Source organism: Martes martes (genome assembly GCF_963455335.1).
Source record: "Martes martes genome assembly, chromosome: 3".
NCBI lineage: Eukaryota > Metazoa > Chordata > Mammalia > Carnivora > Mustelidae > Martes > Martes martes.
In genome coordinates, this window is record NC_137890.1 from 71,195,763 (window position 1) to 71,267,851 (window position 72,089).

A 72,089-nucleotide genomic window follows, 5' to 3' on the forward strand; every position below is an offset into this window, starting at 1 on the left:
TCCATGCAAGAAATAATTGATAAACTGGACTTCATTAAAATTTAAAACTTCTGTGAAAGACAATGTAAAGAGAACGAGAATTCAAGCTACAGCCTGGCAGAAAATATTGCAAAAGACACATCTAGGGGCATGTGGGTGGCTCAATGTTTAAGCCTCTGCCTTCGGCTCAGGTCATGATCTCAGGGTCCTGGGATAGAGCCCTGCATCAGGCTTTCTGCTCAACAGGGAGCCTGCTTCCCCCTCTCTCTCTGCCTGCCTTTCTGCCTACTTGTGACCTCTCTCTCTCTCTGTCAAATAAATAAATAAATAAAATATTAAAAAAAAAAGATACATCTAATAAAGCACTGTTGTCCAAAAAACATAAAGTACTCTTAAAATTCAACAATAAAAAATAAACAGCCCAATTTAAAAATGAACCAAAGACCTTAACAGGCACCTCACCAAAGTAGATACACAGATTACTGGTAAGCATATGAAAAATACTCCATATCATATGTCATCAGGGAAATGCAAATTAAAAAAAAACAACAACAATAAGATACCACTGCATACCTATTAGAATGGCCAAATCCAGAACATTGACAGTGCCAAATATTGGTGAGGATGTGGAGCAATGGGAACTTTCACTGATTGCCAGTGGGAATGCAAAATGGAACAGCCACTTTGGAAGACATTTGGATGGTTTCTCACAGAACCAATATTCTTGTAGTCCTTGAAATTACCCAAAGGAGTTGAAAACTTATGTCCACACAAAAATCTGCACATAGATGTTTATAACAACTTTACTAATAATTGCCAAAATGTGGAAGCAAGCACAATATTCTTCAGTAAGTGAGTAGATAAACTGTGCTACCTCCAGACAGTAAAATATTAGCACTTAAAGGAAATGAGCTAGCAAGCCATGAAAAGACATGGAGGAATCTTAAACACATATTGCTAAATGAAAGAAACCAATCTGAGAAGGACACAGACTTTCTGGTTCCAGCTATATGACATTATAGAAAATGCTAAATTATGGAGACAGTAAAAAAACAAAAAGTGGCTGCCAGTGGTTAGGAGCTAGGAGTGGAAAGGGAGAGGAATGCATAGGTAATGCACAGAGGATTTGGGGGGCAGTGAAAATATTCGGTATGATACCACAATGATGGACATATGTCATTCTACTTTTGTCCAAACCTACAGAATGTATGACACAAAAAATGATGTGAACTGTAAGCTTTGGGTGTTTATGATCTGTCAGTGTAATTTCATTAATTGTAATAAATGTACCATCCTCGTGGGAACACATGGGTGGTAGTAAGGGAAATCTCTGTGCATTCTCAACTTTGCTGTGAGTCTAAAACTTCTCTAATAAACTTAAGTCATAAAGAACAGATTTTTTTTTTAAATACCTGTCTTTGGGAACTAAAATTAGGGCTAGGGCTGAGAAAGGGCTTATAACTATTTAATTCATGAATTCACTCAGCAGAAACTTATTGAGTATGAACTGTGTGCTAACGTTCCTTTATTATTTTACTTTAACATTGTGACTATCTTAAGAAACATTAAAAGTTGAAAAAGCTAAATAAAATAAAAATTAAAATAAGTGATAAAATGATTTAACATTCACAGTATGAAAACCTCTTATATAACTGGAAATGCTTTAAAAATTCATCTTTATGTAGTTTCATATTGTATAACTTTGATTCTAGCTAAGTTACCACTTACATTGCTTTGTCCCTGACTGACCAGAAAGACTCAAATTAGAGCATTCATTTTTACTCATGCTTTTCACTACTTCTCATTTTCTTTGTTCGTTTAGCACTTATACCTAATCAAGTATTTCTGACTCAGAGCCTAAACCAAGAGAGAAAAATCATATGGCATAAGTTTTGGATTGAGTATTTGTGGACTATTTATATAATCTTTTACTTCTAAAAATAATTGAAGGGCTTTTATAACTCTAAAATAAGATTGTTAAAAGAGAGAAAAGAGGCAGCAGAAATTATGTAGAAGAGGCAATTTTTTAAATACCTAAAGCATAGAACCCTACTATGGCTTGCTTGCAGCAATTGCGAGCAGATTAGGTCACATATCATATCAACCTTTTTTGAACTATGGCTACTTGCAGAAAGGATCCATGCAACATGCTTTTACATATACATCCAGGAAATTCATAGTCAGGAAAATATTTTCACTGGTATGCACTAAGAAAGGTGTTTAAGGAATTCTTCCACAATGAAGAAGATGGATTGGATCTTACCTCAGGTTTCCTTGTGTCCCACCCTTCCCAATTCCTCCCATTTTTATATAGAGAAGTTCCAAGTAGGGCATGAGATACCATGACAATAAACATTTCTGCACCACAGAATACCACCCTTGTAACAGTTAATAAAATGAATTGGATCTCAGCATCCGTATTCATCAGGATATTGGTCTGAAATTCTCCTTTTTGGTGAGGTCTTTGCCTGGTTTGGGGATCAGGGTAATGCTGGCTTCATAAAAAGAATCTGGAAGTTTGCCTTCTGTTTCAATTTTTTGAAACAGTTTGAGGGAACAGAGAAGAGAGCCCAGATATGGACCCTCAACTCTATGGTCAAATAATCTTTGACAAAGTGGGAAAAAAATATACAGTGGAAAAAAGACAGTCTCTTCAATAAATGGTGCTGGGAAAATTGGACAGCTATATGTAGAGGAATGAAATTCGACCATTCTCTTACACCATACACAAAGATAAACTCAAAATGGATAAAAGACCTCAACGTGAGGCAGGAATCCATCAGAATCATAGAGGAGAACATAGGCAGTAACCTCTTCGATATCAGCCACAGCAACTTCTTTCAAGATATGTCTTCAAAGGCAAAGGAAACAAAAGAGAAAATGAACTTTTGGACTTCGTCAAGATCAAAAGCTTCTGCATAGCAAAGGAAACAGTCAATAAAACAAAGAGGCAACCCACGGAATGGGAGAAGATATTTGCAAATGACAGTACAGACAAAAGGCTTATATCCAGGGTCTATAAAGAACTTCTCAAACTCAATACACACAAAACAGATAATCATGTCAAAAAATGGACAGAAGACATGAACAGACACTTCTCCAATGAAGACATACAAATGGCTATTAGACATAAGAAAAAATGTTCATTGTCACTAGCCATCAGGGAGATTCAAATCAAAACCACACTGAGATACCACCTTAGAATGGCCAAAATTAACAAGACAGTAAACAACGTGTGTTGGAGAGGATGTGGAGAAAGGGGAACCCTCTTACACTGTTGGTGGGAATGCAAGTTGGTGCAGCCACTCTGGAAAACAGTGTGGAGATTCCTTAAGAAATTAAAAATAGGGGCGCCTGGGTGGCTCAGTGGGTTAAACCTCTGCCTTCGGCTCAGGTCATGGTCTTAGGGTCCTGGGGATCGAGCCCTGCATTGGACTCTCTGCTCAGCAGGGAGCCTGCTTCCCTTCCTCTCTCTCTCTGCCTGCCTCTCTGCCTACTTGTGATCTCTGTCTGTCAAATAAATAAAATCGTAAAAAAAAAAAAGAAATTAAAAATTAAAAAAGTTTCCCTATGACCCTGCAATTGCATTACTGGGTATTTACCCCAAAGATACAGATGTAGTGAAAAGACAGGCCATCTGTACCCCAATGTTTATAGCAGCAATGGCCACAGTCACCAAACTACGGAAAGAACCAAGACATCCTTCAATGGATGAATGGATAAGGAAGATGTGGTCCATAAACACTATGGAGTATTATGCCTCCATCAGAAAGGATGAATACCCAACTTTTGTATCAACATGGATGGGACTGGAAGAGATTATGCTGAGTGAAATAAGCCAAGCAGAGAGAGTCAATTATCATAGGGTTTCACTTACTTGTGGAGCATAAGAAGTAACACGGAGGACATGGGGAGATGGAGAGGAGAAGAGAGTTGGGGGAAATTGGAAGGGGGGATGAACCATGAGAGACTACGGACTCTGAAAAACAATCTGAGGGTTTTGAAGGGGTGGGGGGAGGTTGGGTGATCCTGTTGGTGGGTATTATGGAGGGCACGTATTGCATGGAGCACTGGGTGTGGTGCATAAACAATGAATTCTGGTACACTGAAAAGAAATTTAAAAAAATTAAAAAATATAAAATTTTTAAAAATGAAGTGGATCTCTATGAGGTCTGTTTATGCAGTTTTTTTCAGCTGTTTCCTTGGTAGAACTGACCTGTGGCTTAGCCTTTCATAACTTCTGCTCTGCCATAAAAATTATCTCCAGTCCACACTCCTCTGTACTCAATAAACCATGGTTCATTAAAAACCAAACCTCCCTCCCAAATCCCCACTATGACCCTTTTTCCCAGTCTCCTGAGCTTTATGTTTACTTCATTCTCTTGGTCTGGCAGCTAAAGAAAAAAAAATATGAAGTTCTATTTGTAGGAAATTCACAATAATGTAAAAAATCAAAGCCCAAGTAAGAAAACTTTGTTTAGGGTCAGAGACAGAAACATTGTACAGATAGTAAAAAGCAAGAAGAGCTCACTTTATGCAATAGGATTGTATCGTACTGTTTATTTCAATGGTTTTGGAGAAAACATTCTACCCTGCTCTATTTCAAGTGCAGGGAATCTTGCAATTACCACATGGAAATAATAGTCTAAATTAAGATTAGATGATGAGGATGAATATCTGAGCCATTAGTAGAAACCAATTAGCATCCTCTCTTAATGAGCAGAATTTTTCACTAAGTCTTCGTGCTATAAAACCAAGGGTAGAAATGGAAATAACTGTGTTGTGATAAATGCTACTAGCTGTTCCCATTGGTAGAATAGGTTTCAAGACATTGAAAAAACTAATTTATATCAATGCTCTGCTAAAGGTAGTCCACAGAGAAATGGAAGCTCATATTTGGTATTAAATGCCCCTGGCTGACACCAGGTTGCCTAGGATTGTAGTCTTATTCCTTTTGCCTGCCATGCACTTGGGCTTCAATTTCCTGCTATATAACACGGGCAAAATAATTACACATCCACACAAGGTGGTTGTGAGGATTAGATGAATCAATACACATGAAATGCCAGGCACATCATAAGTATTCATTAAACATTAGCTGTAATAATATCTTTTTCTGAATTTCACTTAGGATGCAAAGTAATTAAGTGGGAGGAAATTTCTGCAGCCACCGAGTTCCACCTGGGTGTCCACAATAAATCTTATTTGTTAGTTATTGCAAAACAGAAAGAGAAGCAAGTATTTTTTTAAATCAATGTGTTGATTTTTTAAAAGATTTTATTTATTTATTTGAGTTAGAGAGAACAAGAGAGAGACAACACAAGTAGGGTGAGGGACAGAGGGAAAAACAGACTCCCTGCTGAGCACAGAGCCCGATGAAGGGCTTGATCCCAGGATTCCAGGATCTTGACCTGAGCTGAAGGCAGATGCTTAACTGTCTAAGTGACCCAGGCGCCCCAATGTGTTGATTTTTTTAAAGTATAACTGGCATACTATTATATCCTGTTACTTTGAGGTGTATATCATAGTGATTTGAAACTTGTATACATTAGGATATGATCCCCACAATAAGTCTAGTTACCATCTGTCAGCGTACAAACTCATTATAATAGTATTTTCCTATGTCTCCTATGTTGTACATTATATCGCCATTACTTATTTGTTTCATAACTGGAAGCTTGTTTGTCTTAATCCTTTTCACCTATTTTCCCTGCCCCCCTCTGGTAACCAACAGTTTGATTCCTATAATGATGAGTTTGTTTCTCTTTTGTTTGTTTCTTTAAATCCACATATAAGTGAAAACATATGGTATTTTTCTTTCTTTGTCTGATCTATTTCCCTTAGCATGATACTTTTTAGGCCCACCCATGTTGTCACAAATGGCAAGATTTCCTTCTTTTTCATGGCTGAGTAATATTCCATTTCATGTGTGTGCATGCATGTGCGTGTGTATACACATGTAGCACGTTTTCTTTATCTCTTCATCTATCCGTAGGTGCTTAGATTACTTCCTTATCTTGGCTATTGTGAGTAATTCTGCATTGCACACAGAGGTGCATATATTTCTTCAAATTGCTGTTTTCATTTTCATTGGGTAGACACCCACCCCCATGGTGAATCCTACAGCAGTTCTATTTTTAATACTTTGAGGAATCTCCATACTGTTTTCATAGATGTCATACCAGTTCCCATTCCCACAAACAGTATAAGAAGGTCCCCTTTTCTTCATATCCTCAACAACATTTGTTATTTCCTTTCTTTTTTATTCTAGCCATTATGACAGGTGTGAGGTGAAATCTCATTGTCGTTCTAATTTGCACTTCTCTGATGATGAGTTGATGTTGAGGATCTCTTCATGTGTCTATTGATGATGTTGAGCATCTCTTCATGTGTCCATTGGCCAACTGTATGTCTTTTTTTGGAAAAGGTGTCTATTCAGGTCTTTTGTCCAATTTTGAACAGGTTGTTTGGTTTTTGATGTTAAGATATGTAAGTTCTTGGGGCGCCTGGGTGGCTCAGTGGGTTAAGCCGCTGCCTTCGGCTCAGGTCATGATCTCAGGGTCCTGGGATCGAGTCCCACATCGGACTCTCTGCTCAGCAGAGAGCCTGCTCCCCTCTCCCTCTCTCTGCCTGCTTCTCTGCCTACTTGTGATCTCTGTCTGTTAAATAAATAAATAAAAATCTTTAAAATAAAAAAAAAAAGATATGTAAGTTCTTTATATATTTTAGATATTAACCCCTGTCAAAGGTGTAATTTGCAAATATTTTCCTTCCTTCAGTAGGTTGCCTTTTCATTTTGTTAATGGTTTTCTTCACTGTGCAGAAGCTTTTTTAGGATAATGTAATCCCATTTATTTATTTTAGCTTTTTTTGCCCCTGCCTAAAGAGACTGGTCCAAAAAAACTTATTTCTAAGACTAATATCAGAACTTACTGTCTGCTTTCTTTTAGAAGTCTTATGGTTTCATGTCTTACATTCAAGTCCTTAATCCATTTTTAGTTTGTTTTTGTATATGATATAGGGGTCCAGTTTCACTCTTTTGCATACCCAGTTTTCCCAAAACCATTTATTGAAGAGATTATCTTTCCCCATTGTAAATTCTTGTTTCTTATCATTGATTAACTGATCATATATGTGTGGGTTTGTTTCAGGGCTCTCTATTCTCATGCATTGATCCATGTGTTTGTATTCATGGCAGTATCACACTGTTTTGATTACTGTAGGTTTGTAGCATAGTGTGAAATCAGGGAGTGTGATACTTTCAGCTTTGTTCTTTCTCAAGATTGCTTTGGATATTCAGGGTCTTTTGTAGTTGCATAAAAAATTTAGGATACTTTCTTCGAGTTCTGTGGGAAAGATGCCATTGAAATTTTGCTAGGAATTGTACTGAATCTGTAGGTTGCTTTGGCTAGTATAGAAATTTTAACATTAAAAGCCAATCCATGAGCATAATATATCTTTCAAAATATTTGTGTTTTCTTCCATTTCATTGATCAATGTTATAGTTTTCAAAGTACAAATCTTTCATCTCCTTGGTTAAATTTCATTCCTGGGTATTTTATTTATTTTTTTTCTTCTTTTATCTTTTATTTATTTTTTTTCTTTTTTATTTCTTTTCAGTGTTCCAGAATTCATTGTTTATGCACCACACCCAGTGCTCCATGCAATATGTGCCCTCCACAATACACCACCAGGATCACCCATCCTCCCACCCTCCTCCCCTCCAAAACCCTCAGTTTGTTTCTCAGAGTCCATAGTCTCTCATGGTTTGTCTCCCATTCCCACCTCCCCCATCTCACTTCTCTTCATCTCCCAATGTCCTCCATGTTATTCCTTATGCTCCATGAGTAAGTGGAACCATATGATAACTGACTCTCTCTGCTTGACTTATTTCACTCAGCATAATCTTCTCCACCCCCATCCATGTTGATACAAAAGTTGGGTATTCATCCTTTCTGATGGAGGCACAATACTCTATAGTATATATGGACCATATCTTCTTTATCCATTCATCTCTTGAAGGGTATCTTGGTTCTTTTTTTTTTTTTTTAAGATTCTATTTATTTATTTCACAGACAGAGATTACAAGTAGGCAGAGAGGCAGGCAGAGAGAGGAGGAAGCAGGCTCCCTACTGAGCAGACAACCCGATGCGATGCGGGGCTCAATCCCAGGACCCCAGGATCATGACCTGAGCCAAAGGCAGAGGCTTTAACCCACTGAGACATCCGGGTGTCTTGGTTCTTTCCACAGTTTGGCGACTGTGGCCATTGCTGCTATGAACTTTGGGGTACAGATGGTCCTTTTTTTTCATTACATCTGTATCTTTGGGGTAAATACCAAGTAGTGCAATTGCAGGATCATAGGGAAGCTCTATTTTTAATTTCTTAAGGAATCTCCACACTCTTTTCCTAAGTGACTCCACCAACTTGCATTCCCACCAAGAGTGTAAGAGGATTCCCCTTTCTCCAGATCCCCTCCAACATTTGTTGTTTACTGTCATTAATTTTGGGCATTCTAACTGGCATAAGGTGGTATCTCAATGTGGTTTTTATTTGAATCTCCCTGATTGCTAATGATGATATGGAACCAGAAGAGATCCCAAATTTCTAAGGTAATGTTGAAAAAGGAAAATAAAACTGGGGACATCATATTGCCTGATTTCAAGCTTTACTACAAAGCTGTGATCACCAAGACAGCATGGTACTGGCACAAAAACAGACACATAGACCAGGGAACAGAGAAGAGAGCCCAGATATAGACCCTCAACTCTATGGTCAAATAATCTTTGACAAAGCAGGAAAAAATATACAGTGGAAAAAAGACAGTCTCTTCAATAAATGGTACTAGGATAATTGGACAGCTATATGTAGAAGAATGACACTTGACCATTCTCTTACGCCATACACAAAGATTAACTCAAAATGGATGAAAACCTCAATGTGAGGCAGGAATCTATCAAAATCCTAGAGGAGAACATAAGCAGTAACCTCTCTGACATTGGCCACAGTAACTTCTTTCAAGATATGTCTCCAAAGACAAAAAAAAAAAAAAAAAAGCAAAAATGAACTTTTGGGACTTCATCAAGATCAAAACTTCTGCACAGCAAAGGAAATAATCAATACAACAAAGAAGCAACCCACGGAATGGGAGAAGAGATTTGCAAATGACACTACAGACAAAGGGCTGATATCCAAGATCTATAAAGAACTCCTCAAACTCAACACACACAAAACAGATAATCACGTCAAAAAGTGGGCAGAAGATATGAAAGACACTTCTCCAAAGAATACACACAAATGGCTAACAAGCACTTGAAAATATGTTCATCATCATTATTTTATTCTTTTTGATGCAATTGAAAATGGAATGGTTTTCTTAGTTCTTTTTTCTGGTAGTTCATTATTAGTGTACAGAAATGCAACTGATTTCTAGATGTTATTTTTGTATCCTGAAAATTTACTGAATTCACTTATTAGGCCCAATAGTTTTTGGTAGTCTTTAGGGTTTTCTATATATAATATTATGTCATTTGCAAATAGTGATGATTTTATTTCTTCCTTTCCAATTTGGTTGCCCTCTTTTCTTTTTCTTGTCTGATTGCTGTGGCTAGGACTTCCAGTACTATGTAGGAAAAAAGTGATGACAGTGAGCATTCTTGTTTTGTTTCTCATATTAGAAAGAAAGCTTTTAGAGGAACCTGGGTGACTCAGTCCATTAAGTGTCTGCCTTCAGCTCAGGTCATGATCTCAGGGTCCTGAGATTGAGCCCTATATTGGGCTCCCTGCTCAGCAAGGAATCTGCTTCTCGCTCTCCCTCTGCCTTTCCCCCCTAACCCATGCTTGTTCTCTTTCTTAAATAAATAAAGTGAAATAAAATAAATAAAATGTTAAAAAAAGAAAGATTTTAGCTTTTCACCGTTGAGTATGATGTTTAGTGGGTTTGTCATATATGGCCTTTATTATGAAGTCCATCCGTTCCATCCATATCCACATGGTTGAGAGTTTTTATCATAAATGCATGTTGAATTTTGACAAATGCTTTTTCTGCATCTATTGATGATCATATGTTATTATCCTTTGATTTATTAATGTGATATTTTTATTGATTTGTGAATGATGCATCCTTGCATCCCTGGAATAAATCCCCTTTGATCATGGTGTATGATCTTATTAATGTATTTTTGAAATAAGTTTGCTAATATTTTGTTGAGGGATTTGCATCTATGTTCATTGGAGTTATTGGTCTATAGTTTTGTGTATGTGGTGCCTTTGTCTGGTTTTGATATTAGAGTAATGCTGGCCTCATAAAATATGTTTGGGAGCATTTCATCCTCTTCAATTTTTTGGAATAATTTGAGAAAAATAGAAACTAACTCTTCTTTAAATGTTTGGTACAATTACCCTGTGAAGCCATCTGGTCCTAGATTTTCATTTTGGAGATTTTTTAATTAGTAATTGCATTTTATTTCTTGTAATTGGTCTATTTAGATTTTCTGTTTCTTCATGATTCATTCTTCAAAGGTTGTGTGTTTGTAGGAATTTATATATTTCTTCCAAGTTTCCAATTTGTTGGCATGTAATTCTTCATGATAGTCTTTTATTATCCTTTGTGTTTCTCTGGTGTCAGTTGTAACTTCCCTTTCATTTCTGATTTTATCTATTGGTCTCTCTCTCTTGATGAGTCTGGCTAGAGATTCAATGATTTCATTTTTTCAATGAACAAGTTTAGTTTCATTGATCTCTTTTTTAAAAAAAAATTTTTTTTATTCATTTGAGAGAGAAACAGAGAGAGAGACAGAGAAAGCACAAATGGTGGGCAGAGAGGGAGAGGTAGAAGCAGACTCCCTGCTGTTCCAGGGGCTGGACATGGGTCTTGATCTCAGGACCGGGAGATCATGACCTGGGCCAAAGTCAGATGCCCAACCCTCTGAGCCACCCAGGTGCATCTTTATTGATCTTTTTGATTGCTTTTGAGTATTCCATTTATTTTCACTTTGATCTTTATTATTTCCTTCTTCTACTGACTTTGGACTTTGTTTCTCTTTGTCTAGTTCCTTTTGGTGTAAGGTTGTGTTATTTGAGATTTTTCTTATTTCTTGAGGGAAGTCTATATTGCTATAAACTTCCCTCTTAGAAATGCTTTTGTGAGGGATGCCTGGGTGGCTCAGTTGGTTAAGCGGCTGCCTTCGGCTCAGGTCATGATCCCGGCGTCCTGGGATCAAGTCCCGCATCGGGCTCCTTGCTCGGCAGGGAGCCTGCTTCTCCCTCTGCCTCTGCCTGTCTCTCTGTCTGCCTGTGCTCACTCTCTCTGACAAATAAATAAATAAAATCTTTAAAAAAAAAATGCTTTTGTGATGTCTCTTAGATTTTGAAAAATTGTAGTTTCATTTTTATTTGTCTCAAGGTACTTTTGAATTTCCTCATTGATTTCTTCATTGACATATGATTATTTAATTTGTTGTTTAGCCTCCACATATTTGTGTTTTTCCCAGTTTTCTTCTCTTGATGATTTCTAGTTTCATACTATTGTGGTCAGAGAATATAATTGATATGACTTCAGTCTTCTTGAATTTATTGAGACTTGTGTTGCAAACTAACATGTGATTTATCTTGGAGAATGCTGATGTGCACTTTAAAGGAATGCATATCCTTCAGTTTTTGGGTGAAATGTTCTGTATCTATCCATTAAGTCCACCTGGTCTAGGTGTCATTTTAAGGCCAATGTTTCCTTACTAATTTTCTTTCTGGATAATCTATCCATTGATGTGAGTGGGTGTTAAGTCCTTTATTATTATTGTATCACTGTTAGTTTCTCTTTTTAGGTCTGTTATTACTTGTTGTATATATTTAGGTGCTCCTAAATATTTTTATTTAGGTGCATAAATATAAGTGTTACATCTTCTTCTTGAATTAATCCTTTTATCATTATGTAATGCCTTGTTTTGTCTTTTGTTACAATTTTTGTTTTGAAGTCTATTTTGTCTGATATGAGTATAGATATCTCAGCTTTCTTTTCATTTCCATTTGTGTGGAATTTATTTTTTTCCATCCCTTCACTCTCAGTCTCTGTGTATCTTAAATCTGAAGTGAGTCTTTTGTAGGTAGCATATAACTGAGTCTTGTTAGACTCAGTCTATTAAACTTAATAGTCACTTATGTTTATATGCATTCCAAAAGCAGTACATTTTACTCCCACCAAGCTTTGTTTTTGACACCATATTTTACATCTTTTTATTTTATTTCTTAACTATTGTATTTATAGCTAATTTTACTACTTTTGTTTTTTAATCTTTATACTAGCTTTTTAAGTGACTGTCTGCTGCCTTTACTATATATTTACTTTTGCCAGTAAGATTTTTTTTCATGTATTTTATTTCTAGTTATGGCCTTTTTTTCCACTTAAAGAAGACCTTAAGTCTGGTTTGGTGATGATGAACTCTTTTAGTTTTTTCTATCTGGGAAAACTTCAACTCTGAATGATGATGTTACTTGGTAGAGTATTCTTAGCTGTAATTTTTTTTTTCCTTTAAGCACACCAAATATATCCTTCCACTTGTTCTGGCCTGTGAATTTTTTTTTTTTTTTAAATCAACTGATAGTCGTATGGGATTTTTTTTTTTGTATGTGATTATTTTTCTCTTGCTGTCTTTAAACTCTCTTCTTTCTTAAGTTTACATATTATAACATTAATGTATACAGTTCAGTACTTTTTAGTATAATTATAGAATTCTTTAACTTTTACCATTTTAAGTTATGGTGTGGCTCTTTTTGGGTTCATCTTATTTTGGGAGTCCCAGCACTTCGTGGAACTAGGTATTTGTTTCCTTCCTTCCTTCCTCAGGTTAGAGAATTTTCCAGCCATTATTTCTTCAAATGAGTTTTATGCCCCTTCCTTTATCTCTTCTCCTTCTGGTATTCCAAAATATAAATGTTAGTATGCTTGGTGTTGTCCTAAAAGTCTCTTAAATTATTCTTATTTTTTATGAGAATGTTTTCTTTTTGTTGTTCTGTTTGAGTAACTTCCACTATTCTGTTTTCCAGATTGCTGGTCTGGAACTAATTTGCTGTTGATTCCCTCTAGTGTATTTTTCATTTAAGTTATTGTAGTTGTCAACTCTACTTATTCTTCTTATATTTTCTGACTCTTTTTGAAGTTCTTACTGTGTTTCTCCACTCTTTTTTCTAAGTTCAGTGAACATTTTTATGACCATTACTTTAAACTCTTCAGGCAAATTACTTATCTCTACTTCATTAGGGTACCCCCACCCCAGCCCAAGGGTTGTATCTTATTCTTTCTTTGGGATGTATTTCTCTGTCTTCACATTTTCTTTGATTTTCTGTGTCTATTTCCATGAATTAGATGGAATAAGTACCCCTTCCAGTCTTAAAGAAATATCCTTATGTTGGAATGCCCCTGTGTAAACTGTATGTGCCCGACAGTTTTGACAGGCAGGCTAGAGCTGGTACAGGCCTGGGCCACGGAATCCCAGGGAATGCTATACCAGAGCCTTCTTGACAGGATGGCTGAAGCTTGGGCTGATGTGGGCAGGGAGCCCAGGGTGCATGGCTCCAGGGCTACAATGGGGTAGGGAGAAACAGTCAGCTGGAGCTGGTATGGGCTAGAGCCCAGTGTATGCAGAGGTTGCTCTCACAGGCTGGTTAGAGCCCCTGGACTCTGCTCCTATCCCACTATCAAGTTGGAAAGGAACTAAAAAAATGGTAACCAACAGTATCTCTGACCCCAAAACAAGTTCTAGCAATTCCCTGTCCATTTGATGAACACTCTAGAATTAGTAAATGGATTTCTTTCACTGATAGTCTAATTGCCCTTTAAACTACTCTTTTTTTTTTTCTCCTGTACCCCAGGGCAGGCAAGTCCATGTACAGGCCCCTCAGTGATATCCCTCCCTACCCCAGGTCACCATGTTGGAGATGGGGTTCCCATCATTATTATGTTACCTTCTCTCCCCTTCTTTATTTGGTTTCTTTATTGTTTTTTTTTTTTGTGCAGAAGCTATTCAATCATTCCTTAGTTTTTCAGGAACAATTGTTCTATATGCAGATATAAGTTCATAGATTCAGTATGTCCATAGGAGGACTTGAATTCAGGATCTTCCTACACTGCCATCTTGGACCCTGTCCAATGTGTTGATTTTTATTACTCTGTTTCCCCTGCATCCATGGTGTCTCACCCTAGAACACAACATAGAAATAACAGTAGAAGGATTTATGTGAGGGTTAGAAGTAATCTTCACTTTCTCATACTGAAAATGACTGATTTTGGGGTGGGGGATAGTGTGTTATATTCTAATGACCTGATTTACTATGTCAAAGTAGCAGGCTAAAGTCAGCCTATATCAAGAACCAGTTGTTAATAGTTAAGAGTTTTCAAGCTGGTTGTTAAACAATGGATAGCTTTAAATCAATCATGGTAGGAGTATTTACACCACAGAGATCAGTAAATGCTATAAATTGGGTCCTTTTTTTTTTTTTTTCCTCCCCAGAGAGTCCATTTATCAGCACACTGCTGAGTACCTGTGTCACATACAACACATGGAAGGAAATGAGGTTGCTTCAAAGTAATGGCTTTTTCTTTTTGAAGCATGTTTGCATCCTATCTAAATAATCTTCCCACCAATTGTATGACAGTGGCAGAATATTTTTATTATTCTGTTTTACATACCTGGAAATTGAAATAATGATGCGTAGTCATTAAGAATGCAAAGTAATGTCTATCAGGATAAATCCAGGCCTAAAACCTAGGCTTCCTGGCTTATCACAATATTTATTCTATTCTGGTTTTGAGATACAGTATCACAGGATATTGCTTTTTGCAATTTAGGACTTCCATTTAATTTTTTTTAAGATTTTGTTTGTTTATTTGACAGACAGAGAGAGATCACAAGTAGACAGAGTGGCAGGCAGAGAGAGGGAGGGAAGTGGGCTCCCTGCTGAGCAGAGAACCTGACATGGAACTCTATCCCAGGACCCTGAGATCATGACCTGAGCCGAAGGCGGAGGCTTAACCCACTGAGCCACCCAGGTGCCCAGATTTCCAATTAATTTTAAGAGATGCTATGATGTTTTCTAAACTAACAAAAGAAGGAAACCATTAGAATTAAATATTCCATATATCACTTAGTGAGGAGTGGTTGGAAATGAGGAGAAAGTTGAAGAGATGGTAAATATTTCCTACCAATGTATTTATTTGTCACATTAGGTGAATACTCTGCTGGTTGCCTTTGGGTATAGAAAAAGGATATCAAAGAAATCAATGTATACATGTTTCCCTGAGAAAGATTTCATTATGACTAGGAATCCTGAACAGATGTGAAATGCTTAAGAATATTTGCAAAGCAAAGTAACAACAAATGAAGTGCAGTTTTGTCCAAACTGGGAACCTGTGCACTGAGAGGTTGATCAAAGGAGGCCTCCTGGAGGGAGAGAATTTTGAGGTGTGTTTTTCAGGAAGTGTCAGCTGTAGCTGAATTGCTGAAGATGACAGGAGAGGATATTGGTACCTGTTGTGTTAGAACAGCTAAGCAAGGACTTCCTTCCCCAAAGAATTTCCAGACTTCTGGACATTGCTCTAGATAATGTACCTCTCCTAGGGATGGGGAAATGCAGCTCAAACTAGACAATTTCATTATACCTTTTCCAGTTTGGTAAGAGAACCAAGGTTGAAAATTAATAACAAAATAATTAAAGCCTAGGATTTTCATTTTCCTTTCTACCACTTTCTTTAGTCATTCCAGTCATTTCCTTTTGACATTCCAGTACATAAATGAGGTATGAAAATATCTGAGAAAATTTTCCAATTGCTTTCTCTAAAGCTACATGACATGTTGTACCACGATTAACAAAAACCTAGAAGACAAATATTTAAACCCATAAACCAAATGCATCAGTGTATGGTTATTTGCATCACAAAAAGAGTCTTTCTTTTTATAAAAGGATTCACTACTGTTTTATTAGTTCATTTTTTATGTAGGCATTTTTTAAGTGCAGTCTGTATTTTAGGCACTATAGACACAAGGTTGTATAAAACAGGATCCCCTGCCCTCACAGATCTCAGAGTATACAAGAGGAGACCAACATGTTCTGACATAATTATAGTCACACTGATGTAGAAAAATGTTGGGGTTTGGGGCCAACAGCCAAGAAAGAATTCTTGAGACATCTTTGATGCAAAAAAAAAAAGTGGTTTTATTAAAGCACAGGGACAGGACCCATGGGCAGAAAGAGACGCACTGGATTTGTGATGGGTGACTGATTATATGCTTCTAAGTTGGGAGAGGGTTAGGGGTTGTACAAGCCTCCAAGGTATTTTGGAAACAAGCTTTCCAGGATTCTGAGGGGGCTATCTATTGGTGGGAAAATGTCATTTGTTACTGTTTAGTAAAAACTCAGTCAAGAGATTCTTCAGATATATATCAGTGGGCCATATGCTTGGAGGATGATTGCTAATATTTATCTTAGGGGGTGGAGATAAAGGGAGCTTCCAAAGGAACTTTTATACATTAAAGAAGATTTAGAGGATCCTGGGGGCTTGGGATAAGATTGTCTCTTGACCTTAGCAAAGTATTAGCATCCAGGCAGCTGAACTCCTAGAGGATTGTCACTCTGACTATTTGGAGAACTTGTCAATGGGCTATAAGTAGTAAGGAAATTTAATTTTTCTTTGACCTTTATTTTCCACATTAACACCCAGTTGTTATAACAGAAGTCCAAATACCATAGGAATACAATGATTAGGACAGTTAACTGTTGCAGATGGTGGGCAAGTCGATAAATAGAAAGTGATGATTCAAGTGGAAATGAATGGGTTTACCAGACAAAAAAGAAGAGTTTTCCTAAAGGATGACAAAACAGAAAAGTAAGCAAGTATTAAAAAAAAAAAAAAATGATGTGTTGCCATGGTTTCCACTGTGTTCATGGTGTCAGTCTAGACCACTTAGACATAATAACTGAAAGGCTCATATGAGATTAGGAGTAATCCTCATATTATGTCACAGTCATGAAAGGTGGTTGTTGTGATTATAATTGGAGTGGGAAAATTGAAGTTTCTGGAGACAGATTAGGTATACGTGATGGGAAATCACTGAACATTTTCAGCAAAAAACACAATAGTATGCTCTGAATTATGCCTTTTTAAAAAGATCATTTTAGAGATGGTATAGAGGATGGATTGAAAGGTAGAATTTCTTAAATAGAAGTTTCCTCATTACATTCAAAATGTACTTTTATTTTCAGAACTTCTGCTTGCATAAAGCAAACCCTTAACCCATCCCTTGTAACAAGTGGGCCACACCTCAGATATGGCAGGTGAAGTCCAAAAACCACAAGTGTTTTGATGTCACAATCTTCTGTTTTTCAGTGACACAAAACTGTTCTACACAGAGCAAGTACCACCCACACTATAAATATTTTCAAAATATCAAAACACTGGCTCCAAATAATTCAGATGTATAAGTTCCCAGTTACTTTTCATCCATTTCTTGACCAAAAATTTTAAGATTTTGAAACCTTAAGGTTCCCTTTTCCCTTGCTTTGAGATGTTGCCAGTTGAAGCTGAACTATCTGCAAAGCTGGTATAGGATTCACTTCATCCCTTAAGATAAACAAGGGAAAGCTTAAAAGGAAACTTCTCAAAATGAGGACTCAATACAAAATATGTAGGCTTTACATATTTTTTCAAAGGAATTTTGGGAAATTGAGCTCAGAGCTTGCTTCTGTTGGCTAGCATCCTGCTGAGTTAAAGATTTTCAAATTTAGAGAAAATAAAATAATTAAAACTACTTCTGGGGGTACCGTAAAGGACTGAAGAGATCCATGATTATTCAAATTAATGCTCTGGAACACTTTCTGATATAGCTAGGGGTAATGGCAGGCAGTTGTGTTTTCCTTGTATTTTAAAAACATCTTAATTTGAAAATCATATTTTGGCATTTATGACCCCAATTCTACTGTGTCAACATAGCACATTACTATTCTCTTTTTCATTTTTTACTTTTTAAAAAGGTGAAAGACTTTATAAAACACAATCTCAAACTTCTTGAACCAAAGAATCCAGGAAAATGATGCCCTACCTGCCATTTATAAATAACCAGGTAGATCATATTTTAAGTAAGCATGAAAATCAGTTAACTCAATTTTTTTGTTTTGTTTTGTTTTCTATCTGTTGTTATAGCTCTTTATACTTTCTCAGCCAAGGATGGGAGAAAGAGTATCTGGTAACGGCAATTTATTTAGGATTGACTCAGACTGTAGACTGCTGAAAATTTTTCAGCCATTGGCTTTTAGAAAAATAGATCTATCTGTAAGGCTGCTTGCATTTGTAATTTCTTTTCAGTCACAGTTTGATTTATCACAGTTCAGTTGACATTAGGCTATGACTAATTCTTTCAGTACCTTAAAGCCACTGAGCTTTTGTTGCCCAGGAACTCAGGAGACTGTCCAGGTGGGTGGTTAGCAAATTGTCGGGCAGTGATATTGAGGGTGTGGGAAAGCAGTAGCCTGGTCTACATAATGGTTCAAATCATTATCTAAAAACACCATTTTGGTGCTTCTTATTGGATCAAGACTAAATTCTCTACCCTAGGATCCAATCCATTCAATTTAAAGGCCTCACTAACTCTCTCTGAGCTTCTCTCTCACTCTTGCCAGCTAGTGCCCTGTGATTTGCCTATTTCTTTAATATTATGGCCCATATATAGTAACTTTGACTTTGTTACTCATATCCAACCTAGGATATTCTCTTAAATTCTCTCCATTAAACTAAATCCTCAAATTTCTTCAAGACCCACAGTTTAAAAATCACCTTAACAAACTTACACCATCCCTCAAAGATATTTTGGTACTCACCAAGGCAGAAAATATAATACTCTAAACCCTTTATCATGTATTTTTAGTCCTGGCATTCATACATCACAGGGCTTCATAGCTGGAAAGGACACTAGAAATTGTTTATAGAAGGGGATGGAGGCCCAGAAAGATTGAGAGATTTTTTCCAGTTAGAGTTTGGTGCATTGAAGACTGATGCTCCTGAAGATAGTCTTGAGACCCAATGGTATCATGAGATGACCTTAAAATCATCAAAGGATGGTTGACTTGTGTTTATTATAGCTTCATAGTTAAATCCAAATCTCAGAAAACAAGCATTCCAGGTAATTCTTATGTGGCATCTCCCAGTCCTGCAGCATAGGTATTCCTCAGAACATCATATTACGTACTTACTCCAAGAGCAGACAGAATGTGTTATATTTTGGAAAACTTCCACAGTTGTTTTGTGTAAAGTTTCCTCTTCCACTTTCCCATAGTAACCATTTCCTTTTGCAGAGCAAATATCTACCCTCTTAATAACTGAATTGGATTGTAGTTATCATATTATTATAATAATGATGTTATCATTGGATTATTAAATCATGAAGGCAGGGACTGAGATTGTTTTGTTTCATTGTATCCCTGTGTCTAGAACAATGCCTTGAACATAGAAAGTACTAAAAAACTGTTGAATGAATGAATGAATGTTTATGCCTTTTTTCCAGCTTAAATGTACAGTCCACAAGACAGGATTTAGTTCTTATTAGCTTAAAGCAATTCATTTAAGTTATTTAAAGCTTAATCAAGATTTTTCAATAAAAATCACCTAGAACATGAGTCATACATTTATATGCCTATAGATGCAAGCAGGGAACACAAATGAGCAAAGTCAATTGGGTGTGGAAAAAAAACAACACAACAATGCAAGCACAATCTTAGAAAAGGATACTAATAATGATTAGAAGTGTGGCAAAGAGCATGTCTCATCTAAACTGGTTGATGATTGCCTTGACAGGCAATGGACATCCAGTGATTTTATAGAGAGGCTAAGATTCAGATTTAAATATAAAATATCACAATATTAAAATATTGATAATTTTTAAAATATTGATAATTCATTTTAAAAGAAAAACACTTTGTGAACAAATCTTTCTATGAGTATCCCAATGGCCATCAATTGCTAGACTTCTGTTCTAGAATCAAGGGAACACATCTGGGCAGTTCTGTATGGGTAAATGAACCCAGTACTCCCCATGTGTCTTGTTGGGACCTCCAGTAGTATGTGGACAGCATCATGCTCTAAACATCATGCCACCATGAGAATCAGATGAATAGATCCCTTTACTCCAATCCAGGACCTACAAGGGCTGAGAAGATATAGCACAGATGTACGTTGCTGGCAGGCTCTGCAGCTTCACAAGCCAGTAATTGGCTTGACATTTTTAAAATAGGAAAGCAACAAGACTTATGCACTCTAAATTGACCATGAAATGCTCTCAAAGTGAAATTACCACCAAGCCTGTCTGAAACATCTTCCCAGAAAAGCAGGAAGGGGGAGGACCAGAATGGGTGAAGTTACTTTGTTAAGCTTACAGAGTCTGCTTTGCCTACATATCTGAGAAAATTCTTTTTTGTTTTTAAAGATTTTATTTATTTCTCTGACAGACAGAGATCACAAGTAGGCAGAGAGGCAGGCAGAGAGAAAGGAGGAAGCAGGCTCCCTGCTGAGCAGAGAGCCCGATGCGGGGCTCCATCCCAGGATCCTGGGATCATGACCTGAGCCGAAAGCAGAGGCTTTAACCCACTGAGCCACCCAGGCGCCCCTGAGAAAATTCTTATAAAAGTAGGGTGTAATTTGATTGAGATCTTTTGTATATTGTACAGAAGAGCATGTGCACAAGGATTCTTTCATGAGAATGATATTGTTTAGAACATACAATATATTACCTATTACACTGCATTATTCAGCAGGCCATGCCTTCATGAACCAAAACCATTTTCAACTAGAGAAAGTTAGTCAAATCTCTTACTTGTATGGGAACCCATATTTTTTTTAAATGAAGACAAACCAAACCACTCAAGCAGCTAACAAACACACACACACATGCACACATTCACATATACATGTGTGTGCACATGCACACACACACACACACCATGAGCTAGGTCAATAGAATTATTTAGTTAAAGACAGAATTTCATCAAACTGCCTTGTGTGTGCATGGGCCTAAAAGGATATTCATTCAACTACAAGTTCATTGATCAGCCCAGTGTGAAATGGAGAAAGTTGGCTGTCAGAAATAGCATCCTGTGGAAGGTTTGGAACTTAGAAAGAATCTACTAACTGTGCTCATGTTCAGCTGGCTAGTGAAGCATGCTGCCGTCACTCGCTCAACATCCTTTTGAGCTCCTGCTGTGTGCCAAGACACTGTGTGGTCACCAACAGTCATCTCTCACCCATCCTGCTTCCAATTTGCTCCAGAGACATCCGTTTTCAAGATTAGGTACTTAAGGTACACTGCTCCTCAAAGTGAAGAATGTAATCATTTCAAATATATTGACATTTTCTCTGATCCCACTGGTATTATTTGACAAACAAAACATAGGCAGTCTCAGCACAAACCCAGGGAACAGATATTTCTGATGAAACAGCTGATCTAGGACTCAGTCTCATTGTCTGTCTCCTGACCAGGTGCTTTCTGCTCTTCCTCTGAGCCTCTCTGCCTTAGCCACAGACAGCAGCCATTTGTTTCCCAGCTGGCCCATTTCCAGCTTTTGAGTTAGCAGAGATACAAGAGCATTAAACTGGAAAGAATTCTCAAAACATGAATCAAAGATCCTGGTTCTACTATACCTTATACAACTCACTTAACCTTTCCCTACTGTAAAATAATTGAATAATATCTGCCCATCTAAACACAGAGGACTGTAATGAGAATAACAGAATTTACACACATGAATTCAACATATACAACTTAATCAAGCAGAAATAAACCTTCTTAACTCAGAATTCCTTATCAGTGTTTACCTAGTTTTGCTCACTCCAAGATCTTAATGACTACTTGTTAAGTGGGGGACTCAAATCTAACTATATAGAGCAGGTGTTCTTTAAGATGACAAAAATAACAAAACATATATTATTGGAAATGACCAACTTTGCTCTGGGATTAAAGTATACCACATTTATATGGTATTTATATATATATATATATATTTTTTTTCATAATTATAAACAAAGAACTGGTTTCTGATATTATTCCTGGTGGTAACCATAACCAGTAAGGCTAAAAGATTATTTCTTTTCTGCTCTAGTCTTGGTCTCTGAAGTTACAAACTTCAGCATCATCTCTCATTCCGCATCACCAGTCCTGTCAGTTCTACCTATCCTGTCTCCTCTCCTGAATCAGTAAACTGCCTCAGCCCAGTATGGATCGCTATCATCTGGATTATTGCAATGACCACACCAGTCTCCTTGCTCTAGGCTTGCTCTGCTCTAATCCTTTCATCCCACAACCACTCTAGTTCTCTTCCTAAGGGACACATTTGACCAGGCCGCAGCCCTGCCCAAAACCCTTCAGTGACCTTCCATTGCCTTCATATGTAACACTAAGCTCGCTAGCTTTCAAACCCCTCTAACTCCCTTTGCCTCCCTTTTTGCTTTTAGGCCCTCCTATGTGCTATTATTCTCTCAACCTGTAATGCTACTTTTCCACAATCCAAGTGACATCAGCATGTGACTGAGCAAAATCCTAGTCATCCAGCTAAATTTCACTACCTCACAGGACCCTGCTGATCCCCCAAAATGGATTAGAGCACCCTTCACTTTCCTTTTAGTAGTAGTCATTATGCATTATTTTATAATGTCTGTACTCCCCACTACACTATGAGCTCCATAGAGATGGGAACTACTTTATATAGTACTATATCCCCGCTGCCTAGGATAGTGAGGACCACATACTAGAATCTCAACATTTACTGATAGAGTAAATAAATGTCCGAATGAGTTAGTATCCCATGCTGTAATTTCCCCCACTCCCCACCCTTAGGCTGCCTGTAGTATATTATGGTATCTACTTCTTTTTTAGGGCTTTTATTTTTAATCACATTTAGTTCTTAATTTTGCTTATGTCTGATAAATAACCTGGAAGTTTTTATTTTGTTTGCTGATTTCCACTCATAACTATACCTCACCGTACCCTCCACTTCTCAGCTGGCACTACGAAATATTAGCACTCAGTTCAAAAACAAAGAGGTAAGTATATTTCTAATATCAAAATCTCTAAGCCATTTTGGTGAATAAAGTAAGTTTTAAGAAGTACTTCCACAAAATAACACAATATATTTCCACAGGACTATATTAAGAAATTTGAAGGGAGCCTGAGTGGCTTAGTCAGTTAAGCGTCTGCCTTTGGCCTAGGTCATGATCCCAGGGTCCTGGGATCAAGTCCTGCATTAGGCTCCATCCTCCAAAGGGAGCCTGCTTCTCCCTCTTCCTCTGCCTTTCTCTATCTCTCTCTATTTCTCATGAGTGAATAAATAAAATTTAAGAAAGAAAAAGAAGTTTGAAGAGCCTAAACAATCTTAAATTTTGAAAGCACTGCTCCACCTAATTTGGGATATATTTCTCAAATTAAATGTAAAAATTTTTTGCAAAAATTAGGAAGGATTTTTCTAATTTTGCTTTCTAATTTCTCAAATTAAATGTAAAAATTTTTTGCAAAAATTAGGAAGGATTTTTCTAATTTTGCTTTTGGAAAGATTTGGTTACATGTAATTTATTTAATTTGTAATTAGCTATGAAAATCACAGTAAATTACATGTATTGATCATTCATACTTGGGAATATTTGTGAAATGACAAAAACTTAACATATCTATTGTCTTCATATGCAATGACTTGTTAATGTTAGTGATCCATCACTTACATATACAAAGCAGGAATAGAGGGAACATACCTCAACATCATAAAAGCCATTTATGATAGAACTACAGCTAACATCATACTCAATGGGCAAAAACTGAGAGCTTATCCTCAACAGTTAGGAAGAAGTCAAAGATGTTGACTTTCATGATTTTTATTTAACATACTGCTGCAAATCTTAGCCTCAGCAATCAGACAACAGAAAAAAATAAAAGGCATTCAAATCAGCAAGGAAGAAGGCAAACTTTCACTATTTGCAGATGACATGATACTCAATGTAGAAAACCTGAGAGACTCCACCAAAAAATTGCTAGAACTGATACTGAATTCATTAATGTCATAGGATACAAAATCAGTATGTAGAAATCTGTTGCATTTCTATACACCAATAATGAAATGGCAGAAAGAGAAATCAAGGAATTGATTCCATTTATAGTTGTTCCAAAAACCATAAGATACCTAGTAATAAACCTAACCAAAGATCTGTACTCTGAAAACTGTAGAACACTGATGAAAGAAATCAAAGATAAAGAAATGGAAAAACCTTCCATGCTCATGGATTGGAAGAACAAATATTGTTAAATCTCTGTATTACCCAAAGCAATCTGCACATTTAATGCAAACCCTATCAAAATACCACCAGTATTTTTCACAGAACTAGAGCAAACAATCCTAAAATTTGTATGGAACCACAAAAGGCCAAAGCAATCTTAAAAAAGAAAAACAAAGCCAGAGGCATCACAATTTCAGACTTCAAGCTATATTACAAGGCTATAGTGATCAAGACAGATGGTACTGTCCCAAAAACAGACACATAGATCAACAGAACAGAACAGAGAACCCAGAAATGGACCCACAGCCGTATGGTCAACTAATTTTGACAAAGCAGGAAAGAATATCCAATGGGAAAAAGATGGTCTTTTCAACATGTGGTGTTGGGAGAACTGGACAGCAACATACAGAAGAATGAAACTGGACCACTTTCTTACACCATACCCAAAAATAAATTTAAAATGAATGAAAGATCTAAATGTAAGACAGGAGACCATCAAAATTCTTGAGGAGAACACAGGCAGCAACCTCTTTGACATCAGCCATAACAACTTCTTACCAGACACATCACCAGAGGCAAGAAAAACAAAATCAAAAATGATCTACTAGGGCTTTATCAAGATAAAAAATCTTTTGCATGGTAAAGGAAACAATCAGCAAAACTACAAGGCAACCTACAGAATGGGAGAAGATATTTGCAAATGACATATCTGATAAAGGGTTAGTATCCAAGAGCTGTAAAGAACTTATCAAACTCAACACACAAATAAAATAATACAGTTAAGAAATGGGCAGAAGACATGAACAGACATTTTTCCAAAGACATACAAATGGCTAACAGGCACATGAAAAGATGTTCAACATCACTCATTATCAGGGAAATACAAATCAAAACCACAATGAGATACCACCTCCCACCTATCACAATGACTAAAATTAACAACACAGGAAACAATAGATGTTGGCAAGGATGTGGAGAAAGGGAAATCCTGTTGCACTGTTGGTGGGAATGCAAGGTGGTACAGCCACTCTGGAAAACGATATGGAGGTTCCTCAAAAAGTTAGAAATAGAATTACTGTATGATCCAGCAATTACACTCCTAAGTATTTAAACATTATTTTTTCAATTGTGTAGTTTTATTTTTATTCTTTAGAGGCAATAAAAACATTTTAGGACTTAAATATTTTAAAGGCCCCTGAAAAGTGAATAAGCATTAGTTATTATGCTTATCATGCCCAATAGATCAAATGGCTGTATGGCTATAGGGTTAAATGTAGATGGAAACACACAGAAAAAATAAAATGTCTGGAATTATAAACAATGAACTTACAGTTGTTCGTTCTAGGAAGGGAATTATGATTCGAAGTAGAGAGTTAAGGAACACTAGCTTAATTTATAATGGGTAAATTTTGCACAGAGAATATGTTCCTATATTACTTTGAAAATAGAACTTAAAAGGGGGCTTAATATTATTTTTTAATTAAGTATGAAGAGAAGACGAGTGATAGATGTCATAGACACTAAGGATTTTCAAGAAGCTTTGGGTAATTTTTAATGATGGAAATATCTTCAAACCTATTTTTACCAGGATGTAACATATTTGGGCAGATTAAATAGTGCTGATTTTTTTACAAAACAAGTAAAAAGTCTCCAAGATAATTGTCCAAGAACTTTACTGTAATATCTAACTATATCAAGTACTCTTGAAATGGATAATTCAATATATGACTTTTGTAATAAATCTTCCCCATTGTTTATATCTGATTTTGTAGCTTCTAGAAACATATAATGAAAAAAATTGATATGAAACTTTTGGTATTAAAATGATGATACTCCAGAGGTAAGAATAAGTGGACCATGTTTCATGTCCATGTAGTTTGGTTTCACCTCAGCATTTATTCCAAGTCCTGGGTCAGTTGCAAAGGTTTTTCTAAGGACAATAAACCAAAAGCTATGTTACCACAGAGGAAAGTGTGGAAATTTCATGTAACAGGACCCCATTCTTTCAACATATATTTTAATGATTACTTTTATTGACATTTGCAAGCAAACATGGGGTATTTAAATATAAGCATAAAAAGTGCATATTTTTTTTTCTTTCAGTGCTTTGTTTATTTTTTTTTTTAAGATTTTATTTATTTACTTGAGAGAGAGAGCACCAGTAGGGGGTTGAGGGGCAGGGGGAGAGGGAAAAGCAGGCTCCCCACTGAGCAAGAAGCTCCACAAGGGTCTCCATCCCAGGACTCTGATATCATTACCTGAGCCAAGGGCAGACACTTAACTGACTGAGCCACCAAAGCACCTCTAATTTTTTTTACAGAGAAATAGAGACCATTAGCAGGGGGAGAGGTAGAGGGGAGGTAAAATCCCAAGTCAGCTCAGTGCTGAGTGTGGAGCCTGATGTGGGGTTTAATTCCACAACCCTGAGATCATGACCTGAGCTGAAATCAAGAGTTGGATGTTTAACCAACTGAGCCACCCAAGCACCCCTGTACTTTATTTTTTTTAGTTGAAATTTAGTTGATTTATATTATATTACTGTCAGGTGTACAACAAAGTGATTTGACAACTCTGTACATTATGCAGTGCAACCATGATAAGTGTAGTTATCATCTGTTACTATACAATGTTATTACAATATAATTGACTATATTCCCTATGCTATACTTTTCATACCCATGACTCATATATTTTGTAACTGGAATTTTGTACCTCTTAATCCCCTTCACCTATTTTTGTCAATCCCCCAAACCACACCTGGGTGCCTGGGTGCTTCTAGCAGCCACCAGTTTGTTCTCTGTATTTATAAGTCTGCTTCTGTTTGCTTTGTTCTGTTGTTTGGATCCTGCATATAAACCATATGGTATTTGTCTTTCTCTGTCTGAGGCTTATTTCACTTAGCATGCGATCGATCCTCTAGGTCCAATCATATTGTTGCAAATGGCAAAATTTCATCCTTTTTATGGCTGAGTAATATTTCATTGTATGCATTTACCACATCTTCTTTATCAATTTATCTATCATTGAACACTTTATGTTGCTTCCATATCTTGGCTATTGTAAGTAATCCTTTTTTTTTTTTTTTTTTGAAGGTCAAGCAAAGCTTTATTTCGCGCCAAGCATCAAGAATCTAACCAAACGCTCGGGGTCGCATCTCTTACAAGAGAGGACGACCCTTCTCTGTTTCACAGTCTAGCTTTTAAGGGCAAAGGCCATGCGGTTGGGCCTGGCCACGCACAGGTGACCAATGAGATTGTAACACACACAGGAAACTCCAGTGATGCTAGGTGACCAATTGAATTATAATTTTCCCTAGTAGACATTTGAATCAGCCTATTACACCTTGATTAGGATTGGTGCCAAAAGGGTACCCAAAGGGCAGGGGCCCATACTCCTTGGTAGCTAGGGAGACAGTATGCAACCCCCTACTGATCGGATGTCTCCACCTGGCCTGACTCACCTTTGTATCTGGGCATTGTTACCCGGAGCTGGTTTCCGGGACCCGCTTTTAAGTGAATTCCCTGGGGGAAGGGGAGCGAGGACAGTTCAAGGGCTAAACAAGGTTTTGTTTAACCTCAATGAAAGCCTCTTGACAGAATATAAACATAAAATAGGTCCTTACATTCCCCCCTTTTCTTTGGAGACTAGTCAAATCTTTGACTTTTTAGCCAGTTCTATATCTCCCCCATCCCCATATAACAGGGGCAACAATAAATTTAATGAACTTATTGTTTTTTGAGTCTTAGTTTTAGTCCACGATCGGCGGGGTCCATTGGCAGCGGCATCCACCTCTGGGGGGCGTTCTCATCCTCGGCTCCTTTGACGTGACCCGCATGAATCCAGGCCCTGATGCCTTCTACTTCTATTGCCGTGGGGGTGGTCAGGATGACAGTAAACTGTCCCTTCCAGCGAGGCTCCAGGTTTCCCACTTGGTGGCGGCGTACCCAAACCAAGTCCCCGGGTTGGTAGGCATGAGGCTTCATAGGTCTCCATCCCAGTGTGTGCAGTCCTGATCCCTGCATGGGCTCTTTTTAAAACAGACTGTAGCGCCTGCAGTGACTGGTAAGGCTGCTGGGAACTCTGTAAGCAAGGTATCAGGCCAACAGTTCCAAAGGGCTTTATGGCTCCAAGTTTCATGAAGTCAACCTTAGTTCCTTTAAACTGTCTGGTCATATCTGAGGCTTTTCAAATATGACATTCCAGTCAAAGCCTTGGTAAAATAACCAGTTTCCAATGCTGTCCTGTTACAAGAACAGATTCTTATTGAACTTATGCAAATGACTGATTGCCAAGGAAGAAAGAATACTTACTGAGACTTTTTGGTTTCAGAGGGTTCAGATAGAGAGAAAAGTTGAATGCCTTGATTCGTTTACAAATGAGTACTTTTACATCTCTTTAAGTTACAGGTAACTTAAGAGTTTCCCTAGTCTGGAGGAGCAAACATTACAGAATCTGTCATGTTTAAAACAAGACAAAACATTAAGAAACACAGCATTACAACCTTTCAGTTCATCTAGTCCCATGTTGCTAATTCTGGTTGAGTCCGAATGCAGCCCTTATTTCTGTAAATTCTTACCCATTTCAGTTCCCAGGATTTTAACATATCAAAGACCTGTATTTGTCCTGAAAGCCTACCCATATGAATTTCTTTTGGAATTCATCTTACAAGAGAATTAAAACAATTACAAGTGACAAAAACTCAGAACAGATATAGTTAAATATCAAGTGATGACCCTTATCAAACCATTAAAATTTTAGGAAATGTATAGAACCTCTAGAATAATTACAGCATTTACCCAAATGCAACCCAAGGTTTATCATTGGTTTAGCAGTATTCCCTCAGTAACTTAGCATATCAAGGAAAAACCTTATGAGTCAAAGAGATCTCAATTACAACTCTGGGCAGGCAAAGAGAAAACCATTTACATTCCAATTAACATAAGAAAACTTTGCCCTTTTAAACAGAGAGAAAACCAGCTTTTCTATACGTGTCTTTCCTTTTTTTCTTTATTTTTAAGCGTGCAGTCTTAAGATGTGAGTTTTCTGGGTTTCCCTTCCATCATGAATGATGTCATAGACAAAGGGAGGGGGATCTTTCAGATGCTGTCCTGCTCGCGTCCCTCCCGGGAACTTAGTAATCCTTAATAAATATAGGAGTGAATTAGTGTTTTCATTTTCTTTGGATAAATACCCAGCAATGGAATTACTGAATTGTATGGTATTTTTAGTTTTAGTTTTTTGAGAAACTTCCATACTGTTTTTCACAGTGGCTACACCAATTTATATTCCCTCCAGCAGTGCATGATGGTTCTCTTTTCTCTAAATCTTTGCCAAGACTTGTTATTTCTTGTCTTTTTTACTCTAGCCATTCTGACTGTGGTTCTGATTTGCATTTTACTAATGATTAGTGATGTTGAGCATCTTTTCATGTCTGTTGGCCATTTAAATGTCTCCTTTGGAAAAATGTTATTCAGGTTCCCTGCCCATTTTAATTGAGTTAGTTGACTTTTTTCGTGTTGAGGTGTGTGAACTCTTTATGTATTTTGGAAAATAATCCCTTATCAGATATGCTATTTGCAAATATCTTCTCTTATTCAGTAGGTTGCTTCCTTCACTATGCAAAAGCTTTTTAGTTTGATGTAGTGCCAATAGTTAATTTTGCTTTGGTTTTCTTGCCTGAGGAAACATATTCAGAAATATATTGCTAAGGCCAATGTCAAAGAGATTACTATCTTTGTTTTCTTTTAGGAATTTTATGGTTTCAAGTCTTACATTTAAGTATTTAATTCATTTTGAATTTATTTTTATGTATGAGTAAGAAAGTTGTCCAGTTTCATTCTTTTGCATGTAGTTATCCAGTTGTCGCAACACTATTTATTGAAAAGACTGCCCCCTCGCCATTGTATATTCTTGCCTCTTTAATTGTACATTAATGGACCATATACGCATGGGTTTACTTCTAGGCTTTCTATGTGGTTCTGTTGATCTATGTGTCTTTTTTTAATGCCAATATCATGCTGTTTTAATTACATAGCTTTGTAGTATATCTTGAAATCTGGGATGCTGAAACCTTCAGTTTTGTTCTCAAGATTGCTTTGGATATTTGGGATCTTTTGTGGTTCTATATAAATTTTAGGATTATTTGTTCTAGTTCTATGAAAAATGCTCTTGGCATTTTGACAGGGTTTGCCCTGCATCTTGTAGATTGCTTTGGGTAGTATGGATGTTGTAAGAATTTTAATTCTTCCAATCCATGAAAATAATCTTTCAACTATGTTTTGTCTTCAGTTTCTCTCATCATAGCTTTCAGAGTATGGTTCTTTCACCTTCTTGATTAAATTTATTCCTAGGTATTTTATTCCTTTTAATGAATTTGTAAATGGGATTGTTTTCTTAATTTCTCTTTCTGCTAAAAAGTGCATGTCTTAATGCATCCAAGAACATTCTGTTTTCACCCATTCAGACAAGATAGTATTATTTTAAATGTCATAGTTTTTATATAGTCTAACCCATTAAAAATTTATTTTTCTAATAATCTGATACCACACAATTGTTTTCCTATATTACTTAACTTTTTTTAAAAAAGTAATTTTTGAGATTTTTTTAATAGTCTTCTTTTGTCCACAAATTTCCTTTATGTTTAGACATTATTTTCAAATCCAAAATCTGAATTGACCATGATGAACACAAGGGCAAATTTGTGTTCCATTTTTTAGTGTGAGGAAAATTATTTATTATCTTTTTATTTCCAACATAAAGTCTAGAGAAAATGTTAATTGATTCCTTCTGGCAATAATTGAGAACTGGTAAAAGTATCATCCTAAAAACATGAGGTAGCAAGCAATGTTAAAGAAAAAAATGTTGGAAAATATTAAAGCCAAATTTTCCTAACAGTATTATGAAAGAAGGACATTGAGCATTCAATACAAGGACAAGATATAAGAACAAAGAAATACATCAAACCAATGAGAACAAGATCATCAAAATGCCATAATATTCAAAAAGTGGCAAGCAGTAAGAAATTAAGGCATTACTGAAAAAAAAAAAAAGGAATGAGAACAGTAGATGTAAAATGGAGCTGTGAAGAGGAAAACTGAAGAAATTAAGAAAATCAACAAATTGCAGTTTTTAGTACATTGTGTCATTTAGATAAGGACCAGTAACATAAAAAACAAGCTTGGTTTTAATTTCTGATTTTATTCTGTAACATGAACCAGATGCTACACAAAACCATTCAGTTCAACTGATCAAGTGGAAAATTACCTTTTTTCCAGCAGAAACCCTTGGTCATCCAATTTAAGAACTTTGTTCTATTTTGGCATTGTGTCAATATTTTAGGTAATGTAGAAAGAAACAGATCAAATTTGAGATAAATTCTAAGCCACTCCAGGTGGGTGTTGTAGGTCTGGTTTTAGCCAGAAGCATCTTGACGTTGCTGTGCTTTGGGTTTTGGTTTGGCAAAGCCAGGTTTTTCGTGACCTCAGATCTGTTTCTCTGAACCTTACTGTTCATGCCATTCCAATTTCCCTCCTTCATTTTAGACTGACTGAAATAGCCATCCTTTATTTTGAGTAGGTCTTAACTCATTTTTAAATCTCCTGGAGAGAGACATAAAACTGAACCCCAAACATTGAAGTCATATATGCAGGGCCACCCAAACCCCTGAGGAGTCTTACAGGCCTGTGCCCAGCTTGGCAACTGATGTGTATTCCAGGCATTACTCCTTCAAAATCCCAGAAAGCAGTAAACTCCCTCTGTATTTTCTAATTGCAGTGTGGAGGAGAAGATGAATTTTGGAGGAAATAAAAATGTTTTCCAGCTCCTGACATGAATATATTAATGAAGTCCTAACCTAAGCCTCTCGCATTTGGAGGCCAAGGAAATTATTCCACATTGGAAGCCTTGGGACATGGCCCAATACCTGGGGATTGAGCATGCTCAGTAAATAGTCTCAGAAGGGGATTCAGCACAACTCAGAGCTTATTATCTTCTGTCTATCCCACACCAGATCTAAGAGAACATTTAAAAACAAATCTCAATACTTCCTGATTCTGCTGAAATTAAGGTGGCTATTCAAGTTGTTTTAACTTACAGAAGGTTCAGTATGTCAAAAATATTCTTGCTCTGATACCAAGGTTGTGAAAAATTAAGGTTGCTAGTTGGCTTTTTTTCTTTAAATCCATCCTAAATCTTGGACTGTGTTCAAAACTTTTTTTTTTTTTCTGTGTTCACCCAAATGAACTTCACGAGAAGCATCAGCCACATGTGGAAGTTTTGTTTGTTTTACCTCCTTCATAGATTTCTCACTTAAATCACCAAAATATGCCAACATTCTGTTTCCCTTTCCATAGAGAAAGATAAAGCATATTTCTCAGTGCTTGTGCATCATCATTCCAATTTTATATTGCTGAATTCACTCAGGTGGACTTCCTGAGCACAGCACATGTCAGGCCTTTCTGATGGGAAGGAATAGCCCTCAAGCTTTTCTCCTGTCCAGTAGTTTGTTTGGTTATTCTTGTGTGCACTCATCTTAGATTTCCCAAAAGAATCTCCACTTTAAATATTGTGTTCTTCTGTTGTCTTAAGACATTGAATGTGAAAGGCTATCCCAGGACACTTCCTGAACCATAATATACACACATGAGTTATGTCAGTGTTTGGTACAGGCACTACTTTCTCAGTGTCTTCATAGTTACCTTATCCTATGGCAATCTGCGTTCTGCTATCCCAGGGCACCAAGCTTTTATCTTGAAAAAAGCTGATGTAGGCTAGCCATTTCTGAAGTAGATCAAAGGACAGACTGTTAGCAGAAAGAATCCCATCATATAGCCAGTCACAAATGTTCTGAGTGGAGAGGATGGTCTAAAATAGTTCTTTGCTGTTTCCAAACTAAACGAATTCTTTCTCATATGGGCCTCCAGAAGCCCCTTCTTTCTTGATATCCTTCCTTCCTTTCCTACCATCTGTCCACCTTCAAGACCCCCTCTGTCACTGACCCTGTGTATAAGCTCTGGGAAACCCATTCCTGGTTTCATTCAAAGAGGGGATGATGAGTTCTCACTTTCTTTGGAGCAGAGCCCTTTAAAAACCAGCCTATGTCAGGCATAATATAGATGTGTTATTCTGCTAGAAAAATCCCTCCTGGGCAGAGGTGAGGATGCATGTGAATAGAGGTGGTGAGAAGTCCATTTCACCATAAAGGAATAACAAGAATTTAGGGAGAAGAAAATATTTACCTAGGAGACTCCCATTGATATAAATTTTAAAATTATGATGATTGAAGTTGGCACATTGTCTATTAAGATAATGGTAGTTAATATCACTGAGTATTTTCTTTATGATAGATACTGAGCTAAGTGCTTTGCTTGGATTATATATTTACCTCAAAATGGCTCTAAGTAGTAGGTGCTATTTTTGTTACAATTTTGTAGATGGAGAAACAGATTAAGAAGATTAAATTGCTTACTTATAATTAGACCATCCTGACTTTGGGTTCAAAAGATGATGTGCACTGTGCTCATTATAGTTACTTGAGTATAAGAGTCAATCCCAGATTAAATTAAAAGGACTTGGAAGTCAAAAAGTTTTATATCCACCCACCTCTCCATAGCACATACTTGCATAGAGCTTAGAACAGTGACCTGAAGACATTAAGAACTAACAATGTTTGTTAATGTTTGTGAAGTGCATGAAGGCACAGCAGGATTTTCATAGGTTAATGAAGGCATACACCACATTTTTGAAGTTATAGTCAAGTGTTCACTCTTTAAGTTTACACATATAGAAATAAGAAGTGAAATATAGCAATGACAGGGAACATATTTAAAAAGATAAATGAAAGACCTTAGCCAGAAATGAAAACAAGATAAATATCACCCTGGACCAGAAATGGAATAGAGATAGAAAATGATGAGCTTGCTGAACCCAAAAGGCCATGAGGCTCTGGCTCTGGACATAGGCAGTGGCTACCAGGAGGCAAGGTTCTTGGGGTAAAAGGGGCTGGAAGTTCTCCATCACACATGGGGCATGAACCAGGTTTATAGCATGAAGACAGGGGTTCAGGTAGGGCTCTCCTTAATCATAAAAAGACACTAAACAAAAGAAAAATAATGTGGCAAGTGTCCTTCTGGAGCTCTGGTCTTTAGAGAGCTGAGGATCTGAGAAAGCAGCGTGTTGATTCATCAAAATATGAGACAGTAAGCCAAGTTGCCTTCTGGCTCTGCAGAAGGATCTACAGTCTCCAGTATCTTGGTGGAACAGACATCCAACACTGTCCTAACTCTTCTTAATTTAGAGACTCAGAGGGCCAGGAAGAGGCAGTTGGAAATCTGCTAGCCTGAGAGGGAGAGACAAAAATACTATGAAATCTAATATTAAAAAATCCAACAAAATCAACAATGAAAACATTCTTTTTTTTTTAATTTATTGATTTGAATTTTTTTAAATTTTTTATTTTTTTATTTTAATAAACATATAACGTATTTTTATCCCCAGGGGTACAGGTCTGTGAATCGCCAGGTTTACACATTTCACAGCACTCATCATAGCACGAACCCTCCCCAATGTCCATATCCCCACCACCCTCTCCCGTCCCCCCTCCCCCCAGCAACCCTCAGTCTGTTTTTTGAGATTGAGTCTTTTATGGTTTGTCTCCCTCCCAATCCCATCTTTTCATTTTTTCTTTTCCTACCTCCCCCCAAGCCCCCCTCATTGCATCTCCACTTCCTCATATCAAAGAGATCATATGATAGTTGTCTTTCTCCGATGGACTTATTTCGCTAAGCATAATACCCTCTAGTTCCATCCATGTCGTCGCAAATGGCAAGATTTCATTTCTTTTGATGGCTGCATAGTATTCCATTTTGTATATATACCACTTCTTCTTTATCCATTCATCTGTTGATGGACATCCAGTTTCTTTCCACAGTTTGGCTATTGTGGACATGCTGCTATAAACATTCGGGTGCACGTGCCCCTTTGGAGCACCACGTTTGTATCTTTAGGATATATACCCAGTAGTGCAATTGCTGGGTCATAGGGTAGCTCTATTTTCAGTTTTTTGAGGAACCTCCACACTGTTTTCCAGAGTGGTTGCACCAGCTTGCATTCCCACCAACAGTGTAGGATGGTTCCCCTCTCTTCGCATCCTCGCCAGCATCTGTCATTTCTTGACTTGTTAATTTTAGCCATTCTGACTGGTGTGAGGTGGTATCTCATTGTGGTTTTGATTTGTATTTCCCTGATGCCTAGTGATGTGGAGCATTTTTTCATGTGTCTGTTGGCCATCTGGATGTCTTCTTTGCAGACATGTCTGTTCATGTCCTCGGCCCATTTCTTGATTGGATTATTTGTTCTTTGGGTGTTGAGTTTGATAAGCTCTTTATAGATTTTGGATACTAGCCCTTTATCTGATATGTCGTTTGCAAATATCTTCTCCCATTCTGTCAGTTGTCTTTTGGTTTTGTTAACTGTTTCCTTTGCTGTGCAAAAGCTTTTGATCTTGATGAAATCCCAATAGTTCATTTTTGCCCTTTCTTCCCTTGCCTTTTGCGATGTTCCTAGGAAGAAGTTGCTGCGGTTGAGGTCAAAGAGGTTGCTGCCTGCATTCTCCTCAAGGATTTTGATGGATTCCTTTCTCACATTGAGGTCCTTCATCCATTTTGAGCCTATTTTCGTGTGTGGTGTAAGGAAATAGTCCAATTTCATTTTTCTGCATGTGGCTGTCCAGTTTTCCCAGCACCATTTGCTGAAGAGGCTGTCTTTTTTCCATTGGACATTCCTTCCTGCATTGTCAAAGATTAGTTGACCATAGAGTTGAGGGTCTATTTCTGGGCTCTCTATTCTGTTCCATTGATCTATATGTCTGTTTTTGGGCCAGTACCATACTGTCTTGATGATGACAGCTTTGTGAAAGAGCTTGAAGTCAGGAATTGTGATGCCACCGACTTTGGCTTTCTTTTTCAATATTCCTTTAACTATTCGAGGTCTTTTCTGGTTCCATATAAATTTTAGGATTATTTGTTCTATTTCTTTAAAAAAAATGGATGGGATTTTGATAGGCATTGCATTAAATGTGTAGATTGCTTTAGGTAGAATAGACATTTTCACAATATTTGTTCTTCCAATCCATGAGCATGGGACATTTTTTCCATTTCTTTGTGTCTTCCTCTATTTCTTTCGAGTACTTTATAGTTTTCTGAGTATAGATTCTTTGCCTCTTTGGCTAGATTTATTCCTAGGTATCTTATGGTTTTGGGTGCGATTGTAAATGGGACTGACTCCTCAATTTCTCTTTTTTCTGTCTTGTTGTTAGTGTAAAGAAATGCGACTGATTTCTGTGCATTGATTTTATTCCTGACACTTTACTGAATTCCTGTACAAGTTCTAGCAGTTTCGGAGTGGAGCCTTTTGGGTTTTCCACATCTGGTATCATATCATCTGCAAAGAGTGATAGTTTGACTTCTTCTTTGCCAATTTGGATGCCTTTAATTTCTTTTTATTGTCTGATTGCTGAGGCTAGGACTTCTAGTACTATGTTGAACAGCAGTGGTGATAACGGACATCCTTGCCGTGTTCCTGACCTTAGCGGAAAAGCTTTCAGTTTTTCTCCATTGAGAATGATATTTGCGGTGGGTTTTTCATAGATGGCTTTGATAATATTGAGGTATGTGCCCTCTATCCCTACACTTTGAAGAGTTTTAATCAGGAAGGGATGCTGCACTTTGTCAAATGCTTTTTCAGCATCTATTGAGAATATCATATGGTTCTTACTCTTTCTTTTATTAATGTATTGTATCACATTGATGGATTTGCAGATGTTGAACCAACCTTGCAGCCCTGGAATAAATCCCACTTGGTCGTGATGAATAATCCTTTTAATGTACTGTTGGATCCTATTGGCCAGTATTTTGGTGAGAATTTTCGCATCTGTGTTCATCAAGGATATTGGTCTGTAATTCTCTTTTTTGGTGGGATCCTTGTCTGGCTTTGGGATCAAGGTGATGCTGGCCTCATAAAATGAGTTTGGAAGTTTTCCTTCCATTTCTATTTTTTGGAACAGTTTCAGGAGAATAGGAATTTATTCTTCTTTAAATGTTTGGTAGAATTCCCCTGGGAAGCCATCTGGCCCTGGACTTTTGTTTGTTTGGAGATTTTTGATGACTGTTTCGAATCTCCTTACTGGTTATGGGTCTGTTCAGGTTTTCTATTTCCTCCTGGTTCAGTTGTGGTAGTTTATATGTCTCTAGAAATGTATCCATTTCTTCCAGATTGTGGAATTTGTTGGCGTAGAGTTGCTCATAGTATGTTCTTATAATTGTTTGTATTTCTTTGGTGTTGGTTGTGATCTCTCCTCTTTCATTCATGATTTTATTTATTTGGGTCCTTTCTCTTTTCTTTTTGATAAGTCTGGCCAGAGGTTTGTCAATCTTATTAATTCTTTCAAAGAACCAGCTCCTAGTTTCGTTCATTTGTTCTATTGTTTTTTTTTAGTTTCTATTTCATTGATTTCTGCTCTGATCTTTATGATTTCTCTTCTCTTGCTGGGTTTAGGCTTTCTTTGTTGTTCTTTCTCCAGCTCCCTTAGGTGTAGAGTTAGGTTGTGTATTTGAGACCTTTCTTGTTTCTTGAGAAAGGCTTGTACCGCTATATATTTTCCTCTCAGGACTGCCTTTGTTGTGTCCCACAGATTTTGAACCGCTGTGTTTTCATTATCATTTGTTTCCATGAATTTCTTCAATTCTTCTTTAATTTCCTGGTTGACCCATTCATTTTTTAGAAGGATGCTGTTTAGTCTCCATGTATTTGGGTTCTTTCCAAATTTCCTCTTGTGATTGAGTTCTAGCTTCAGAGCATTGTGGTCTGTAAATATGCAGGGAATGGTCCCAATCTGTTGATACTGGTTGAGACCTGATTTATGACCCAGGATGTGGCCTATTCTGGAGAATGTTCCATGTGCACTAGAGAAGAATGTATATTCAGTTGCTTTGGGATGGAATGTTCTGAATATATCTGTGATGTCCATCTGGTCCAGTGTGTCATTTAAGGCCTTTATTTCCTTGTTGATCTTTTGCTTAGATGATCTGTCCATTTCAGTGAGGGGAGTGTTAAAGTCCCATGCTATTATTGTATTACTGTCAATGTATTTCTTTGATTTTGTTATTAATTGGTTTATATAGTTGGCTGCTCCCATGTTAGGGGCATAGATATTTAAGATTGTTAGGTCTTCTTGTTGGACAGACCCTTTGAGTATGATATAGTGTCCTTCCTCATCTCTTATTATAGTCTTTAGCTTAAAATCTAATTGATCTGATATAAGGATTGGCACCCCAGCTTTCTTCTGATGTCCATTAGCATGGTACATTGTTTTCCACCCCCTCACTTTAAATCTGGAGGTGTCTTCGGGTCTAAAATGAGTTTCTTGTAGGCAGCATATTGATGGGTTTTGGTTTTTTAACCATTCTGATACCCTGTGTCTTTTGATTGGGGCATTTAGCCCATTAACATTCAGGGTAATTGAGAGATATGAATTTATTGCCATTGTATTGCCTGTCAGGTGACCGTTACTGTATATTGTCTGTGTTTCTTTCTGATCTACTACTTTTCAGGTCTCTCTTTGCTTAGAGGACCCCTTTCAATATTTCCTGTAGAGCTGGTTTGGTGTTTGCAAATTCTTTCAGCTTTTGTTTGTCCTGGAAGCTCTTTATCTCTCCTTCTATTTTCAATGATAGCCTAGCTGGATATAGTATTCTTGGCTGCATGTTTTTCTCACTTAGTTCTCTGAATATATCATGACAGTTCTTTCTGGCCTGCCAGGTCTCTGTGGATAGGTCCGCTGCCAATCTAATGTTTTCACCCTTGTATGTTACAGACTTCTTTTCCTGGGCTGCTTTCAGGATTTTCTCTTTGTCGCTCAGACTTGTAAATTTTACTATCAGGTGATGAGGTGTGGACCTAATTTTATTGATTTTGAGGGGTGTTCTTAGCATCTCCTGGATTTTGATGTTTGTTCCCTTTGCCATATTAGGGAAATTCTCTTCAATAATTGTCTCCAATATACCTTCTGTTCCCCTCTCTCTTTCTTCTTCTTCTGGAATCCCAATTATTCTAATGTTGTGTCGTCTTATGGTGTCGCTTATCTCTCGAATTCTCTCCTCGTGGTCCAGTATTTGTTTGTCTCTCTTTTGCTCAGCTTCTTTATTCTCTGTCATTTGGTCTTCTATGTCACTAATTCTTTCTTCTGCCTCATTTATCCTAGCAGTAAGAGCTTCCAGTTTTGATTGCACCTCATTAATAGCTTTTTTTATTTCAACTTGGTTAGATTTTAGTTCTTTTATTTCTCCAGAAAGGGCTTTTATCTCTCTGGAGAGGGTTTCTCTAATATCTTCTATGCCTTTTTCGAGCCCGGCTAGAACCTTGAGACTCATCATTCTGAACTCTAGATCTGTCATATTACCAATGTCTGTATTGATTAGGTCCCCAGCCTTCAGTACTGCCTCTTGTTCTTTTTTCTGTGGTGAGTTTTTTCACCTTGTCATTTTGTTCAGATAAGATTTGCTTTCTCCTCCTCTAGAATTCCGCTGTTCTTGGTGGGTGAAGTTGGTCTTGACTGGGTTTCTTGTTGATCTTCTGGGGGAGGGGCCTGTTGTAGTGATTCTCAAGTGTCTTTGCCACAGGCAGAATTGCACCACCCTTGCCAGGGGCCGGGCTAAGTAATCTGCTTGGGTTTGCTTTTGGGAGCTTTTGTTCCCTGAGAGCTTTCTGTAGAGTTCCGGGGGACGGGAATGAAGATGGCGGCGTCCCAATCTCCGGCCCGGAGGAGCTGAGAACCTGGGGTCCCGCTCCTCAGTGCACCCTCAGAGAGAAGCGCCCAACCGCCCCGCCTCTCTGGCCCATGGCCGCGCCTGTAGGAAAGCAGTCAATTGCTGGCATTTGGAGAAAAGCGCCCCGTCGCTTCTGTCTCCATGGCCTCCCGCCGCGCTCTGAGCCCACCCAGCCTGCGACCGGCACAAGGTAACCCTGGGCTGAGAGCTCACTCCTCGGCTTTGTCGCTGTAGCTGGCTTCCCTGCTCTAATACCTGCAAGCTCTGCCGCACTCAGACACCCCTGGTCCTTCTGTGACCCCGCGGGACCTGGGGTTACGCTGACCCCACCTGGGCTTCCCCCTGGTTTAGCCTCTGGAGCGATGTCCCTCCATGGAGCAGACTTTTAAAAGTCCTGATGTTGTGCTCCATTGCTCCATCACTTGCCGGGATCTGGCCCCTCCCCCCATGGTCTGTCTTCCCGTCGCTTCGGATTCACTTCTCCGTAGGTCCTACCTTTCAGAAAGTGATTGATTTTCTGTTTCTGGAATTGTTGCTCTTCTTCTCTTCGATTTCCTGTTGGATTTGTAGGTGTTCACAATGGTTAGATAAGCTATCTAGCTGATCTCCTGCTACCCGATGTCGTCTCAGCCTGCTACTTCTATGCCATCTTGACTCCTCCCCCAAAATGAAAACATTCTTATAGAATACTTTATAGACTCAATTTTATAGACTATTTTTAGCAAAACCTCTAAATAAGTATGCTAAATGTGTTGAAAAAGAAAATGAGGCATTACTTCTTTTAACAAGAACAGTAAAAACTCCATAAAACAAAAACAAGGAAAAATGAAACAGGTACAATAACAAAGAAAAAGAACCAACTATAAACTTGGAAATGAAAAAAATATGATATCAAAATGAAAATAATATAAATTCCAGAAAGAGAAGAGTTGATGAAAGACTAGCTATTTGGACAAGGGTAGATAGAACACAACCTGCTTTTCAGTTCATGTCACAAAGAAAATACTACTAGGTCTTGACCTTTTCTTCCCAAAGGCCGTCTAACATCTGTGAGATGTGGCTTTGAGTCTGCTTAAGCCCTTCCAGACTTAGTTTAGCAAACATCTCTGATGAGAGTTTTCCAGGGGTAAATGCATCCTGTTTCTGTATATTAAGGACATTCAGTCACCATGAAAGTGAATGCAACCCCATTTTGCTAGAATAAAGATCTGGAAGCAGTGAGAAGTGACTTGCCCCTTCCACTCTCTCCAAGTCCATCTGGTGACCAAAGACAGGGATGAAGCATCCCTGAGTGATTCAGCGACCACACCTCTGTGCTCTACTTGAGTCTAGAGTGTGAGGGGCCCAATCTAGAGGGCCCTTCAATCCCAAGATGGAGAGAATATCAATCTCGGTTGCTAGGAGTTGCAGAGGGAGGGGTTTGGGAATTAGAGGAGGTGTTGATTACCCTGTCTTAAGAGAGAAATGGTGCTCATGGGTTTTGTGTAGTCCAGGACAAAATCAATCTCCACCAGAAGAGTTGTGTATGTGACTGTGGAGAGCCCCCATTCCTGGTTGGGCTACTAGGTGTCTGGAGGATAAAATGCATCCAAAAAGGCACCTTATTGGGTACTGTGTTCTAGAGCTATAGCCCCTGTTCAAGGGGACCAGGAGGGCTTGTAGCTGAGAGTGGCATGCCATACCTGAGATAGGGGCTCCGCTTAAAAGGAGCCTTCTGTTAGAACCAGAGAAACTAGAAGTTCACTGGGAAACTGGGGGCCATTGTGGGACCTGAGGCTGCAGAACAGAACATGTATGTTGAATTTTCTTTCAGTTTATTCAGACTTTTAAAAATACTGTGGACATTGCCCTTGCCATTTGAAGCACTGATGCTTGCCATTATTGAGGATTTGAGTAAAGTTAATATTCCCTGGGGTTTTTAACGCATGAGCATCTTCTACACAAAGCTGCATAAACAGGAGTGGCATCCTGAAAGTAGATTAAAGAGTTTGACTCATTTTATTTGGAGCATCCTCTTAGTAGTGGTTGCACTGAAGAGTCTTGCTTGTACCTTTTAATCTTATATAGTCTCAAACTGAGTACTACCTTCTCCTGGCTCCTCTGCAATGCCATGCTAGATCCAAAGTATATATGCTGGCCTCTGGAAGCCTCTCTCCTGTCCCTGCTCACATCTGGTCTGCTCACTCATCTCCTCTGGTCAAGCTTTCTTTCTGCCTTTAGCAACTCTTACCTCCAGAAAATTCTGGAGAATTTAATAAATCCAAGTTAGAAATCTCAAGTTAATTAATTAAGAATTCCCCTCATAACTATCTTGTGTAACAATTGCTTTTCATTTTTTCCCATCTCTGTTATTTGTTTTGTTTCCCTAGAAACACAGAGCTGGAAGATACTGTAGGGACTACCTAGTTCAGCACCCACATCTTACAGATGAGAAAACTGAGGCCCAGAGAGTATAAGGGGTGTGTGTGTGTTTGAGTGAGCCATGGGATCTGGCTCTTCTCAGAGAGCTGGCTATGTTTCTCAGACTTTACGTCAATAGGGTTTCTCAGGGTGGCAGACTCTTCCTGCAGCTCTTGAGAACACCCCAGAAGTCCAGCAATGCAGGTCATTCTGAAAGTATCTGCTCTGTCTTGGGAATAGACTGAGTCTGTCTCTAATCTTTTTGTACTCTTTGTGAAGTCTGACCCAGTGTGCTCCTTCCCAGCTTCCTGACAATCCTGCTGTCATCCAGAATGTTCTCCCCCAGCCTGACCTGATTCTCCATCCTACTGCTTCTAATATTGATCTCCTTGCCATGGAATTTGGCTACTGGCCCAGCAGGAGGTTGCATCATTCCATCCTCCTAAGTGTTTTTTGATGCCCCTTGGTGGCCATGAGCAAGGATTGGTCGCTAGGTTACATTGGGATCAACTCAGCCCCCAGCTCCCCAGAGATTGAGAAATGGTCCATCTGCACCTGCATGCCGTGCCTGCCAAGATAATGTGCTGAGGAAGATGTCTGCAAATTTTAGGGCTGATGAGGGTGGGGCTCTCAGAGAATTCTTGCTGGACATCTGTGACCCAGGGCTTCTCTTTAGGGAGAATAAAGTGAGGCAAACTTAAATAGGCTTAGAACCATAGAATGCTAGTCCTGAATGATAAGTAAAATTTAATCTAGAGAAGTGCCCCGTGGGTATCTGATTTAAGAAGTGTCCACATCATCTTGGGGGATTATTAAAAATTCAGATTTGCGTGCCCTATCCAGATAGTATGGTTTACTTGGTCCACAGTAAAGCGCAGGAAGATAACTTTCTAATAACAGCAAATGACAGCAATTTGGAACTCCTCAATATGCACACCTCCTGTTGCTGCAAATAAGGAAACTGAGGGCCAGGACCTCTTGGTCCTCCACCCAAGTACAGCAGGTTGTGGCTCCCCAGCCCTGTAGAGAGAAGATCTCTAACTTGGATTTCAGGCTTCTACATGGCCATGACTCTTTCCTTGGCTCAGTGAGAGGTGGGCTGTTCTCCCAGATGTGTACCTGGAGGAAAGAGGAAACCCAAGGGCATAAAGGAGAGTGGCACAGAAAGAGAATTGGAAAAGCAGTGAGGACAGCTGCAAGTGCTTCCTCACTTTGCTGAAGGAAATCACTGAGCGAGAGCACCCAGTCAACTCTGGAAAAAGAGCCATCAACCACCTGCCAAGCCATTAAATGTGTGGTCATCACTCACCTAATGAAACACAACATGAGTGTCTACAGAAGCCTTTCTTTCTTCCAGCCTCATCTTCCTCCTTCTCCATCCTCCTCCTTTCCTTCCTTATTTTGTTTCCTGACATATAATGTGAAATACCAAGAATTTTTAAATGTGACATCATACAAATGCAAGTATGTCAAGATGTCCGCCAGTCCCCAAAGTCCACCAGGAGTGATGCAGCAGCATAGTCCTGCCTTCTTGGCATTCCTCACACTTCCCTTTTCTCAAAGGGTTGTCCGTGATTGAGTGTTACATACTCAGAGAGAGTGCAGAGGAGGAGGCATTAACAGTTTTCTAGCAGAAATGCTTTTTTAAAAATGATTTGATCTTTCAATCTGAGTTCCTCTTTAAAATTAAAATAGCCATTCAGCTCTTTTGTGCCTAGTGTGCAATTTCAAATTACATCCTCTTGCCGTTTTCCTGGTGCTTGCCAAGACCTCGCAGATGAGAGGATGTTTTATACTTTCAGTATAAGTTTTGTTCCACTTACACACATTAATCACCAAATGCCAAGAAGTGGCAAATATATGGGACAAAACAGGCAGCATAAATTACATTTTAAGGTGTCCGGATAAGAGCAAAGTCAACATCTCCATGTACCACCTCAAATCTCTTTTGGAATTAGATGGTGGTATAAATTTGAAGCTATAAATAAGCAAGACATTTCTGCACTGTTATACTAACATCATAAAAATGAACCACTTTTTTTCCCATTCTGAATGTGCCTGAATTTGAACCAGAAGTCAGAATGGTTTTAGAGAAAATGTGCTAAATAAAAGCAAATTTAAACTGGGAATTTTTTTTAAATCACTAAACGAAAGTCTTCATCATCACACATTGTAGCTTCTTTAGAGCTCCAGTCACACTGGGACAAAAATTCCTGGGTAAATGATCCTCTTCACTTTGTTGAATAACCTTCCCCACATGGTTTTACTTAAAATGTGACAGTTACAGTGCTAATCACTCCTGTAATGAGATATCCAGTTAAGAGAAAACAGTGGTGGAAGCCCAGCTGATAAAATAAAAGGAAGAACCCTGCATGGGTTTGGAAAACCTCACACATACATGTGTTAAAAGTGTCAGCTCTCAAGATGTGCTGGACGATTCTGGACCCCACTGCTTTTGGAGCTGAGGTGTCTGTCATGGGTGATCCCCCAGGAGATACCAAGTCACCTTTCAACAAATGATGGTAAAGGTAGATGCATCCAACTCTGTGCAAGCCTAGCAGACACTGGAGGACATGCCTACCAACTACATACCTCTGGGTTTTATAGACAACTCTTGGGATAAATGAAGTACCATTTAGCATGCTTAAGTATCAAAAGTGATCTCATTGTAGTTTGGTACAAGAAACATTATTTTACTCACAAAAACAGCATATATTGTTTATTGGAACCCATGCCAAAATCATAATCTGAAGATGCAGCAATATTCCAACTATTCTGGACAAAGTAAATATATTATGGAGAATTCAAGATAGTGGCAAGACACAATAAACTAATTGAAAATAACCTATAGAAGGGCACCTGGGTGTCTCAGTGGACTAAGCCTCTGCCTTCAGCTCAAGTTGTGATCCCCGGGTCCTGGGATCGAGTCCTGCATCAGGCTCTCTGCTCAGCAGGGATCCTGCTTCCCTCCCCTCTCTCTGCCTGCCTCTCTGCCTACTTGTGTTCTCTGTTTGTCAAATAAATAAATAAAAAATCTTTAAAAAAAAAGAAAAGAACCCATACATATAGAGCCAAAGTGCACATAAACAAAAAATAATAATATTTATGACTGATAGAAAGCTTTAAGCTACATAATAAATTTGAAAGAATTCCAATGTGCATTTCCATGCAACAAAACCAAATAATTCCCTGACTGAGTAAACAATAGGAAACAAGAATTCTAGTAGATACTACCTTGAACTTATTATTATAATGACTCCACTGGTTTTAACTCATAGCTTACCTTGAGGCAAATATGTATCCCAAATGTAAACAATGAATAGTTACACTGAAAAGAAATAAAAAATTTTTTAAAAAAAGGTAAAATAATACCAAATCTACTTCTTATCAGTTGTGTGGCTCCAGGTTTGTTGTTTTTTTTTGTTTAACAAACAAACACCACCCCCTCCCATGTCAGGTCCCACCATTGTTGTCCTGATGTCCACCCTCGAACAATGAATGGAGGCCTGGCCTGACAATTGGCATAGGAGCTCAATATGGGAAAAGCTCCTCGTATTTGGAGGAGACTGAGGGAATGTGTGTCAGAGCCAACAAATCCAGGATTTTTGGATAACTATAGTAATGGCTGATTGATGTGTTTTTTTTTATTTTAATTTTTTCTTTAGCAAAAACGGTAACAGTGGCCAACATACTGCATTTTTGAGTGAAATACCTGAAGGTTTTACTAATCCAATAAATCGGTTGATTTGCTAAGCCAAAAGGAAAAGGGGACCATGACTGGCTTTGTATTATTGGAGTCTTATACCCCAAAGCAGAAAGGCCCGGCAGAAGTGAGTATAAAGAGGGACGTCCACTAACAATGAGACAGAAGGGGAGGCACCCGCTGACAAGGAGCCTGTGGTCCAGGATGTAATGGTGGATGGAACAGTACTTACAAGTGAAAGGACCTGATAGCTATAATTAGAAAGATCGTCTTAATCGGAACATTAATGTTCTGAGGGACAACTGCGTTAAAACTCCTCAGGAATTGGGGCGCCTGGGTGGCTCAGTGGGTTAAGGCCTCTGCCTTCGGCTCAGGTCATGATCCCGGGGTCCTGGGATTGAGCCCCGCGTCGGGCTCTCTGTTCAGCAGGGAGCCTGCTTCCCTTCCTCTCTCTCTGCCTGCCTCTCTGCCTACTTGTGATCTCTGTCTGTCAAATAAATAAATAAAATCTTAAAAAAAAAAAATCCTCAGGAATTCATTTAGCTGTCATAGCCCTGGGCCAATGATGCATATTGATATCAGCAACTTTCCAAAGCAGTAGTAACAAAAACATATTTCAGGACCACAAGCGTATCTGCACTTCATCCCACAGTCTACCACGGTCTGTTTCAGCATCAGAGTCTAGAGCTACAAAATGAAAAGTGGACAAATTGAACACAAATTGAGTAATGAATGATACTTATATGCCTGAGGATTAATTATATTGAAATTGTATATGCACTTAGTTGGCTCTCTCTCATAAAATAAGGGAATACCCATTTTAGAAAATTTCCCATTAAAAATGAATTGTATGTAAGATTTAAAAGGTTTGAAGATTTCTGAATGAAGTTGGCCATCCAGAAATTCTTCATTCCCCAAGCCCTGTGGATTGTGGAACACTTAAAATACTATGCAGATTGGGGTGCCTGGGTGGCTCAGTTGCTTAAGTGTCTCTGACTTCTGCTCAGGTCATGATGTGGTCCTGGGATCCAGCTCCACATAGGGCTCCCTGTGCAGCGGGGAGTTTACTTCTCCCTTTGCCCTTCCCCTGGTCATGTTCTCTCTCTCTCAAATAAATAAGTAAAATCTTTTTTAAAAAATCAACTTTTTTCACCTCTTCACCTATCTATATATCACGAGTGTTCATTTTGTTGCACACAGCTTTCCAACTCAACATAAATTCCCTTTTTTAAAAAAATCACAAACTTTTTTGTTTTAGTCTCTCCCTCTTTTTTCTCTCTTTTCTTTCCTTGTGGAAGCTATATTCACAGGACAGACAAATGTCTACCTACTGAACATTCTTTATTACAAGTTACAATAGATGTGCACATTGTCTCTCTGAGAAGGAAAAGAAGAGAGTCTGTGCAGTCCTCCACTATGTGGCTTTCTTCACACTAATCCTCGAATTTGAGCTTGAAGAGACCATACACGTAGTCTGGCTTACTATTCTTATTTGCTGGCTAAAGACAGTAAGCTTGTCAAGTCGTTTTCTATTAGCTCCAACCCAGTGCTTGTCCCACTGCATGAGAATCACCCACCCCCACTTCCTTTTCTTATTGATGGTAATGTGCCCTGATAGTTCCATTTGTTTGCTTGGGGATAGGGGAGTGAAGTGGGTGGGACAGGAGCTGGATAGATACTGATTGCCCAGAATATTATGATGATGTATGAACATTGCTAATATAATAATTATTCTTTCTCAAGGGGAAAGCCCCTAAAATAAACATAAAACCCTAATAAGAATCAGATATAGTTTGCTTAACCGCAATATGGTTAACATCCAGATGTGAAATATGGAATTCAGAAACACATGCATTCAGAACTAATCTCTTTTCCTTCCTGAACATTCAGATTGGTATGCTATAGAATTTAAACATCTTCAGTCTCCCAATGGCTATGATTATGAACATTTCCAGCAGTGTTGTAAATATGTAAACAAAATGCTGTGGAAAAATGACTTCTTTTTCAGAAAGTGCATACAAAGACATCTCCTGTAGATTTTTCTTCAAATCCAAAACAATGGGTTGATATGCACAGGCTGTTCTTTATTCCTAATCTATGAGCCATGGTGATAGCACAATGATCTGGTCAAGCAGAACTCCAGGGGTCCACCTCTCCTTTCCCAGGTTTCCTTCTGTGTTCCCCAGTGGCCTCAGGGAGCTCCCCACCTCCTGGGGACAATACATTGCTGGGAAGGGAACTCTGTGAAACTTCAGTATAAAGGACCTGAACTTTGCACAGAGCCCCCTCATTGAAACACACCTACTTGGGTAACAACCTCCCTGAAATTTACATATAATGCCAATCAGAGCCAGCTGTAGCTAAAATTGTGACCAGGCATGAATTGCTTCCAGAGCATTTTGTACTCTTTGCCCTTTGGTGACTTGGGGACCTACATTATTCACACTACTACAAAGGAAGTTTTGAAGAGTCCGTGAAGTTCCTTTATCGAATAAAAAATCAGTGGTCCAGTTCAAAGCATGCTTATGGAGGAAAATGCTGAATAGCAGTTTGGATACAGAAATAAATTAAAGAATGATTTATATCCAAGCCAAAATCCATATATGGACACCTGTGTGAGTATTAAAAAAAAAACTAGGGGGCTTATGAAAAAACTGAGCTAAAAAAAAAAAACAACAACAACAACAGAAAACACTTCTCTCGAGAAAGACAGCTTTAGTTGTTTTTTAAAAGGCAGTATGGTTGAGTTAAAAACCCATTAAGTCAATGAACTATTACTTTCTGAGTTCAAAAAGTGACACTCTTATTTGCATCATTGTTCTTGAATTTAGTGCTTTTAAACTGAAGATCTATCATTTATTTTTTTTAACACTTAAAAATTCCACTTCACTTTTCCAAATCTTTCCCTCTCCTCTTCATCTCATGTACTTAATTTTCCCCCTTTTACAAAAGCCTTAGAAAGGGGAAGGAGAGGAAAAAAGATTTAACAATTAGAGGCTTAAGTAAAATTTTGGTAAGTTTTCATCCAGCTTCTACAGTCACAACTACAACAAACTGAGTGTTTTCAGATATTCTAAACAGCTTCTGACACTCTGAGAAAGCAGGGTGCCACTTAATCTACCACTCATTGAACTGGATTGGGTACTAAATGGGAACTAGAGGAAGACGTGAACCAGTTATCAAATGTTTCAGGAGCATTCCTGTGTGAAGGCTCTGGTGTTGGGTGTTGGTGTCCTTCTTCCAAGCTGCCCACTGGCCCTCTGTAAGCAACTCACTGTCTGAATAAGCCCTTCATCATCTCCCCACAAATATTTATTGAATAACTATTATATGCCTGGTACTATTCTAGGTCCCTGCCTTCATGAAATGTACATTATAATTGGTTAAGAAAGAGAGAAATGATAATATCTCATTATCCCAAGAGTTAAATGATTAAAAAAATACATGTAAAAGACAGAGAATGACTTTGTTCGGTATCAAAAAGGGCAGTCAGAGAAGGACCCTAAGAGCATTTAATATTACATGTCAGCTGCCTTCTCTTGGAGATGCTACAGCTCAGAAACTAGGTCTTCATTTCTGTCTGGAAAGATAAAAACTTTTTTTAAAGAATAGTCAAATATGGAATAATATGGAAGTATTTACCCTTGGAATATAAACATGAAGAGAAGACAAGGAAGCTGAGAAATAAGAATAACTGTTCTAGACAGAACTGTTTGGTGAAGTTTTATAAATGGCCTCCATTCTTAAAATATAATATCCTTATTCTGTCCCCTTTTGCCCCAAGAGCCAAGAAGTTTCCTGCAGACTTACCAGGAGAGGTATGGTATCTTCACAGAATCTCTGGGAAGTGCTGCCATCAGCTTCTGCCCCTAAGAGATGTGGTGCCCTGTGAAGGGATGAGATGAGGTGTAGTTCAAGGGAGATGAGTGGCAGAAAGGCCATCAGATTCTTGGTGAGATCTAGTCCTAGTCTTGCACGGTGGCCAAATGGCCTGAGTATTCCCCTTAGCCTTCCCCAAACTTGACAGAAATATAGTTCTCTAAGGGGAGAAAGGTTGTTTCCTTTGGTTATTGAACTTTGGTGTTAGAAATGTGGTTCTAATTTGTTTCAACTATGCTGTGTTTCCAATCTTATACTTGACATTAATTTTTTCTATCCTTCTTTTTTCTTTTTGATCCTAAGCAGCTCAGAAAGGGAAACATGGTAGTAATCATACAAGCTTAATGTGCTGATCCCAGTCTTTATGACATCTCCTTTCTAAAAGTCTAAAATGTGGGCAGAGACAGGAGAGGATGGTTTAGGAGATATTCAGTAACCAAACATACAAGCCCACAATGCCCCTCCCCTCAGTACAGCATATTTCACAGACCCTCACAATGCCTTGTCACATATCACGCCCCTGAATCAGGACAGAGTTGCTAAAAAGGAGGGATTTCTCATTTTTAATTCTTTAGTTCTCATCTTTAGTTCCATCATTTGTGTTGATACAACCTTTTAGATTTTAACGGAAAAAAAAAATAGGATAGGCAAGGTTAAATTTCTATCTGAAGATTTATCTTAAGGGTAATTGTTTTAATCCTTAGTTTTCATTTTTTTCTTGAGAACCTTAAACATTTTTTCCTTAACTAAAGAATTTTAAGAATAAATACAAAGTACATTATTTAACATGTTGCAGAGGGAAAGTCTACACAAAGTGTTATAATTGTTTATCAGTTTGTAGGATGACCTACATTAAAAGTTTCTACTTTTTAACCACTTCTAAAATTGAATCTTATGTAAAGTACCAATATATAGAGTCAATAACATTTGGTTTTTCTCATTAAAATGGGGGTGAAAAGACCTAAATATCCTCTTCTTTCACAAATGCACACCACACATGTAAGAAACACATTTATACCATGCCCTGAGAAGGTCCTAATGTATGTCCCCAGAATAGATGGCTCTGAGGGACACACTCTTAGAGTCAGTTTTTGGGGGACCCCACTCCTAGCCTCACAATATCACATTTCATAGGTGACCATATTTGTTTATCTTGAACGTGATTACCTTTTTGGTATGTCTAGTGTTTGATTTTGTTTATTCAATCTCCAAGCACCAGCCAGAAATTTAAAAGGCACCACATAAAAAAAAAATGAGTTATTTTTTTATTTCTCCTTTTATACCCTTTTATGAAAATAGAAATAGGTAAGTTATAGTAATCAAGTTGCTTTGAAAGGAGCCTAGAAATTTTACCTGGATCTGCTCTTAAATTTGTTTTTTGTTTTGTTTTGTTTTGTTTTTTTGTTTGTTACTGTGTTAAGTAGTCACCAAACTCCTTCTATACACAAGGCAGTTAATTGTCTAAACCAACCCGATTAAGACAGCATGGTTAAATAGAAAGAACATGGGCTTTGGAGTTATCCCAGTTCAGTCAGTTAGTGAGCTGTCCCACTGTGCCTCAGTTTCTTCATCTATACATTGGGGATAATGTCTAACTTGCAGTGTGGTTTTGCAGTGTGAAACTCAATGGGATAATGCATATGAAAATACATATCCTTGCACTTGGCCCAGAACACCCAATTTCCCTTCAAGTGGGAAGTAGAAGAGGGAGGGGTGTGGTTAAGTTTTCTGTGGCTTAACCATAGAGTGCAGGGTAAAAGTCTGACATCTAGTGGTCAGAGTGACATTTGCACCTCATCCTGTAGGGTTGAGTCTCAGAAGTTCCCAACTTGGATCTGCATCAGAATCACCTGGAGAAGGAGGCCCCTCTCATAAAGATCCTGATACTGTAGGTCCATGCCAAGACGGGAAGATCTAGCTTTAAGAGCTCCTCCAAACGATTCTCACACCACCTGTTAGTCATAGATAGTTTGAGGTCAATAACCTGAAGGTTCAGAGAAGAGACACTGGTAGGTGAGAAAGGTCTTTAAGCTTTTCATAAAAAGAGATCTTGTGTTGCAGGAGTACAAAGGCAAGAAAGTACTTTATGAAAGAGTGGATTTCCGGGTGTTCCAAGTCAAGCAAACCTAAACAAAACTAAGAATGATCTTATAAAGAGCAGTAACCATAGCTCTTTCCATATTTGAAGAAAACCTACCAAAAAGCACTACACTTGGGGTGCCTGGGTGGCTCAGTGGGTTAAAGTCTCTGCCTTTGGCTCAGGTCATGATCCCAGGGACCTGGGATCGAGCCCCGCATTGGGCTCTCTGCTGGGCGGAGAGCTTGCTTCCTCCTCTCTCTCTCTCTGCCTGCCTCTCTGCCTACTTGTGATCTCTATCTGTCAAATAAATAAATAAAATCTTAAAAAAAAAAAAAGCACTACACTTAATCTCTCATTACAATTTATTGAGAAACACAGAAAATCAATTATAGCATTTCTATACATTTGACAAACACTTATCTAAAAAATATTAATTTGCCATCAGCTATGTTCCAAGAACTGTGTTGACCCTTAAGAGTATAACTTGAGTAATACTGATTTCTACAGATCTCATGGGCTACTGGGGAGATGAACAAGTAATCAGACTACTAAAAAGGCATCTTAAGAGTCTTAAGACATAGAAAGGAAAGAAAGATATGGAGGTATGCAAAAAGCTATCTGTATTAGTTTTCTAATTAGTTTTCTTCTGCAACAAATTACCACAAACCTATTGGCTTAATGCAGATTTTTTAATCTTACAGTTCTGAAGGTTAGACATCCAAAATGAGGCTTATGGGGCTAAGTCATGGTGTCTACACAGCTGTGATGCTTTGGAAAGAATCTGCTTCCTTGTCTTTTCCAGTTTCTAGGAGCTCCTTGTGCTTTTTGGCTCATTGCTTCATCATTCTGACCTTGGCTTCCATTGTCAGATCTTCTCTGATTCTAACTCCCCTGATTCCCTTTTATAAGGACTCTTGTGATTACACTGGGCCCATCTGGGTAATTCAAGATCATCTCCCCACCCCAGTCTCCTTAACTTAATCACATCTTGCAAAGTCCCTTTTGCTACACAAGGTCCTATATTTACAGGTTTCAGCATTAAGACATGGACATATTTGGGGAACCATTATCCTGCTTACCACATTATTTCACCCAGACTTGGGGAATCAGGGTGAGAAGGCCTTCCTAGAAGAAGAGATATCTGAGGAGAAAAAAAAAAAAAAAGAAGAAGAAGAGATATCTGAACTGAAACTTAAATGATAAAATATTATATTTCCAGGAAAAAAAAAACAAAACAAAACAGTGAGATATGTGAAGAAGGTGATCAGTCATATAGTAAGATTTCCCAAAGTGGAAACAGACCCAGAGATAAAAGGAAGTATGCCTGTGGATCTAAAGACAGTGCTTTAGGGCTGTGTGGCAGGTGAGAGAGGGAGGAGATGACAAGGTTCTAAAAATAATCAGAGGCCAGGGTATGGAGAATAATGTCAAAAGCTGCATCATGTGACTTCGGAATTTTTCCTGTGAGTAGCAGGGAGTTAAACTAAAGAACTTTAATTGGAAATATTTCACTCTGGTGTGAAGTGAAGCTTGGAAAGGGGTATGGTTGGAGGCTGATGTGCATTGAAATCCAGAGGAGAGTTGATACAGCTGCCTAACCTGATGGTTCAGTGGCTAATGACACGGGTTCATGCTGCAAGGTTCCTTCACCTACCTTCTATGTGGTAGGTGTAAAATGCTTAGCCTCTTTATAGCTCATTTTCCTTATCTGTAAAAATGAGAATAACACTAGAGCCCACTGTAGCTTACCCAGTTGCATTATTGGGAGGAATGAATGAGGAAATACATTAAAAGCACTTAGGATCCAACCTGGTACGTGACAAAGATCCAGTAAACATTAACCATTGTTATTTACTGGTCATTTCAGTAGGAATGGAGACAACTGAGCAGACTCAAGAGCTATTTTTTTTCCATATACTTTTTTTTAAAATTTCTTTTCAGCATAACAGAATTCATTGTTTACACACCACACCCAGTGCCCTCCATAATACCCACCACCAGGCTCCCCCAACCTCCCACCCCCCGCCCCTTCAAAACCCTCAGATTTTTTTTCAGAGTCCATAGTCTCTCATGGTTCATCTCCCCTTCCAATTTCCCTCAACTCCCTTCTCTTCTCCATCTCCCTATGTCCTCCATGTTATTTGTTATGCTCCACAAATAAGTGAAACCATATGATAATTGACTCTCTCTGCTTGACTTATTTCACTCAGCATAATTCAAGAGCTATTTAAAAGAAAGAATGAATAGAACTAGTGGCAACTTGCTAAAGTGGGGTGAGGTAGACCAGAAAGCCAAGACTAATGCTCTGATGTCTAGGTGGGCAATTGATTTAACGGTGCTGCAGATAATAGTGCCCTAGGACACAAGAAAAGAACTAAGATGTAAGTATATGTGGGGGGAGGGTGGATAAGAGAAGTGATTGGTTCAGTTTTTGACCTGTTGAGTTTGAAACTGATTATGAGACTCTTGAGAGATCTAATAGACATTTGGTGGCTATGTTTAGAAAGATTTGAGCTGGACATGGGAGTCATTAATTGAATCCAGGAGAGTGAATGAGATCACCTGGGAGCACATATAAAGTAAGGGAAGGAAGACCTAGGGTAGAAGATGTGGATGAAGAGGACTCTGCACTTTCCTTCTCATGGCATTTGTGACATTGAGTTCTAATTGTTGTTTATTGTCTCCGCCACATGACTCTATTACACTGCAGACTCCCTGAGGGCAATGATAGAGTCTAACTTGCTCACCATTGTACCTCCAAAAGGTAATATCTGGCTGTCATACAACCACACTCAATAAATACCTTCAGTTGACTTATTAAATTATAGGAATCCTTCAAAACCAAAAAAGGATAAGTAAAATATACAGTAGAAAGAAGCTGTGAAAGATCTTTGAAAGTCTGAGCATGAAGACAATTAATATTGTAGCAATACGCATAAGGTATTGGGTAACTTTAATAATGAGGTATATGAGAAGTTGGTAAGTAAAAGTAGAACAATCACTCTAAGATGAACCATGTAGAAGGAATTGATGGAAAGTGGCTGTTGGGTGGTGATGATGGTAGTGGTTGTGACGATAATGATGATAGGCAAAAATGAGATCTATGGATGACAATGTCATTAAAAATAGGATAAATTACCATTTATGTCCTTGGGTGATTCAAGTACAATCTTGTCTAGTGACAGATCTTTTTCTGGTCCAACAGTTCTGGGGTAATGGCAGCCTTATAATGGAGATCCTAGGTCAAAACCTAAAATATTCCTTTTCATGTATTTACATATTAATTCTACATTCATTGAGCACCTACTGCATATCAGGACACAAAAATGAGTGAGATTGCCTAAGAGGGAGTGAAACGACACATCACTGGTATAAAAGGAAATGTAAACAAATTAACAAGCTACAATATTGATTTTATAATCTAGATATAAGACACTCTACCAAAATTGCTTTCTCAAGGTCAATAATGACCTACATGTTGCCAAACTAAATAATCAATTCTAAGTTCTCATCTTACTTGACCTATCAATAACATCTGAGAGAACTGATTATTCCCTATTCTTGTAATATTTTGTTCCCTTGGCTTCCTGGTTTGATTTTACTGCCTAGTCCTCTTTAATCTTCTTCAATGATTATTCCTCTCTTCCATGACTTCTAAACATCAGAGTGCCTCAGAGTTGAGCACTTGGATCTCTTCTCTATCTATACTTACTTCCTCAGTGATCTCATCTAATGTCTTGGCTTTAAATGTGCTGAAGAATTTTTTACTTCAAGCCTGAAATTTTCCCCTGATTTCCAGGTTATGTAATCACATATCAAACTGACATCTCCTCTTGAGTGTCTAGGAGGTATCTCAAACTTAACATGTCCAAAATCCAATTCCTGACTATCCCTTTAAAATCAGCTCTTCCCATAGTCTTCCCCTCTTAGTCATGGCAACTTTATCCTTCTAATTGTTCAGGCCAATTTATATGGACTCATCCTTGACTTCTGTCTTTCTGTAGCACCCAACAGACAATCTTTCAGAAAATCTTCTAGCTTTATTGTTACATTATATCCAGGATCTCATTTCTTTCATTACTATCAAACTTCTCCACACCATGGGCATCTCTCACTTGGACAACTGCGAGAGTTCCTAACTGTTCTCCTACTTCGACACTTGCCTTCCTATAGCCTTGTCTGAACACTGAAACCAGATGATCCTGTTAAACATGTTGGGTTACTGCTCCACTCAAACCCTGCTTTTTGTTTCAGAGAGAAAGCCGGAATCACGATTACCTATCAGACCTTAGATCCTCTCCTTGCTCATTCTTTTGAGTCATACCAGCCTCCTTGATATTTCTCAAACATGCCAGACATTTGTTTGTTCCTTCCGCCTGGAACAGTTTACTCTCAGATAACAGAATGGCTCATTCCTTTACCTCCTTTCAGATCTTTGCCCAGTGCAAAGTTGGGAAGAGAGGCACAATTGGCTCTTGTGAACTGGTACTAGCAGACTACAGTGCACCAACGGGAGGCTAACTTGTGTGAGGTCAGTTTGTCACCCCTGTGAGATTAAAGACCTATATCCCTCAAATGCCTGAAAGATTCTGATAGCACTAAAAAAAAAAAAAAAAAAAAAATCCACCTTGGGATTATGTCTCTTTCCTCAAATAGGTCTCTTCCCAACAAAGCACAGAGAGAGTGACATGATTGGCCATGCAGTCCTTTGGTTTAGGATGTGAAAGTTGGACCAGAGGGAAAGTGGAGAGAAGGGCTACCCAGCAAACTTCACTTGTGCTCAGCTTTTAAAGACCTGCTCATTCCAGGCATATGCCTAGATAACAAGAGAGTCCTTGTCCTCAGAGGCTCATAGGGTGCCTCATTCAAAAGCCCTGCTGGGCAAGAATGAGTCCCAGTTAAAACAGCAAATCTGAAAAGAAAAGTGAGAACAAGTTTAGATGGGCATATTTATCTAACCCTCTCTAATTGCAAAACTTACAATTCTAGGGCAACTGTTTTCCCTTCAAAAGAGTTAGAAAGAGAACATTTTTTTCTTGGAGAAGGATGTAAGGTGATTTGAATAGGGATGAAATATATATTGCCAGCCCCAAGTAAACTGCCAATATGAACCCAGAAATATGAATAAAGTTTGAAGGCAATAAAAGTCTTTTTTAAAGTGCTTAAAATGTGCCAGATATTGTGCAGACTGTTTTACATAAATTAGTTCATTTAGCCTTCACAAAAAGTTTCAAATTAGGTATTATTCTCCCTATTGTGTAAATGGGGAAACTGACACCCAGAGAGTTCAGATAAATTGCCTCAGGTTGGTGGTAAATGACAGAGTTAAGTCTATTCACCCCCAAAGGTGCTTTCCATTATTCCACGTACTGAAGACAGGTAAAAGGGATGTGGCCAATATCTCCTACAGAGGATGAGGCTGAGGACAAGGCTGATTTCCCTATTGAACTGTTCCTTACCCACCCAGACTTGCCTCCTTGGTTCCTCTCTGGTCACACCTTCCATAAAGCCACTCTGGATCATGGCCACAAGAGGGCAGACATGCCCGAAAAGTCAGGAGCACTAGGAGGAATGAGGAACTTTATCCTGTCCGTTTCCACTCTTGGTCTCCTTCACACCAGGATTAGAAGAGGCACTCCTGGGTCTGCAGAATAATTGGCAATAATTACCATTTTGTCCTCGGCACAGCCTCATCAACTAGTGCTTTTTATCATTTTCATTTTACAGAAACACTTAAAAAAGAATGAGATAGAGACCTGTGACATCACTATTAATATTTTTCTAGACTATAGGGTCTTGTTGGAACTGTGGAAAGCACTGATCCCTCAAGACAAATTGCTCTGATAGGATAAGCAGCCCAAAGCATAGAGTGTAGGCACTTAGAGGGAACAACACTGTCTTCTTCAGCCCTGAGTTGCTCAAACAAGAAATATTAATTAACTAATTTTAAAAAAGAAACTCAAAAACGTATTGTATCGGGTTTACTACCTTCAAGATTTTGCAAATGAGGCTCTTTGGCATTACTATCCCATTGTATAAGCAAGGTATCTTGAACTCAGAGACACTCACATCAAACCACAAAGTTTTTCAGCAAAAATAAGTATGACTTGCACTAAGTATTTACTTTTAGAATTCTTTTTGCCAGACCTCATGATAATCTCTAGATCCAGAATCCACACAAAAATCAAAGTCAAAAGAGATGTACCCTGATAATCAAGTTCTGGGAGGCCAGGCTGTCTGTCACTCATAAGAAGAGTCAATGCTTAGTCTACCGCACTGAGTTTGACCCAAATTAGAGAAAACTGCCAACCTCACCCTGTTTGCAGGGTTTTAGTATCTTATAGATAACAACAAAGCATTGGAAGAATATTTTTGAAGGCTTATATTAAAGAAAAGGTTAAGAAAAGCAGAGTCTAACTAGATCATTAAGATGACCCACCAGAGTAGCTACTAAGAACTTATACCAAGCCATGTTGATGATATCTGAACTAAGATGATGGCAAACGCTGGTTTGAAGTTTTACTAGATGAGGAAGAAAGTGTCACAAGAAGCTTATTCCACGTAATCCTTTAACCAGGTTCCAATCTTTTTATTCCAGTGGCCTTGAGAAGACTCTTTAACTGTACTTTCTAGTCATTTCTCTGCCCAACCAGCTTATTCCATGCTGATGAACTCATGGTTGCTGCCTCTTTGGTTGATGTTTCTTTTGAATTATCTGTTTCATTCTCATATCTGGCTTCACCCTAAAATACTGTCTTGTGAATCCCCTTAGCACCATATTCTGCAACCCTAGAACCAAGTCCATACCACCCCCACTTCTAATCCAGCCCCAAGAATCCCATGCTGTATAAAACCCTGGTCCTACCTCTCAGTAAAGGAGTGCTCCAGAAAGGGAGCCATTTTTATAACATCAATCCCATTTCATTCAACAACTATTTACTAAGCCATTCTGTGTGCAAGAGATATGCTATATACAGGCAAGGACCCAAAGAATATTAAAGTAAACGTCCATATACCCTTAAATTTTAATAATATATTGGAAGTGGGCATTGACTAGGGCAAGATAACCCTAATATATGATGAAATAGGTTGAATTTCATCATAAGGAGAAAATGCTATAAGTGTCCAGAGGAGGGAGAGATTAAAATCAAATTAGAAGGATGAGGAGAATATTTGAAAAGGAGTTGGCATTTAGTGAGCATTAAAAAAGATCAAAGGGAATGATGTTTCACAAAAGAAAATGACACCCTCAAGAGCATGTGCAGAGAAAGCACTGAAAGTACACCTAGATTTATGGACCGGCCTAGTATGGCTGAAGAATGGAAAAATGGGGTCCTGGAAAGAGTGGAAGGGTCAGCCACGTGGCTTCCTGAAATTCAGGAAGGGGATACATGAAGCGGACTTCTCAAACAAAGTGTACAATATGTTCTAACATATCTAGTATTGAGCAATATTAAAACGTGTTTCCACTGGGTGAGTATGCTGGATGGAGCTCCTTGGTCCTGAGAGATTCACTTCATTAATGTTTGCTTGGAACATGTCTTCATGTCTCCCACCACAGTTTATTAAACTCTTTCCCTTTGCTCCAACAAGTTACAAAACTTCTACCTCTTCTTCCAAACCTTGACTCATTTCCTAGAAGAGAGGTAATAATTTCACCTTTTAACTAAATATATCGTTCCAGGCTGTCTCTCAGAGCTCACCTCCTACTCTCCCCCAAAGCCTCCAGGCCTCTTATCCCCTACCCCATCAGACATTTTGGTCATTATTTGTGTTAAGCTATGATTTTTAAAATTTGATTATGCCCATTTCCATCTCCACAGTGCTGCTTGTCTCAAGTGGTGAGATCTGTGTATGGTGGTTTTCCATATAGCAGGGATCACTGTCAATGTGTGGCTGGAAACAGAGCTCAGTAATAGCTCTGAGGCTCACCCTGGTGCTCTATTGGTAGATGCTTTTTACAGTTAAAATATAATATGCTAATAGAAATCTAAACTTCATTTTATAAACTCTTTTGAGAAGTAACTCAGGAATGATCTAAGATATGGTGCCCATGATGGACTCATTCTTTGGTGGTTGATGTTAATTCCCTGTCCCTTTTCAAGTGATGATATTTTGGGTAGTGTAAGAATTTTTTATTCTTATTTCCTTCTTATTTATTCTTATTTCCTTCCTACTGAAGCTTATTTCCTTCAATAAGACATTTAGAATTGACTTTCTCCATTTCTCCACTGATGTATCCAGTGTCCTGAGATGAGAAGGATGAGAATGCTAAAGAAACATGGCCCTTCTACCTGTGTGTCCGTTTCCATAGAATGTGTTGTCCCTAATAGCCAGGAAATCTTAGTGATTAAAGTTCAAACAATATTCAAAAATCTCCATTAACTTAAAATTCAGACATTTTTGGAGGGACACAGAACTAAGATATACTTTTATGTCATGTGTAGGGGAAAAAAAGACTTTACTAAGTATGCAACTTTGATCAGTGTATTTTTTTCCCTTTTCCATCTCAATAATTTTTTCCAATTTTACATATATATTTTTTCTCCCATCTAATTGATCTGATTATTAACTGAAATTTTCAGAATTAAAGATACACTGACTTTGGTGCTGAAATAATAGAAAAACAGAGAGAGATCCTAAATATTCTGGTAATATGTAGAAGTGGGGTGGGATTCTAAGACTTCTGCTCTGGATGTATAATTTTCACTGTTCTTTAGAAATCAGAATACTAAGGACCATGACCACAACAGGGATATGGAAATATAGTGATGACATAATGATTGTATGGAATTTAGGAAGTATAAATGAGGATTTATGTATATTCTTTTTCCTATAATTAACCTTACAAATTAAACTGTCTACACTTCAAATGGGCATTTTATTTTCACTAAACATTCGTTTGCTCCTCAAATTTTATTAAAATTTAATAAATTTAAATAAATTTAAATAAATAAATAAATAATAAATTAAAATAAAATAAAATTTTATTTTATTTTCACTAAACATTCCTTTGCTCCTCAAAGTGTTCAACTTTACTCATGTAGTCTAACATAAGGCCCAGGATTAGCCATTAGTGACTACGTGTATTAACACATATGCACATAACAATTCCTTATCTCTATAGCCGTGTGCTCATAAAGGCAAACTGGATACACAAGAAGGAAGGATTTCATCATTCCCAGTTTGGGTTGACATTCCCAGTTAATATCTATATGGTCTCATGATGAGCTTGAAGCCAGACACAGTAGGTTTGCCTGTCCCCATCCCACAAGGACTCATACAGACTAGACCTGTTGAAACATATCCAATCCTCCCTTGCTTGTGGAAATCATTCAGCCATCAGCATGTGCCCTCTTCTGGTTCTTCTTGTGGATCCCCAAACTCCAGACTTTGCACATTGCATTTATTCCTTCTCAGTCTATTCCAAAACCTGTTGGTTAACATACAAAAACAAATGGATCTAGGTTAGGCATTCCTCTGGATGTGCTTTTCTTCTTCTTGCATCCCAACCCACAAAAGACAGCAGGTGTCAACAACTACCAAACTCTGGCCTTTAAAAGCATAGTGCCTGGTCCCAGAGCAAAGATCTTTTATTTACTGGATGTTTGTGAGTATCCTGGAGCTAAGTGACCACACAGAAATGTTTTAAAGAACTATTCTCTAAGGAGAAACCAACTTATAGAGCAGGAAGTGAAGACTTTTACCATCATGGCTTCTCCCTGCCCTCAGGATACCTCGTGCCTCATCTGGCATTCAAGGCCCTCCTCACTGAGGCCTTGCTGCCTCTCTAGTCCTTTTCCACAACTGCTCCATCAAGAGCCATCTACTGCCCTCTAACTTTGTTGTAGTCTTCATCCATGCCTGGAAGGCACTCTCTTTGACTTGTCCAAATGTTATTTCACCCCCTATGCGAACTGCTCCTTATCCCCTCTAAAACCTTCCCATACCACTTGGATCTACTCCCCTTCTCTGAATTCAGACACTTACTTATCTGTATGGTTTATTTTCCAACTGTCATATACTTAATTATGACTTTTTTTTGTCTTATCATTGATTTTTCTTATATTTGACTTATAATGACCTTTCTTCTCAACTAGACCATACATTTCCTGAGGGCATGGGCCGTTTTTTGCATCTTTGTCTCCCAATAGCACCTAATGGCACACAGTAAGAACTCATATATTCATTGATAACATATGGGGACAAACAGCTCAAGAACCTTCAGAAATCTTATTCTCATGAGAGACTGAAAATAAATATATACATATGTGTGTGTATATATATATATATATATATATATATATATATATATATATATATTCAGTGATGCCAACTCTCTGGAGAAACAAGAAAAAACCCACCCCTCCTCATGGCCTGAGTGTCATTTGCAGGCTCCAGCCCCTTCTCTCCACTCTGCCTCTGACCACCCCTGAAAGAGATTCTCTAAGCTGCCCCTGCTCTGCCTTCTGCCCTCTTTCTGCTCTCCAACCTGGACTTCTCTGGGTCAGTGATTTAGCACCCATATTTCACTCTTCTGTGTTTTTTCCCCCATAGAGAACCCATAAGTGGTGATCAAGTCTAAATGCCCTGTGCTACAAGTCTGCTTTTCCCTTGTTATTGCATAGCTATACGATACATCCCTCTGGTTATTCATGCTTTCCCACAGTGTCATCCTTGTACTGCTTTCACAGCTCCCACTCAGCCCCCTTCCTCCTAAACCCTTATATTCTGCCTTCTTGCACTCTCCATTATCTACAAACTCCCCTGTCCTCAGACCCCTCTGGGAACCTCCTCCTCCTTTCCATACCTTAACTGTAACCAGCTGTCTCCTGAGGGCACCATTTCTCCTACAGTGCCAAGAAACTGCTCATTTTCTCACACCCTTGTTAAGTGAGATAGGATAGATCACAGCTTGGTACTGAGTAGGGGGCTTCAGAAATGGTAGCTATTAGTAGTCCATCATTATAATTATCATTGTTGCTATTCCTCAGATCAAGAAATGAGGTCATCTTCCTCTCCACTCCTCCATCTTCTGGAGAAGACCCTGCTCTTTGGAGTGCATGCTGCCTGGGAAGATCACCCTTGATTCCCTATTAGAACTGACAGTGGGGTCTCTGGTGCATAGATGTGCTGTCTTCCCTTTCTCCACCAGCCCCACCTCTTTTCACTTCCTTCCCTTTGCATTGTAGATTTTTTTTTTTTTTTTGCATTGTAGATTTGATGGCGTAGCATCTCCATCCCACTCTTGCCCAAACTCTGAATTCTCTTGTCCATCTTCCTTTTTTTCTGACCTGCCCAAGCCAATCTCACTCCTACATGATATCAATTCTGCTTTCTCTATGCCAGCACCTGAGCAACTAAGCCCCAGATTCAACTTGTTAATGTTTATACAGGAGATTTGTCATACATTTTGTATGATAGATTATTCTGAAGTTTTCTTTCTGTGATATATTGTTCAAAGCAACATGTAATTTCAGAGAATCTGATTTGCCTCAAACTCTGATAGCAGTGAAAACATTGACATGGCCACAGGCTTCTTAATGCCTAATTCTGTAGCTATCAGTCTTGAAAATAAATTGGGAAGAATTTTATCTTTTTTATTCTGTTAGAGAGTTTTAACAGCACAGGAATTCACCTGTTCCTTAAAAGTTTGATAATGATTAAGGTTGATTGGTTTTCATGTGGAGTTTTCACCTTTGAAAGTGAGGATCTTTAAGAAATAAGAGTTGTTTAAATTGAGAGATTCAGTAATAGAGCTAGGAAGGAATACTTCACTGTAAGCAGTTCTTTTAGTTCTAGATTGTTCTTCATCTATTTACTCTTTGTTGAGAATATCTTCTGGGCCTTTCATATTGAATTTCCTGGTTACTGATTATAAATGAAAACAATTATTTAAGAGATGGCTGAGTGGCTTACTTGGGCACAAAATTACATTCCTCTTACCTCAAGACTGTCTCAGACAGTTTTGTAACTTACAAATCCTGCCTGAGTTTTCAGCCTGCTGGTCTTCCATAGAAATTTAAGACTGCCAGCACCCCCAATCACATGAGCCAATTTCTTCAAATAAATCATATACATATGATGTGTATAAACAATACAGATACATATTATATAAATATATGAATACAGACACACGTGCGCACGCGCACACACACACATACACACACTATTGGTTCTGTTCTGGAGAACCCTTACCAACATACATAATGCAAAGTTTTTTGCATTTACAATTGTCCCTTCACTTTCCGTAGACCATGGTCTATTGTTATTTTCTTTCCTTTGAAGTCCAAAGAACATAATTTATCGTTCAGTTGCTAAAGTTTTATAAGCACTTAGGAGTACATAAACCCTAGGGTACTTTCAAACAATAAACTCATACAATTTGGGGGAGGCAACATTCTTTTTAAATAGTAAGACCTGGGAAAAGGTTCACAAAATGATATAAAATATTTTAAATCTATACAAATATATCTATTATAAATCTACAATGTAGAAAATCTGTAAATACTTGGTGCATCATGCTTAGTGCACTGGTTCTTTTTTTGGTTCTGATTTTTCTTTTTCTTTTTTTATTTTTTAGCTATTTTTTTAAGGTTTTTTATTTATTTGACACAGAGATAGAGAGCACAAGTAGGCAGAGCAGCAGGCAGAGGGAGAGGGAGAAGCAGGCTCTCCGCTGAGCAGGGAGCCTGATGTGGGACTCAGTCCCAGGACCCTGGGATCATGACCTGAGCCGAAGGCAGCTGCTTAACTGACTGAGCCACCCAGGCACCCCGGTTCTGATTTTTCTTAAACTTCATTCCAATTAGATGTGATCTCAATTTGGATTTTTTTTAAGTCAAAAACAAAACTGGGGGTAAAAATATGGGCATTGTTACTTTCCTTGAGGTAGAACATATGGAATGTTCAACTCCTTTTTGTAATGAATGTATATTCCTCCTATAATAGAAAAAAAAAGATTCTGAAGAACAGAAATACTTGCTTTTATATAATACAATTAAATCAGAATTGGAAAATTTAAATAATGTGGATGAAATTAAAGAAATATAGAAAAAATTAAGAAATTGAAAACTTAGGGGTGTAGGAATATAAGTTTATTTCTCCAATGCCACAGACAATATACATGCAGAGCAGACAGAGGGACAGGAGTTCAGATAACAGGATTAACCACCACACAATGTGAGGCAACAGATTTAACTTTCTGGGATAACCAAGCCCCAAAAGTCTGAACATAAATTAATGAAATATGACAATTTTATTAAAAAGGAAGGCTGTTAATTGGGCCTGAGGTCCTGGGAGTATAAGCACTATGTCAGCTCATGAGCCCCAGCTGGAAATACCCCAAATGAAATGGAAGGATGAAGTTAGGAGTGGATGAACAAGAATGAAGTTTTGGGGAACAAAATGCTCTCTAGAGAAACTGAATGATAAAGGAACTAAATGACTCAGCTCTTAATGCTGATTTTTTTTTCTTTTAAAAAGGAATAAACATCCATAAGAAGTTAAATCGAAATGTATTGAATCTGACAACAAAACCACAGAAGATGAGAAAGATGTCCAGAAATACATGTAAACTTTGAGAAACTTTACCAATCAAATACCACCCAAGAAAATAAGCCCTTCTGGGATAAAAATCCTTTTACTTAATCATGTAACGGCTTTAGGAGTATTTCAGGAGAAAGGCACCCAGGAAATTTCAAATTATTTTTATCACTTTTATTGGAAAGGCCATTTCTCTGGTCTAAGGCTGAATTTTCTGATGCAAGTTCAGTGGCTTTGGGGTGAATCTGAATGCAGTTTTCAGAGCAGTGAGAAAAATCATGCGGTGTTAAGACGCCAAGCTTTCTCCAATAAATCTTTTGAAAATAACTGATAAAGATGCTTAGGGCTTCTCTGAATTCCTGTGAGGTATAACATTCAAAGAAGCTGGTAGTTTTGGAATAGTGCTTTCCTTTGATTACAGACTGTTGGATTCTCAAATGCCACATAGCAATATAAGAGCAAAATATATTCACTTTTAACTCACAGTGGACAAAATACATAGGTACCGTCTTCACTTTGAGGCTGAGGAGGTAGATGTGGATGCATCAGTCCAGTTATCTTCTTGGCTGTTCTTAATGATCATTACCAATGCCATGTCATTCACTAGGGAGGGAAATGATAGTATAAGCCATTTCAGGCATTTGGCAAATGTAATCAAATACCAGGAGGAAGAAATGGGATAGAGCAGAAATAAATACAACGAAAGTCCTCATAAATCAGGAAGTCCAATCTGACCAATGGCCAATGACATACATAATAGCACATTGTAATTAATATCATACCATTCTAATTCAGGGGGAAAATTGTATTGTTTCTGGAGTTTGGACATTTTGAGAATTGTTGGGTGTTTGGGATTTTAATGCCACTTTGTAACACAATTTTTACTCTTTAAAAGACTTTATTTATTTATTTTGGGTGAAAGAGAATACAAGCACAGGGAGGGGGCAGAGGGAAAGGCAGAAGGAGAATCTCACGCAGAGTCCACACTGAACACAAAGGCTAAAGTGGGGTTTGATCTCATGACCCTGAGATCATGACCTGAACCAAAATCAAGAGTCAGATGCTTAACCAACTGAACCACCCAGACACCCCTGAACTTTACTTTTTAGAAAATATTTACTTATTTAAGTAATCTCTACCCCCAACATGGGGCTCAAACTCATGATCATAAGATCAAGAGTGGTGTGCCTCACCAGCTGAGCCAGGCAGGCACCCCCCCCCACTTTTTTTTTCTTCACAAATTGAACTTTAAAATTTCCCCTATATACCAAAAATCACTCATTTTAATAATAATAATAGTCTACACATACCATGTTTCTTTTATACCAGACATCATAGTTAACAAGTATTATCTCACCACAACCCTTTAAGACAGAGGATTGTTTCTATCCCCATTTTGCAAAAGAGAAAACTAAATTATAGAGAGGTTAACTTGCCCAAAGTTATACAACTATTTGGTGACAGACCTAGGATTCAGACCCAGTTAATCAAGCTTAAATATCAAGGCCTTTATACTAATACACCACACTCTGCAGTTTATATATTAATTGAGCATCTATTAAGGATGTAGCAATTTGCTTATTTGTGTAGATGATGTGAAGTATGAGACAGGATTTTTTAAAAAATTCTTTTAATAAATAACATTCAGTATTTTTCTCCTTTCCAAAAACCCATGCATATATACATAGCATTGCTTAGCATTTTGCCTCCGTCTTTGGTGCCATCTGTACTGAAAATCCCCAAAATAGTGAAAATAGCTTACTGGCAGGGAAGAGCTGATATTATGACACTTAATACTTATCTTTCCTGACGGCTGGATCTGTATCCACTGGAGCAAACATATGGCTTAGTGATGGCTCTCTGGGCTACAGGCTTATGCTGCAAACTTTCTCTTGCGATATCACTAATAAGAGAGCTCCATGCCCAGCCTACCCTCCCATTTCTCCAAGAGACCATTTCCTGGTAAAAAGTGCCATGTTAAAGGCCAAGACTCATCTTTGGATTGCCTTGGATTTCCTCCCACTATTACTAAGTCTAATAATAATAACAACATTAATTAGACACATGTTTCTTAGCACTGCCCTATACAGCACTGATTTGTTATAATATTCTCACCACAGAAATGTTTGTATTAAAAACAGAGACTATATAAATCCATTATAGTGAGTCAGAGTATAATTAGAACAGTGAAGCAAGTGAAATTACCAACATTCAACCTTTTTGACCTACAAAAAATGTTTTCTTCTATACAATGAGTATAGTACATAGAGTGTCCTAAGTTCTTTGCCAATGAACCAACTTCCCATAGGGCACTTTGCTCAATCTCAGTGAGGTTTAACTCTCTGGTCTCTCTGCCATTATTGGATATTCTTGTGGTTCAAGGGACTCACCAAATTAAAAAGGGTACATAGGTGACAGTGCCTCCAATACTGCAAGACCTCATGGAAGAGCTGAAAGGTGATGTGAAATGCAGGTTTAGTGGCTAGTGGCCTTCCCAAGGGAATGTTAGAAGCACAAGGTGAAAATCAGCTGCCACGTAGAGGGCCATGCAAGAAATAAGACGTTATGAAGAGCATCGTAAGCATCATTGTTGCACTGGGAAAATAGAACAGACACATGTCACAACTTTGGGAAGTATGACAAGAATGAGTAACTGTCAAGATTGCATTTTCATGGGGATTATCCCCTGGCAACCCATGTTTCCAGAAAGAATCCTCTACATTAAACAGATATGTATAAAATAACAGTGATTAGTCTATACGTTGTGAGGACTATGATGGGCAGGGCACTGTACTAACTGCTCTGGAGGTATGTATTAGGGTTCTCCAGAATGACAGAACCAGTGGGATGTACATACATTGCGATCTACTTTGAGGAATTGCCCTACACACTGGTGAGGCTGACAAGTTCAAAGTTCATATGGCAGACCAGGAGAATGGAGACTGTCAGGTGGGAGTTGATGCTGCCATCGTGAAGCAGAATTTCTTCCTCCTCAAGAAATCTCAGTGTAATGCTACACCTAGAGCTTTTCAACGGATTGGATGCTGCCAATTCAGAGTGTAGAGGATAATCTCCTTTACTTAATGTCTTTTGATTATACATGTTGACCACATCTACAAAATACCTTCAGAGCAATCCCTAGATTAGTGTTTAACTGAGTAGCTGAGTACTATGGTCTAACCCAGATGATAGCTTAAACTAATCACCACATATGCGCTATTTTCTCCTCCTGAAAAATCTGTGAGGATATTATCATTTTATCCTCATTTTACAAATAATGAAGTCCAAGAAGGTCAAGAACTTGTTCAAGGTAATAAAGTTTGTAAGGGATGGAGTCATGTTTTGAAACTAGGGAATTTAACTTCAGAGCCTGTGAATTTGACCACTGGGCTCTTTTGTCTCACAAACTAGTAAGGATTTTATGCTAAGGATGCAGAAGTTGAAAAGGCAAAACCCAGCAAAATGTAAAGCCAAAAAGAGGTCAGTATTAGAGAACCACAGGCTTCCCAGCACCATAGCCAACCCCCCGCCCCAGCCATCTCATCGTTCAGTGAACACAAGCTGAGACATATTAAATGAGCCACTCTATAAATAGAAGATTATAACATAGTGCATACAGGGATACCAGCTTGTGTGGAAAAAAAAAAAAAAGTCATATCAATTTAGATTACACATAAGACAGAAATCAAGGGAAGAGTAAAAAAAGTCCTCCTCTCTGCCATTCCATATAGACTCCTTCCAAGGTTCCAACAGCAGCATTAGCAGTATCTGGGAAAGCTGCTTCCTCAGAGCTGTGACAGTGGGGACATAGAAGGATGTGGGACTTGAGGACTCCAGGGAAAAGCAAGTTGACAGCTAGTTGGGGGGTGATTTTACAGTTGCTGGAGGACTCTCCCTCACCTACCAAACAAATGCTTCTCTCCCACTGACACCCTCCCTTTCCCATTGACCATTGGTGGCACTTGCAAAACCTCTCCGTGTCTCTAAAACTCTCAGCTCTGCTTGCATGTATTCTAGCAGAAGAACTTGTTCCCACCTGGGGAGAAAAATAGAGACCAGTAGAGACTACCTTCCTAAATATCTTCTCATACCACCACCAAACACAGATCTGTACCAGTCCTCCCTGGCTTCCTCCGTAAGACGACCCCTTGTCTTATGCTCTAGATTCCAAAAATCACTGCCATCCATCACCTCTAACACATACCTTTCCAGTCTCAATTTCCTTTCCTTCTCTTAATTTTTTCAACATTTTTATTTTTTTTCTTTCCCCTCTGCCTGCAAGTAGAACGAATGCTTCCATCATCTTAAAAAAAATACCTTGTTTCTACATCATTGTAATAAACATAAATAGATAAAAATGCTTTACAAATAGGAAAATTTGATCAGAGAAGGTCGAATAAAACAATTATATTCTGATTACAGTAAATACATCTTATATATAAGGTTATGAAGATTATAGAGGCACCTGGATGGTTCATTCAATTAAGTGTCTACCTTTGGCTCAGGTCATGATCCCAGGGTCCTGGGATCAATCCCCATGTCATTAGGCTTCCTGCACAGGGAGGAACATGCTTTTCCCTCTCCCTCTGCCCCTCCTCCCTATTTGTGCTCTTTCTCTCTTTTAGATAAATAAATCTTTTAATAAAATAAAGATATTGTAAAAAGATAGGAAAAAATAGATTCCTTCCAAATCCTAACCAAAATACAGTGTACATCACATAAAGAAAACATGGAGATAGGAAATATTACAAGAGATAAGAAAAGGAAGTTTCATAGAGATAAAAAGTTCAATTTACCAGGAAGATACAAAAATTCTAAATCTGTATATGTTTAAATATACTCTTTTAAATTTGCATATTTTTCTAAATATAGACAGCAAAAATTAACAAAAGAGGAAGTATATATCAGTAATGTACTGTCAGTTTTAACATACCTCTACCAGTAATTTACAGAGCGAGCAGATACACACAGTAAGATTTCAGATGGTTTGATTAACGTGCTCTGACATATCAATAAACTGTGCTATCAGTTGAATGTAGAAATGCACTATCACTCTCCCTACAGATACATTCAGCCAAAACAGGCACACACATATACCCAGAGACATTTACAAGAATATTTATAGCAGCACTATTTCTAATTGTCAACAACTAGAAACAGGCAATGATACCAAGGCAGGTGAAATAGACAAATTATGGTATCTATCTATCCATACCTTACCTCAATTCTGCTTCTCCTAGAGCTACCAAAACTTTTCTTTCTTTCCTTATCTGACAATCTTATGTACACATATTTTCAGGAAAAAAAAATACTAGCTCCGTTTCCTCACTTTTATCGCACTGCTCAATCCTTAGCAATATTCCCAGCCCCCATCTTGCCACAGAAATTGTTCTGAGCAAGGCAGCAATTACAAAACTCTGTTATCTTGTTTCTTTTTCTTTTCCCCATTATCTTGTTTCTTATTCCTGTTCTTCTAGGTTGGCTTCTCAGCATCACATGAAATCGATGGTTACTCCCTTCAACCTAACAATTCCTTTTTTCTTAACTTATTTTTTATTTTTAAAAAGCATTTGATAAAATCCAGCATCCGTTCCTGATTAAAACACTTCAAAGTATAGGGATAGAGGGAACATTCCTGAACTTCATAAAATCTATCTATGAAAAACCCACAGCAAATATCATCCTCAATGAGAAAAAGCTCACAGCCTTCCCATTGAGATCAGGAACACGACAAGGATGCCCACTCTCACCACTCTTGTTCAACATAGTATTAGAAGTCCTAGCAACAGCAATCAGACAACGAAGAGAAATAAAAGGTATCCAAATTGGCAATGAAGAAGTCAAACTCTCTCTCTTCACAGATGACATGATACTTTATATGGAAAACCCAAAAGACTCCACCCCCAAACTAGAACTCATACAGCAATTCAGTAATATGGCAGGATACAAAGTCAATGTACAGAAATCAGTGGCTTTCTTATACAATAACAATGAAAATACAGAAAGGGAAATTAGAGAATTGATTCCATTTACTTATAGCACCAAGAACCATAAGATATCTGGGAATAAAACTAACCAAAGAGGTAAAGGATCTGTACTTGTGGAACTACAAAACACTCATGAAAGAAATTGAAGAAGACACAAAAAGATGGAAGACCATTCCATGCTCTTGGATTGGAAGAATAAACATTGCTAAAATGTCTATACTGCCTAGAGCAATCTATACTTTTTTTTTTTTTTGGAATTTTTTTTTTAATTTATTTTCAGCGTAACAGTATTCATTGTTTTTTCACCACACCCAGTGCTCCATGCAATCTGTGCCCTCCCTAATACCCACCACCTGGTTCCCCCAACCTCCCACCCCCCGCCCCTTCAAAACCCTCAGGT